The 72089-nt window shown below is 36.1% G+C and overlaps 3 protein-coding genes and 2 long non-coding RNA genes across 6 annotated transcripts; 2 read left to right on the top strand and 3 right to left on the bottom strand.

The window, feature by feature from the left end:
* Positions 1-9062: 9062 nt before the first annotated feature.
* On the bottom strand, positions 9063-10037 carry LOC144567728 (uncharacterized). The gene is made up of 3 exons (XR_013515491.1): positions 9682-10037; positions 9344-9415; positions 9063-9242 (listed from the first exon to the last, which is right to left on the bottom strand). It is a non-coding gene; the product is annotated as an uncharacterized LOC144567728 (long non-coding RNA).
* Positions 10038-11960: 1923 nt separating this feature from the next.
* LOC144567860 (uncharacterized) lies at positions 11961-13218 on the bottom strand. 2 transcript variants are annotated; one of them, XR_013515524.1, is made up of 4 exons: positions 13150-13218; positions 12969-13054; positions 12313-12658; positions 11961-12023 (listed from the first exon to the last, which is right to left on the bottom strand). It is a non-coding gene; the product is annotated as an uncharacterized LOC144567860 (long non-coding RNA). The 2 variants fall into 2 exon arrangements; XR_013515523.1 differs by lacking the exon at positions 11961-12023 and having other exon boundaries at positions 12048-12658.
* Positions 13219-41856: 28638 nt separating this feature from the next.
* LOC144567131 (uncharacterized) lies at positions 41857-42597 on the top strand. Its single transcript, XM_078317178.1, has one exon. It carries the CDS (start codon positions 41857-41859, stop codon positions 42595-42597), a length of 741 nt encoding a protein of 246 aa, XP_078173304.1.
* A 1218-nt stretch (positions 42598-43815) lies between these two features.
* LOC144567130 (U-box domain-containing protein 70-like) lies at positions 43816-46250 on the bottom strand. Its single transcript, XM_078317177.1, has 3 exons — positions 46052-46250; positions 44396-44495; positions 43816-44335 (listed from the first exon to the last, which is right to left on the bottom strand). Exons 1-3 carry the CDS (start codon positions 46248-46250, stop codon positions 43816-43818), a joined length of 819 nt encoding a protein of 272 aa, XP_078173303.1.
* Positions 46251-50631: 4381 nt separating this feature from the next.
* Positions 50632-52602, top strand: LOC144567523 (proliferating cell nuclear antigen-like). Its single transcript, XM_078317671.1, has 4 exons — positions 50632-51047; positions 51127-51279; positions 51375-51472; positions 52255-52602. Exons 1-4 carry the CDS (start codon positions 50723-50725, stop codon positions 52471-52473), a joined length of 795 nt encoding a protein of 264 aa, XP_078173797.1. The 5' UTR covers positions 50632-50722; the 3' UTR covers positions 52474-52602.
* Positions 52603-72089: the final 19487 nt, after the last annotated feature.

Genomic DNA, 72089 nt, shown 5'->3' with positions numbered 1-72089 from the left:
CACTTCAAAAGAAGCTCCATCTACATAAACAAAAGTGCACCTCAATTATCGGAACTAACCAATGGAGAAGGTTGTGAGATTTGACAACCTAAAAAAAACTATAACATACACCAATAAGCTAAAAAAGTAACGGTCAAGTCAGCTTTGGCTGACTTCTACCGGTTATGTACACGACACAACCAAAAGGAGAAGAAATAAGACGTGCAACAAAAAAAGGGATATATGGTGAAGGAAACTTATCTTACAAGCGACACCGCAGGGAAGCCATGCTTTTAGAATGCGTGCCGTTCCAAGAAAGCGGCCCACTTCAAGAGAAGCTCCATCTACATAACCAAAAGTACACCTCAATTATCGGAACTAACCAATGGCGAAGGTTGTGAGATTTGACAACCTAAAAAAACTATAAAATAGTCCTATCAGCTAAAAAAGTTACGGTCAAGTCAGCTTTGGCTGACTTCTGCCGGTTATGTACACGAAAAAATCAAAAGGAGAAGAAATATGACGAGCAACAAAAAAAAGGGATATATGGTGACGTGCAACAAAAAAAAGGGATATATGGTGAAGGAAAACTTATCTTACAAGCGACACCGCATGGAAGCCATGGTTGTAGAATGCGTGCCGTTCCAAAAAAGCAGCCCACTTCAAGAGAAGCTCCATCTACATAAACAAAAGTACACCTCAATTATCGGAACTAACCAATGGCGAAGGTTGTGAGATTTGACAACCTAAAAAAAACTATAACATAGACCAATCAGCTAAAAAAGTAACGGTCAAGTCAACTTTGACTGACTTCTACCGGTTATGTACACGAAACAATCAAAAGGAGAAGAAATAAGACGTGCAACAAAAAAAGGGATATATGGTGAAGGAAACTTATCTTACAAGCGACACCGCATGGAAGCCATGGTTGTAGAATGCGCGCCGTTCCAAGAAAACAGCCCACTTCAAGAGAAGCTCCATCTACATAAACAAAAGTACACCTCAATTATCGGAACTAATCAATGGCGAAGGTTGTGAGATTTGACAACCTAAAAAAAACTATAACATAGACCAATCAGCTAAAAAAGTAACGGTCAAGTCAGCTTTGGCTGACTTCTACCGGTTATGTACACGAAACAACCAAAAGGAGAAGAAATAAGACGTGCAACAAAAAAAGGGATATATGGTGAAGGAAACTTATCTTACAAGCGACACCGCATGAAAGCCATGGTTTTAGAATGCGTGCCGTTCCAAGAAAGCAGCCCACTTCAAGAGATGCTCTATCTACGTAAACAAAAGTACACCTCAATTATCGGAACTAACCAATGGCGAAGGTTGTGAGATTTGACAACCTAAAAAAACTATAAAATAGTCCTATCAGCTAAAAAAGTTACGGTCAAGTCAGCTTTGGCTGACTTCTACCGGTTATGTACACGAAAAAACCAAAAGGAGAAGAAATAAGACGTGCAACAAAAAAAAGGGATATATGGTGACGTGCAACAAAAAAAAAAGATATATGGTGAAAGAAACTTATCTTACAAGCGACACCGCATGGAAGCCATGGTTGTAGAATGCGTGCCGTTCCAAGAAAGCGGCCAATTCAAGAGAAGCTTCATCTACATAAACAAAAGTACACCTCAATTATCGGAACTAACCAATGGCGAAGGTTGTGAGATTTGACAACCTAAAAAAACTATAAAATAGTCCTATCAGCTAAAAAAGTTACGGTCAAGTCAGCTTTGGCTGACTTCTACCGGTTATGTACACGAAAAAACCAAAAGGAGAAGAAATAAGACGTGCAACAAAAAAAAGGGATATATGGTGACGTGCAACAAAAAAAAGAGATATATGGTGAAGGAAACTTATCTTACAAGCGACACCGCATGGAAGCCATGGTTGTAGAATGCGTGCCGTTCCAAGAAAGCAACCCACTTCAAGAGAAGCTCCATCTACATAAACAAAAGTACACATCAATTATCGAAACTAACCAATGGCGAAGGTTGTGAGATTTGACAACCTAAAAAAAACTATAACATAGACCAATCAGTTAAAAAAGTAACGGTCAAGTCAGCTTTGGCTGACTTCTACCGGTTATGTAGAAGAAACAACCAAAAGGACAAGAAATAAGACGTGCAACAAAAAAAGGGATATATGGTGAAGGAAACTTATCTTACAAGCGACACCGCATGGAAGCCATGGTTGTAGAATGCGTGCCGTTCCAAGAAAGCGGCCAATTCAAGAGAAGCTCCATCTACATAAACAAAAGTACACCTCAATTATCGGAACTAACCAATGGCGAAGGTTGTGAGATTTGACAACCTAAAAAAACTATAAAATAGTCCTATCAGCTAAAAAAGTTACGGTCAAGTCAGCTTTGGCTGACTTCTACCGGTTATGTACACGAAAAAACCAAAAGGAGAACAAATAAGACGTGCAACAAAAAAAAGGGATATATGGTGACGTGCAACAAAAAAAAGAGATATATGGTGAAGGAAACTTATCTTACAAGCGACACCGCATGGAAGCCATGGTTGTAGAATGCGTGCCGTTCCAAGAAAGCAGCCCACTTCAAGAGAAGCTCCATCTACATAAACAAAAGTACACCTCAATTATCGGAACTAACCAATGGCGAAGGTTGTGAGATTTGACAACCTAAAAAAAACTATAACATAGACCAATCAGCTAAAAAAGTAACGGTCAAGTCAACTTTGGCTGACTTCTACCGGTTATGTACACGAAACAATCAAAAGGAGAAGAAATAAGACGTGCAACAAAAAAAGGGATATATGGTGAAGGAAACTTATCTTACAAGCGACACCGCATGGAAGCCATGGTTGTAGAATGCGTGCCGTTCCAAGAAAACAGCCCACTTCAAGAGAAGCTCCATCTACGTAAACAAAAGTACACCTCAATTATCGGAACTAATCAATGGCGAAGGTTGTGAGATTTGACAACTAAAAAAAACTATAACATAGACCAATCAGCTAAAAAAGTAACGGTCAAGTCAGCTTTGGCTGACTTCTACCGGTTATGTACACGAAACAACCAAAAGGAGAAGAAATAAGACGTGCAACAAAAAAAGGGATATATGGTGAAGGAAACTTATCTTACAAGCGACACCGCATGAAAGCCATGGTTTTAGAATGCGTGCCGTTCCAAGAAAGCAGCCCACTTCAAGAGATGCTCTATCTACATAAACAAAAGTACACCTCAATTATCGGAACTAACCAATGGCGAAGGTTGTGAGATTTGACAACCTAAAAAAACTATAAAATAGTCCTATCAGCTAAAAAAGTTACGGTCAAGTCAGCTTTGGCTGACTTCTACCGGTTATGTACACGAAAAAACCAAAAGGAGAAGAAATAAGACGTGCAACCAAAAAAAGGGATATATGGTGACGTGCAACAAAAAAAAAAGGTATATGGTGAAGGAAACTTATCTTACAAGTGACATCGCATGGAAGCCATGGTTGTAGAATGCGTGCCGTTCCAAGAAAGCAACCCACTTCAAGAGAAGCTTCATCTACATAAACAAAAGTACACCTCAATTATCGGAACTAACCAATGGCGAAGGTTGTAAGATTTGACAACCTAAAAAAACTATAAAATAGTCCTATCAGCTAAAAAAGTTACGGTCAAGTCAGCTTTGGCTGACTTCTACCGGTTATGTACACGAAAAAACCAAAAGGAGAAGAAATAAGACGTGCAACAAAAAAAAGGGATATATATGGTGACGTGCAACAAAAAAAAAGATATATGGTGAAGGAAACTTATCTTACAAGCGACACCGCATGGAAGCCATGGTTGTAGAATGCGTGCCGTTCCAAGAAAGCAACCCACTTCAAGAGAAGCTCCATATACATAAACAAAAGTACACCTCAATTATCGGAACTAACCAATGGCGAAGGTTGTGAGATTTGACAACCTAAAAAAAACTATAACATAGACCAATCAGTTAAAAAAGTAACGGTCAAGTCAGCTTTGGCTGACTTCTACCGGTTATGTAGACGAAACAACCAAAAGGACAAGAAATAAGACGTGCAACAAAAAAAGGGATATATGGTGACGTGCAACAAAAAAAAAAGATATATGGTGAAGGAAACTTATCTTACAAGCGACACCGCATGGAAGCCATGGTTGTAGAATGCGTGCCGTTCCAAGAAAGCGGCCCACTTCAAGAGAAGCTTTATCTACATAAACAAAAGTACACCTCAATTGTCGGAACTAACCAATGGCGAAGGTTGTGAGATTTGACAACCTAAAAAAAACTATAACATAGACCAATCAGCTAAAAAAGTAACGGTCAAGTCAGCTTTGGCTGACTTCTACCGGTTATGTACACGAAACAACCAAAAGGAGAAAAAATAAGACGTGCAACAAAAAAAAGGGATATATGGTGAAGGAAACTTATATTACAAGCGACACCGCATGGAAGCCATGGTTTTAGAATGCGTGCCGTTCCAAGAAAGCAGCCCACTTCAAGAGAACCTCCATCTACATAAACAAAAGTACACCTCAATTATCGGAACTAACAAATGGCGAAGGTCGTGAGATTTTACAACCTAAAAAAAACTATAACATAGTCCTATCAGCTAAAAAAGTATCGGTCAAGTCAGCTTTGGCTGACTTCTACCGGTTATGTACACGAAACAACCAAAAGGAGAAGAAATAAGACGTGCAACCAAAAAAGGGGATATATGGTGAAGGAAACTTATCTTACAAGCGACACCGCATGGAAGCCATGGTTGTAGAATGCGTGCCGTTCCAAGAAAGCGGCCCACTTCAAGAGAAGCTTTATCTACATAAACAAAAGTACACCTCAATTGTCGGAACTAACCAATGGCGAAGGTTGTGAGATTTGACAACCTAAAAAAAACTATAACATAGTCCTATCAGCTAAAAAAGTAACGGTCAAGTCAGCTTTGGCTGACTTCTACCGGTTATGTACACGAAACAACCAAAAGGAGAAGAAATAAGACGTGCAACAAAAAAAAGGTATATATGGTGAAGGAAACTTATCTTACAAGCGACACCGCAAGGAAGCCATGGTTGTAGAATGCGTGCCGTTCCAAGAAAGCAGCCAACTTCAAGAGAAGCTTTATCTACATAAACAAAAGTACACCTCAATTATCGGTACTAACCAATGGCGAAGGTTGTGAGATCTGACAACCTAAAAAAAACTATAACATAAACCTATCAGCTAAAAAAGTAACGGTTAAGTAAGCTTTGACTGACTTCTACCGGTTATGTACACGAAACAACCAAAAGGAGAAGAAATAAGACGTGAAACAAAAAAACTAGGTATATATAGTGAAGGAAACTTATCTTACAAGCGAAACCGCAGGGAAGCCTTGGTTGTAGCATGCGTGTTGTTCCAAGAAAGCAGCCCACTTCAAGAGAAACTCCATCTACATAAACAAAAGTACAACTCAATTGTCGGTACTAACCAATGGCGAAAGTTGTGAGATCTGACAACCTAAAAAAAACTATAACATAGACCTATCATCTAAAAAAATAACGGTCAAGTCAGCTTTGGCTGACTTCTACCGGTTATGTACACGAAACAAACAAAAGGAGAAGAAATAAGACGTGCACCAAAAAAAGGGATATATGGTGAAGGAAACTTATCTTACAAGTGACACCGCATGGAAGCTATGGTTGTAGAATGCGTACCGTTCCAAGAAAGCAGCTCACTTCAAGAGAAGCTCAATCTATATAAACAAAAGTACACCTCAATTATCGGTACTAACTAATGGCGAAGGTTGTGAGATTTGACAACCTAAAAAAAACTATAACATAGTCCTATCAGCTAAAAAAGTAACGGTTAAGTTAGCTTTGGCTGACTTCTACCGGTTATGTACATGAAACAACCAAAAGGAGAAGAAATAAGACGTGCAACAAAAACAGAAAGGATAGATTGGTAAGGAAACTTATCTTATAAGCAAAACCGCAAGGAAGCCATGGTTGTAGCATGCGTGCCGTTCCAAGAAAGCAGCCCACTTCAAGAGAAGCTTCATCTACATAAACAAAATTACAACTTAATTATCGTTACTAACCAATGGTGAAGGTTCTGAGATCTGACAACCTAAAAAAAACTATAACATACACCTATCAGCTCAAACAAGTAACGGTCAAGTCAGCGTTGGCTGACTTCTACCGGTTATGTACACGAAACAACTAAAATGAGAAGAAATAAGACGTGCCACAAAAAAATGGGATATATAGTGAAGGAAACTTATCTTACAAGCGAAACCGCAAGAAAGGCATAGTTGTATTATGCGTGCCGTTCCAAGAAAGCAGCTCACTTCAAGAAAAGCTTCATCTATATAAACAAAAGTACACCTCAATTATCGGTACTAACCAATGGGGAAGGTTGTGAGATCTGACCACCTAAAAAAAACTATAACATAGACCTATCAGCTTAAACAAGTAACGGTCAAGTCAGCTTTGGTTGAAGTCTACCGGTTATGTACACGAAATAAACAAAAGTAGAATAAATAAGACGTGCAAGTTTGAACGGCACGCATGCTACAACCATAAGTTTGAACGGTGGCAAGATCCTATCAACTCAAACAAGTTAAAAAATTATGGTGTATAAGTTTGAACGGTGACAAGATCGTATTCGTTTGTTACATGATTACACGGGATGAGATTTAATGGTGATGGTAATCCACTTTGAAAAGGTGGGAAGCCATGAGCATGGATATGCATAGGATTGATTATGAAATATATTGAAAGGAGTGTTTGGTTGTATCGTGAAATTAATTAGTTGTAGGAAATCTTGATTTATTTCAAATTATGTATTTTTATTTAAATTTCTCACCTATTTAAAATAAGAAAATATATATATATAATCTGACATGAGATATCAAATTGAGTTCCGAAATAAAAAAAATGTGGAATCTCAAGTATTTAAATTTCTATGTAATTTGTAAAAAGTAATATTTTATAATAAGAAAATACTTAAAGTGATGTTTATAATTTTGATGTACTAATATATAAAAGGAACTAAATTCGATGTAATTTAAATAAATAAAAAATTAAACAATATTTATAAAATTGATGTAATAATAAAAAACCGTGCATTGACTTCAGAACTAAAGTTAGTTAGTCAGTCCCTTTCAATAAAAGAAATTAATATATATGCGCAAGTTTTTCAAACAAATTTGTAGAGTAGTAGTTCCGGATCAGACTACAAATAACTAGTCCCACAAAGGGTAAAAAGAATTAAGATGCTAGATACCTTTATATATGATCTTGGTAGCTAAGTTGCTGTTGAAGCGTATTTGTTAGTATTATATGATATAAGATAATGCACTTGGTCCATTTCATTTCATGACCAATAAAGAGATGAGAGAGAGAAATCAATCAAGATGGGATGGATATAAATAATGTACTCTGATGTGTTTTTTTCCTACCGAATTAATTACACTGGGATGGGAACAATTTGGGGAAAACTATAACCCGAGTGCTGGCGTCATTGTTCAAAATTGCACCATCCATGCCACCAGTTGTGAGAATGTTTATTTTCCCAGCAAGGCACCCGACCCGGGACTGATGGATCCCTCTTGAAGTCCTGACCTGCAGATGAGAATGTGTTCGAATAATTAGTATGAAGCACATTGAAAGGAGCAAAAGATGTTGTTTTCGTATTATTGACATAAAATAATGATTTAAGTGTAATGAAATTAATCATACTAACCATCTTATTAGAGGTAGAATCCCACAGCTGTACATCAGATTAGTTGAGACCAATAGCAATGTGTTGCCCATTTGGAGCCCAGCTGACACTAGTAACAAGGCCAGTGTCGTCATCAATTGTCACCAATTCAGAGGTAGACACATTTACAGCATTCCCCAGGTTGTTAAGTGCAATTAAAAGCACGTTAACACTTCTCTAGTCGAGCAAATTAAGGTAGTAGTTATCTACTATATCGGGTGCATCCAATGTTCTCTCAGCTGACCAACAATTGAGAAAGAATAAGCATGTCACAATTCCAAAAATAAGTAATTAAAAAAAAACAAATTGACAAAAAACTGTTTCTGCCTTATACCAGAAACAATTATAACAAGGTATATTAAACAAAAAAAAAATTCATGTACACCATACACGGACATAAATTGTGGGGCACAGCAACAAATAAATCTCAAAAATTTTTATAATAAGCATGTGATAATTCCAGAACTAAGTAATAAAAGAAACAAATTGACAAAAAATAGTCTGTTTTCTATATACCAGAACAAGAACGGACAAGGTATATAAAAAAAATTCACAACATACACAGACCTGAATTGTGGGGTACAACACGCAATCTCAACAACTCCTAACCGAGCTAAACATTGTACTATTATTTGTTGAATCAGACACCCAGTAGGTAACAAAATTACAGACCCAGCTTTTATGTAACAAAGGGCCCTAAAAGGATATCAGTCTAATCATAGCCCTAGCAAAAAAAAGAAAAATAAAAAAACATCCAAGAAACTAAACCCAACTAACGAACAAGGAACAAGATGATATACCTGAGGGATGTGCCTTCGCTATTTGTATATCTCGTGTCACCATACGTACCTAAATGCTTCAGAGAAAAAAAAAAGAATTTAAATACTCATCCCTTTCATATTTATCATTAGAGTGAATTTAGGCATTAAATAATAGCTTGACACCAGCACTGCTACAAAGTTCCACAGCATCCTTGACCCCTGGACGGCACGGATCCTTTAAAAAAAAATAAAAAAGGAAAATGGAAATTAATCAAAGGTCAAGGATATATATAAAATTACAATGAAAGGAGCATTAGAAGTTGCAAGAATACCTTGATTCCCACCCACTATTCCATGGAGAATGAGTTCTTCCTCTGACAATACCCAATTGTCCCTATTTTCCTCCTTTGGTACCGCTTCCGCATTGAGTGGTCAATACGCAAAAGCAACACATCTAAGACTAGATTCGGCCATGACTTTGATGTGTCTCTTAAATTCATTTAGTTTAAATTATACACACAGAATGATAAGTTCAAGTGTGTGTGACTTTCAATCAAGAAGCCCCTCTAATTTCTCAAAACACTTTAGTTCCTGGTTTTCAAGGAAAACACCAAGGAAAACATTGGCTACCAAATCGATGGTTACAGATGGTACCCCTCAGGTACCAACAAAAAAGACTGCACAACTGTTCCAATACATCATAAAATTGTAAAAAAAAAAATTAAAATGTGTACCGGTCCGAGTTTGGTCAAAATTTCCAGCATAGAATCACTTCCTAAATTACTATATCAAGCAAGAGATGAAGTCACAATTAGTGGTGATATTAGAATATCAAGAAAAAGATACACAAGGGAAAAGGAGAATAAAATGAGGGAGAAGAGAACCTTCGAAAATTGCAGCACCAATAGTTAGCATACAATGCCCTTGCCATACTGTTGCAATGTATATCATCAGCTCTGTAAAATGAATTGCCATGTTGATGATGCCCCTTGGATGCATAGGTTCAAGTTGCTGAAATAAAGTAGAATTCATGATAATATGGTTAAACGCTTTATTATTAAAATTGGAGATTAAATGTACTTACCAATAAAATCAATTGAAACAAAGTAGAAACATATTTAAATGTAGTTTAAGGTTTCAAAAATGTGACCAAAATAGTTAAATGAAATAGGTTAAGGTCAGTTTTGACCAAAATAAGGTTTAAAAAATGGGGCAAGGTTACCTAATTGAGTTTCAATTACATCCAGTTCCTGCTTAGTTGTCTACTGGAGCACAAGTCAAGGAAAATCAGCATGTCACCCAGGATAGCTAGTGCATGTGCCAACTTACTGCACCTACAGAATTGAAAATACAAACAGCTTAGGTGTACCCCAGGAACCAGATCACGACCCAAACCAGCAGCAAATCAAACAGAAAATAGATTATCGTAACACAAGATTAATTAGAAGAATAGTTCACTTACTACCTCTTCCTCGTGCTAGTAGGTTGCTCTGGAAGGGACACCAAGCAAACACCTTCAACTCAGCAGTATGATTGCTAAACTGGTCACTAGGGTTGGATGTAGTGAGGTGCCATATGTGGAGAAGATTATCATTTATACCAATTGCAATGGGCACGGAAAGAGCAGACGGTGTAACCCGAGTGCTGACGTCATTGTTCAAAATTGCACCATCCATGCCACCAGTTGTGAGAATGTTTATTTTCCCAGCAAGGCACCCGACCCGGGACTGATGGATCCTTCTTGAAGTCCTGACCTGCAGATGAGAATGTGTTCGAATAATTAGTATGAAGCACATTGAAAGGAGCAAAAGATGCTAGAAATTGTTTTGGTATTATTGACATAAAATAATGGTTTAAGTGTAATAAAATTAATCATACTAAGCATCTTATTGGAGGTAGAATCCCACAGCTGCAAAAACTAGCACTTCGAGGGTTGTTTTTGGGTCCCCCAAAATATTTGGCAGGCAAACTTTAAGCTGTATATAAAACTTAAAATGTAAGGTGGATAGTAGTCACTGCCGTGTAATTCAATATAAGAAATATCTTCAGTACTAACCTCATCCTTGTGAGTACCAGCATATGTAATGCCAAGACCTAGGATTGCCCCAACAATTCTGATGGTGGTATCCTCTCTATCAAGAAAACCAATAAGCAGTGCCAATGCCGGGACAATTTGAGAAGCAACGATATTAAATCATTCTCAAATAGATAGAGAGAGAGAGAGAGAGAGAGAGTACAGGATCACAATCATTCTTGATGCCACAGTAAACTATTCTAACACCCAAGAGAGCTCCAGCCACCACATGATTATCATTGCTGTGTAGGAACTTGTCAATTTGTGAAAGACCCGAGTCCACATCCCACAAATGGATCATCCCAAAAAATGAACAAAGAGTATGCAGATTCAATAAATATACTAGTAATGACATACTGGATATCAATGAAGGTTTTGATCATGCCTAGAAGAAGACACAAAGTTCATACCAAGCTTGCGGCTGCACTGGCTTTGCCATGCTCCTTGTTTTTGAACAACCAACTTCCGGTGGACCCACCACTGGAAGTCTTAGCTGGGGCAGTCATCAACCTATCCTGTACAAAGAGTGCCAAAAAAGGAATATTTAAACAAAAACAATTTATAGTTAAAAGCAATACCTTACTTGAAAATATTTTTATTAAATATGACCTGGCCAAATCCAGCATTCACAAATGCATTGACAAAGGTGGCAGTTGGATTTTGCCTGGAGCTAGCACTTGCTCGTCCGTCAATCAAGTGCACCTAATGAATGAAGAAAGAAGTTTATTTAGCTTATTCTACGACAACATCTGAAGCAAGGGGCATGACAGGTTCAACAGGGTTCTCTTGACCTAACTTCTGAACCTCCTCGAAGGAAGAGAGTTGTCACGAGGAGTTGTTCTTGGCCAATGAAACCTCAGCTGAGACACCTGATTCACTGATGTAAATCACGCGTTTTACCGTGTCAAGCTGGCCACTTATGTCTATCAGCTTTTTCAATTCTTTTGGCCCACATACCACAGTTGTGGCCTCAGTCTGAAATACAGAAATAAGGATATAATAATTATAATATGAACACAAACTGTGTTTGCGGGAATCTATATTTGTTGTTTATCCTCTTTCACCTAATGTATTAAGCGGGAATATATATTTGTTGTTTATCCTCTTTCACCTAGTGTATTAAGAATTCTGGGGTCTTTTCTTGAAAAGATATTTTAATCAGACAGGCAATGCATCTATGTTAGTGCATGTTTGTTTCAAAAAGGGTTTAAAGTCATCACAATAGCTGCGAGGATAAGCAAAATTGAAACTAAAAATGCCAAATAAATAGAGCCAGAAGTTTTAGAACAAGAACCTCATTTAACGAGTGACAGAGAGCACCTTCTCCCAAGGAAGAGTAGATAGTAATGATGGTTTGCATGACCATATATTGTGCAAACCAAGGGAAGTACTGTCCATGCAAGACTTCATTAAAGTCCTTTGCCTTGGCCTCCAAATTTGAAGTTGAAATGTTGTTGACAATGAGCAAGATTTAGGATGAACCTGTCTCCCTATTTTTCATTTAATTTAAAAATAAAAAACTGAGAATGTAGTTTGGTGAGCCAATTCAATAGGTTTTTAGGAACCAAGATGAGAGGCAACAGGTTCAGTTCAGTAGGTGAAACAAATTGAACTGGGTTTATCGGATAAACTGTACCATCAAGAGAGATGCAACAGGTTCACCTACTGAACTGTACCATCATGTCAGCTGATCATTACAAATTCGATCTCAGAGAAACAGAATTGAACACAAAAAAGATCCATGAATCAAGAATTTCAACAGAGAGGAAGAGAGTGTACCGCAAAAACTGAGAATGTGGTCGATCCATCGCCAGGTACTCCAGTCGAGCAGATTAAGGTAGTAGTCATCTACTATATCTGGTGCATCCAACGTTCTCTCAGCTGACTGCACAATTGAGAAAGAATAAGCATGTCACAATTCCAAAAATAAGTAATAAAAAAAAAACAAATCGACAAAAACTATATCTGTTTTATACCAGAACAACAATAACAGGGTATATTGAAAAAAAAAAAAAAGAACACACTGCCAGTAGTGTTTTGTGAGATGCCCTCCATCATAAGGCTTGATACAATTGCTGACATCATCCAACCTGGTTCCTCTAACATAGGCCTCCACAACTGTCATCTAATATCAAGGAATCAATTAAGTTCATACAAATACAGGAAGAGGGAGGGAGTTAAGAATCCAACACATGGACTATTATCAGATGCCATTTACATCTCATAGCTTCAGCTCATTTTGGCACATATAATTAATTAGGATTTTACTTCATGTAAATTTACCAACTAAAGGTAAAAATCAGAAAACAGCAAGACCTTGCAAGTGAAACTAGTCAAAATAAGGCTGCACTTAATAAATAAATAAAATAATAAGCACATGAAACTAGTCAAAATTTAATATTACATGGAAGATAATTATTCATATAGTCACCTACCAGTTGTACAGCAACACCACCAAGCTTAATGGAAAAACATGAATAACCGAAGATCTATTTCTTGCTTCACTGAATTTCATTCCCAACTAAAATGGAACCAAAAAGAAAACTGAAGTTGGTCAAATGCAAGAAAAACCAAAAAGAGGGGAAAAATCTTGATAGAGGATGAAAAACCAGATACCTTGATGCCCCATGAAAGGATTGCTTTCTCAGTGGGTGAACCTGTTACCTCAGCAGCTCCACCATCCTCTAACAGCACCAGATACTAGAGATCTGAAGCTTCTCTCCCCAGAAATCCTTATTTCTGCGTCTTAAACCCTAAACCCTGAGATAACGATTACTAAATTACGAAATTGAAGCCTAAATCGAAAATAAAGAATCAAGGGGAGAAAGAGATGCTATCTCACCCCTCAAACTCGAGATTTTCGAACTTCGACCAATTCTGTCGTGTGAGAGGGTTTGAAAGGCCGGCTCCTCCTCCTGACGGCCGCTTCTGGCGTTCTCTCCTCCCCGACATCAGATGCGTTCTCTCCTCCTCACGCTCCCTCTCCTTCGCCTCCTCTCCCGCGATCGCTCTCAATCGCTTGTCTCTCTCTCTCTCTCTCTCGCACGCCTGCTCTCTCCCGCGATCGCTCTCGCTTGTCTCTCTCTCTCTCTCGCACGCCTGCTCTCTCGCTCTCTCTCTCGCAAGGTTTGTGGTTTCAGAAAAAAACTTCGGCCCACAACTAGCCAGCCAGGGAGAGCTCTCAGCTAGCTAGTCACTCAGAGGTAGAACTCGGTGAGATTTTTGAAGCTGTAAATATCTCATTAATGAAGAAAGTCGGGAGCTGACCTATAAGTAGGTACCCGAGGCCCTTTAAAAATTCAGGAGTATAACCCAATCTTTTATTTGGATCTGGACCGTTCCCTCTGTGTTTGGCACGAATATTAAGGAAATCTGACGGTGAGGATGAAAACTCAAATATTATATTGCTGTAGAAAATCCGGACCCCTTATTGGTCTGAGGCGGGACTGGTATAGTGCCAGACATAATTTTGCGTGTAGAGCAAGCCATTTGCGTGTAGACCTTCCCATTTCAAGAAAAAGGCCTCAAAAGATCTAAAAAATATTAATCTTTGTGGCGATATCTCAAAAAATAATATCTGTTATAAATGATATTGATTTGATTTGATTCGGCAGCAGGTCTTTGCGTGTAGAGCAAACTATCTATTTTAGTTCATTTTTATTATACTAATTCTATAATTTTTATAAATTTCGTTGCAATTATGTTTTCAAATTTTTTAATTTCAATAAGAATTTTCACAAATAATGTATTAAATCGGATAAAATTTTACTATTAATGACAGGCACTAAAAATACTAATAGATTAAATAAATCTACTAAATTATTTATTTTACACGAATAACAAAGTTGTAAAAAAAATTTATTGTTAATGATTGTCATCAAATATAGTTGTAAATATATTCTAATAGATAGCGTCTACAAAGCACTTTTCAAACTATGATTAAAATCTCTAGCAAACACTTTCCAATATATACTTATTAATAAAGCAAATTTCTGATTTCAATTCATTATTAAAAAAAAACACAATATCTATAAATATAGTTAATTTAGACTAGAGCTTTTAATTTGAGGCATTTTATTATGCGCGAAGAAAACCTCGTAATTCATCATTACAATTTTGTACTGTAATATACATTTTATGGAGACTAGAGTTAGTATAACTTTTCTCTATACAAATTATTAGATTTAGAATTTTTTTAGAAGAAAACCCAAACTATTTTTTGTTCTACTTGAAAAAAAAAATAGTACATAACAAAAATCAGATTTGCTAATTATCAGTAATCTGGACACTTATATAATAGTAACATATTTAAAGAGTATATATGGTGAGGCCTCGGTGAAAATTATCTTTAAAATAAAATAGTAAATAAAAACACAAATCCAATCAATACTCATGTTTCGTTATTATATTTTTTTTTTTTATACCAAGAGAATAATATAATATATAATACAAGGCTGAAATCCTAACAAAACAGCCTAATTTTTATTTAATTACTTAATTATAAAATAATAATAATAATAAAAATTAAATGAGCAAGTTTAAGACATTTCTTTCAAAGTAAAGCAATTAATAACTAGAAGAACTTAAAAATTTATAATCTCTTTATCAATGCACAATATAATTATTTAGTACTCTGTTTTTATTTTTTTTTTAAATAAAGAAAATAACCAAACGACTTAACCTACATATATAGTTGCTAATTAGAGAATATCATATCCTTGAAAAATTGAATATAATTTAAAAAAATCATGATGATAGGATTAAAGTTGATGTACCATGTGAATGAGATAAATTTTTAATTTTCTACATTGGTTTTTTGTATTTTTGTAATGCAATAAAGCACTGCAACTTATTTTTATTATTTATTATTTAGTATAGTCCGTTAAATGAAGAAAATGCAAAAAAAATGTTAAGCGTTAGGTGTAGAAGACTAGCAATTAATGTATGGCATAGGGTCAATCTGATGACGAAAATCCCGAGATTTTTATTTTTACCCAAAAAATAAATTATTTTATTATAAATAACCAAAATCACAACAAAATTTTATTTCTACCCAAACCGTAAATAATATTTACGGTTTGAATTCTTAATTCGAACCGTAAATAATATTTACGGTTCGAAGTCACAATTCAAACCGTAAATAATATTTACGGTTCGAATTAAGAATTCAAACCGTAAATAATATTTACAGTTCAAATTAAGAATTCAAACCGTAAATATTATTTATGGTTCTAATTCAATGCCACTCACGATGTCACAGCCGCTTCCCCTCTTGCCTACCTCCGAGCCGGACCTCGCCATATCATCAACTTTGATGCGTCTAAGGTTTGTGCTGCAATTGTCACATGCGGCGGGCTGTGTCCCGGGTTGAATACGGTGATAAGGGAGCTGGTAGTGGGTCTGACTGAGCTGTATGGTGTGAAGGATATCTATGGTATACCAATGGGATACAGGGGGTTTTACACGGCACATCCAATTAAACTGGATCCACGTTCGGTGCATGATTGGCACAAGAAGGGTGGCACTATGCTCACAACCACACGAGGCGGGTTTGATCTCCAGAAAATTGTTGATGCAATCGTGAAACATGGATACAATCAAGTGAGATGCTTGATTCATATTTTTGCTAAGTTTAAATATTTTTCTAACACAATTAACAGCACATAGTAAATATTGTGACATAGGCATCATCGACCGATCGTTTGGTTTTGATACGGCTGTTGAATTAGAACCGTAAATAATATTTACGGTTTGAATTCTTAATTCGAACCGTAAATATTATTTACGATTTGAATTGTGACTTCGAACCGTAAATATTATTTACGGTTCGAATTAAGAATTCAAACCGTAAATATTATTTACGGTTTGGGTAGAAATAAAATTTTGTCGTGATTTTGATTATTTATAATAAAATAATTTATTTTTTGGGTAAAAATAAAAATCTCGGACGAAAACCTGCTGAATATGTAGCTCACGATTCGATTCAATGATTAGCTTTTCTTGATTGATGTACAAGTAGGACCTTAATTCATGCATAGTTTTTATTATACGTTTTGTTGGACTTATTTTATTACTTATGTTGCTTAATTTTGTTTTTTGTAATAATTCTAGAGTTGATGTAGAAACTAATGCAGGATGGTACTGGTTTCATACCATTATCACAAAACCTCGTCTTAAAGTGTTAACTTGATCTTGTACAAATAGAACAACAAATGATAATTGTAAAGAATAAATATTAAGAAGTCTTCGTTTTCTGTAACTTTTATAGAACATAAGGTTTTTGAACATCAAGCTCGTTTAAATAAATGTCAAAATAACATTTATAACACTTTAATGAACCATCCATGAGAAAAACTAATTTAGCCTAAAAAAAATTTAGACCACCTCTTGTACCAAATTTTATTTTTTTATCATCTCTAAAAACACAAATCAAATGGCTCTATTTTCTTGAAAGTTCAATTTTTACCCCGCAGTTTCAAACTGAACCAAATTTGGGTGTCTAGACCAAATTTTTTTTGAAGGGTTCAAACTACGGACTAATCTCCAATCTCCAGAGGAAAATAAATAAAAAATACCACAACAACAGCCGCAGCTGCTCTCTACAATTATTTGTTATTGCTTTCTGGTGAAATAGTTGTTTTGGATGTTTAACAATAAATAAAAAAAACATGCATAATTTAATCAACACCTCATATTTAAATTAAAGACAAATTTACATATTATAGTCAGTCTAATTTGTCATATGTTTGTGCGCGTCAAGGATTTATGAACATTAATTGAGTTATGAGAATAATTATAATCTTATTTATTTTCACGTAATATTTTAATTTATATTTGATTTAGTTGAAGCATGACAATTTTTGTTATAGAAAATAACATTCCCGGGGCTTCATAAAATTATAACGCTAACATTAGGTTATCTTAAAATATGGATGTGTGTTTTCGGGCCGAGGCATGCATAATTAATTGGAATTAATTGACCTCAATTAAAAAAAAATTATATATGATTTTTTATATAATTTAGAATAATATTTCATAGGGCATATAAAGTTGATCATCATTCTCAGCATATGGAAATTTTATATGATTGATTTCATTTGCATTTGATCCTCATAGTTTGAAAATCTTATTTCATTTATGATGTAATTGTACTTTTGGTTGGTCGCGTGACATGGTTCTTATTGGGTTGATGGATGGTTCTTCCTCAAATTGAGCAAATATTGTGAGGTACACAAAAAGTGAATTAATTTTGATTGAGGAAATGAGAAAGAGAGAGATTATAAACTGGGATTAGAGTGGGTGCTACATTAAGATCTCAACAGTTGTTGAGCATCAAAATTATGAAGCTGAAAATTAATTGTGTTGGACATTTTTTTTCATAAAAAGGTCTCAACATTAATGGCAGCTGCTTTACCGTACAACTATAGTTACAAACTGTTTAGTTTAGGTACGTAGTAAGAAAATGTCACATGAGTTGCTAATATGAACATTTTCAGCAATAGATAATCCACCTTGATGATACTAACTATTATTCTTCTAGCATAAAATAACTCCACAACATATTCCCATTGACAGTCACTGTCAATGTATTTGGATAAGAGAAGGAAATTTAACTTAATGCAACCCTAGAAGAAGGATGCCTTTCCCTTCCACTTATGAAGTCATCAGAGTTGCTCTTGTCAGTTGGCATCAACCAATAAACTGTTATTTATAATTAAATTGATGGATTATAGTACATAAGACATTTAAATTTTTTTTTTGAAGAAAAATAATGGTCACACCCATATTTGATTGATAGTCGTGGTTACAATACGATTGCAACTGCCGTGCAGAAATTAAAAAACAAGTTGCTCAAAAACAATTGAGCTAGAAAGAGAAATAATGCATGAAAGTGAAAACTAATTAAAGAATAAAGAAAAATAAACAACAACAACAACCAAGCCTTTAGTCCCAAATGAGTTGGGGTAGGCTAGAAATGAAACACAATCACATCAAACAATAAAGATAAGTAATAATAAAGTAGTCATGAAATAAAAGTAATAAAAATAAAAGAGAAAGTGAAAGTGATATTAATAATACTAATACTAATATTAACTATATTCTACCTAATCATAGAGGTCAAAGTCCTAAATAATCCCTTTGACTCCAACTTTTTACTCCTATGACCTAAGGCCTATAATATTATCTCTAAATAATCCCTAACCAGCACTAGGTCATGGTTTTGGTACGTGGATCGCTAGCTTCCACGCGCTCCTGTCCGAAGCCGACTCCTTATCTATATTCCACTCCTTCAAGTCTCTTTTTACTGCTTCGTCCAAAGAAAAATAAGTTAACAAAATTCTGCAAAGTAAGCTAAAGGCGTCATAATAGGCAATTGTTAAAGTAAGCTAAAGGCTGTCGGTCGCATTTTTTGACAAAGTTGTGTCACTTCCTCTAATAGGTCCGTCGGTGTTTTGGTGGAGTCTCTTAAGGTCCTTGCACATCTCTCCCTCCATATATATATATATATGGGTCTAATGTTACATGTTTGATACATTTATTGTTTATTTTTTTCAATATTGAACTACTCGCTTTCATTCACGGAGTCATCAAACACTAATAGCGATCCTCAAAATATTTCAAACTATTTCTAAGTACATTTGCTTGCACTGATATATATAACTTGTTGCATGAAAAATTATCAACTCGGATTTTTCGACTATTATAAAAAAAAATGTAAACCAATCTTAACTTTTTAACTGTGAAAAGATTTTTGTACGAATGTTCGTTATACAACAATATTTTTACAGTGCATCATATGCAAAACTACCATAATTTTTTTAAATAAATATTATAAAAGACATATTTTGAAAAAAAAAATTAAGTAAAAAAAGTTGATAATGTGGTCATGCCATGTACCATTGTACCGAGAGAGTAAATTGTTCAAGTCTCTATGCAGAGTCTTGCTACTACCGAGAGATTAATTTTATATGTAATTAAATTAATTAAATTCACAAAGTTCATAAAACTTATTCAATTTTGAATAATTTGGAAACATGAAGATCATAAGCTTTTATTTATTTGATTGGCGCATAATTTAGTTTGCATAATTTATAAGAAAGAAATGGTTGGGAATGGCCGGCTGCCGGTTATCTTTTAATGACAAATTTGTAACTAGCTTGGGATGTACAAAGTATTAATGACATACCGTAATTAGCTAGCGTATCATCACATCAACGAAAATTGTAAATAGCTCGAAAAAATTGTGATAGTTTATAATATCTACAATGAAGAAAGAAATGATGAAATTTTGACATTTAAGAAAAATGTGATAGTTTTTAATATCTAGAGGATGTTATAAATAATTACAGCCTGCTTAACGAAATCTAATTATTCTCTGATTATATACAATGGCCAAAAAAAAAAAAAAAAAATTCTAGACTTCATAGTCCATCGCGGCCAGAAAATACCTAAACTTCATATTCTATCATGGCTAGAGAATACCTGAACTTCATAGTCTATCATGGCCAGAGGGGCAGGAAAAAAAACATGTTGTTTTGGTCTATGACGAACCGTGCTAGAACAAGAGGAATCTATTTGTTTCACGGTGCAAAGCTCCCCATCACTTTCTCAAGTTCTCACATTGTGAATTATAGCTTCAATCTATATGAGTTATATATGAACATATATTTTTTTATTGTCTTAGTTTTGAAGTTTTAATTCTGATCTTCAATAAAAAAGAAGCTAAAATTTTTATCTCTAAAGTACCCTTCGGTAATATTTATAAGCCGGATATATATTTGAAGCCATTTAATTTTGATTTGGCGATCATGATATATAACAGTTAAAGCAAACACATTTATAGCAACATATACAGACTCTCTCCTCCTACATAATTAAATTATAATGAAAAGCAAACTTCAGAGCGTATAATCATGTGTTGGAGTTCCCTCTTCATCTTTTATCCCACAATTTTAGGAGAAATATATAATTTGAAAATCAAATTTCATATGCCAGAGAGCTTGGTTTTTTTTTTTACCCCTCAGTTCGTGATGGACTATGATGTTCAGGTATTCTCTGGCCGTAATGGACTATGAAGTCGAGACTTTTTTTTTCACTGTTTAGTTAGAAAGTAATTAGATTTCGCTAAGCAGGCCGTGATTGTTTATAAGGTCCTCTGTACGTTATAAACTATTACGTTTTTTCTAGATGTCAAAATTCCTCCATTTCCTTTACTATTGTCGATATATATATATATATTTTTTTTTAATTAATAAAAATTTCGAGAAATGTGCTGTCCCTCCAACTCTAATTCAATATGTACCAAACTCATTCAATTTTATACAGTTTAAGTGTATTATGGATAGGTAGATATATATATTTTTTTAATCATTGGTTTGATAGATGAATCGTCACAAAAATGACTTAGTTATCTACAGCCCTCGAGTACAAAACTCATGGGTTGGAACTTGGGAGCATGCTGAGAAATAACAGGCTTTAACAAAGAAAAGTTGATAAGCTCCAGTCCAATCCAGTCCAGTTCAGTTCAGTCCACAAAAGTAAGACCTTCACGTACCTTTATTCACATCAGCTGCTCCAGTCCACAAAAGTCAAGCCATTCAGCATTAAAAACAATTTATTATTCAATGATAAAATATTTGGTAATCTGAATATACTGATATATTTTTCAAAATCAGATCCAAATTTTTGAATTTTTGTAATTACATTCAGAATTTAATGAAATATATTTGCAACTATGCACCCAAACAGAATGTTACTGTCATAAAAAATATATATATATATATATTTTATTAACAAAATGAATCTGCCCAGTACAATTGAGTTTAATCAAACATCTGATGATGTATTCCGCTGTATATGTACACAAATCATTGGATATACATATAACTATTTTTTTAATTATAAAACAGGTAGAAACACTAAAAAAACATAAAGGACAATGAATGAAGAAATGTTATTAAATTAGAATTATAGTCCAACAAGACAATTTGGTTTACATCCTACAAATTTTAACAACTTTTTTACAAAAGGAACTTCATGAATTACTTTGTACGGGTTAAAATAAAAAAATTTGAAAGAAATAAATAAGTATAGGTCAGTTGGATTTACTTTACCAATATTGTTGTGTTGCTTCAAAATACTGCACCGGTCTCTATAGTCGTCAAAGTTAATTGCTAATTTTGGACAGTAAAAATTATGAACCTAAAAATACTTGCAAAACAATTTCTTCCATGAAGAGAGGAATGTAATAATTTTTATGAGGTTCCTCTTACTATGTTCGAATTCATGTTAACCAACTCAGCCAAGCATTAAGATATATATGTTCAAATTTATGTTATTAAAACAATCAGTAAATACACTAATTTATTTAAACGAAATTTTATTTATTGAATGGAAATATTATAACCGGTGTGTTATTAAATGCGGCCACATTAAATTAAAACGTCCATGTGAAGTATTATGCATTTCATGTAAATATTATATAATTTATTAAAAAAATCTTAATGCTTAACATGGACATTTTAATTTAATGTGACCACATTTAATAACACGTCGGTTACAATATTTCCATTCAATAAGTAAAATTATATTTTGTTTAATTAAATAAATTAGTGTATTTTATTGATTGTTTTAATAACATAAATTCGAACATATCTTAATGCTTGCATGAGTTGGTTAACATGAATTCAAACCCAGCAACAATAACCCCAAATTCCAAAAACTAAGCAAGAGCTAGAAAATGAAAAATTAACAATTTATGCTAAAGTATTGAAGTTAATATTAAAGGAACTAGAGGAAGACAACAATAATATGAGAACGAAGCAAGTATTGAAAAATATGAATAGAGAATAGAGTAGTTCTTAAATTAAAATATTAAATAATACTGTGTAAAAGAATAATTAAAGTTGTTTGTAAATATCAGCCCACTATTGTTTTTAATTGGAGCAAAGCATCCATTAGTTATTGTATCATGCATGCACCAAATTTATACAACTTTTCAGGCTCTCAATGACGTAGTACGTTAATGGCTTTAAAATAATGAGAAGATATATAAGCAGAAGTGCAATGCTAATTAAATAGATCTTATTTATATTTTAAATTCTTTAACAATGATATTTCGACATAAATTTATTGACAATTTTATGCATGCTTAATTTGTGAGCGCATATGTTTACAAGTTATGCTTAATTCATGCTTTCAAAGAGCAAGAAAACATTTATTTTTGTTTTTAAAGAACAACAAATCTGAATTCATACAGGGCATATTCACAATTTATTATGAACCCATTGTTGTGCTCAACATATACACATTTTGACAGAGCTGTTTTTAATTCATACAGGGCATGAGCAGTAGAGTCAAAATGTATACCCGTGCTCAACAAGTTAATTTCATTTTGAATTTCGGAACATTTAATCCAGTCTTATCAATTTCTCAGCTGTTTGATTGCATTAATTTATATAGTTAAAATTAATCAATTCAAGCCCCAGATTGTATTTTTGTATAAAATAAAATAGTGTTAATTTCTCTTTCTTTTCTCTTCTCTACTCTCCGTTTCGCTAGCTCCGCTCCAAATTTTATATTACGAAGCAAGCAAAAGAGCTTTAATTAATGCTTCTCTTTTACTTAATTATAATGTTATTGGATCATATGTTATTATCTTCTTTTTGTCCCTTTCTTTTTTTATTCATTGATCGAGCTTTTCGATCCTTCTATTTAATTTTACGGCAGTAATTAAATTGTGGATGCATATATATATAGGACGCGCAAGTTACGATACATTAATTAATTATCAAACAAAAACGAATCATATATATATATATATATATATATATATATATATATATATATATATATATATTTCTTTTTGAATCATATATATATATATTTCGAATCGAGCTATTATTTGATATCATTAGATTCGAATCGAGCTATTATTTGTTTCTTATAATATGTCTCCGTTGCAACGCACGGGTATAATACTAGTATATATATATATATATACACACACTACCGATTGAAGGCAAATTTGAAAGCACCTACAAGTTAATGCTAGCTACATGTTACATCTCTACAAAAAAAATATATATATATATCGTAAAACGTTATGTAACGTTTTTCACTGTAAAACTTGATAAAAATGACAATTTTATGAAGGCTGGATTCAATTAAAACGTCATAGCGTTTTCAGAAAACGTTGTAACGTTTTATACACTAAATTATGTGTTTTATACACTATTTTCTGCGTTTCTCACCAGCTGAATCGTTATAACGATTTACCAAAACGTTATAACGTTTTATGCAACGATTCTGAGGTTTATTTGCCTAAATCCTGTGTTTCTTCCTCTCCCACTTCATTTCCTTTCCCTGCCTGATGTGAGCTCCGCCCTATGCCGACGGATGACTATGTGCAGCCACAGGGTGAAGAGACACGAAGCAGTGATGAGCATATCTCCACACATGAGGATTCCGCCTCAAAGGAAGCTACACCAATTGTACCAAGCGACCCTGCCAAACAAGCAAATCTATCTCAAGATGAGCCACCAAAGGTAAGTGCACAGGTACCTCTTTATATTCCTCCTCATAAATTCGCACATTTTCCTGGCAGGCTTAAGAATGAGAGAACTGACAGACAATTTGCTAAATTCCTTGAATTGTTGAAACAACTGCATGTGAACCTACCATTAACTGAGGTAATGACCCAAATGCCGGTTTACACCAAATTTTTCAAGGATATTCTTTCAAATAGGCGTAAGCTTGAGGAAGTACAAATGGTATCCTTAGACTCAAACGGTAGTGCCATGGTAATGAATGAATTGCCCAAAAAGTTGGATGATCCGGGTAAATTTTCCATACCATGTTCTATAGGAAATGTCCAATTTAAACGTGCACTCTGTGATCTAGGGGCAAGCGTAAGTCTTATGCCTAAGTCGGTTTATGATAGGTTAGGTGTTGGGGAACTTAAGCCAACCAGAATATCTCTCTAATTGGCAGACCAATCGGTCAAGTTACCTCTAGGAGTGGTAGAGGACTTGCCAATTCAAATTGGTAAATTCTTTGTCCTAATATATTTTGTTGTGGTTGACATGGATGAGGACACTCATACACCACTCTTGTTAGGTAGACCATTTCTCAATACATCAAAAACTGTGATTTATGTTCATGATGGAATTATAACAATGAACATTGGTGAAAAAAAATTGACATTCGATATCAAAAGATCTATGAGATATCTATCTAACGATCAAAGTGTTTTTAGTGTTGATATTCTTGACAGGTTGATAGATGAAGAGCTCATAAACAACTGGGAGAAAGGTTCCGTTGAGTATTGGATGGATCAGGAGTGCGAAAAAGCCAAAAAATCGAGCTCTGTTGACCTCATTGCGGCCCGAAATGAAGCCTTTTGCGGTTCGCAACAACATCAGGCAGAGGGCGTGAATCAGACAGATCCCATTACGGTCCGCAATGAATGTATTGCGGCCCGCAATGAACCCTTCCCAGATGACCTGACGCATATTCTGAGCCTGATTCTCCAAGTTTCAACCATTGAGATCCTTCCCAACTTTACTGAAATCTCGGAGAATGACAAACTTGAGTCGGATGTGCAAAAGAAGCCGGTGGAAACATCTAAAACCGACAAATCTCGAGAAAATCGACACAAAATGGAGCAATGGGGAGGCTGCCCTCCTGATCCTCCACCTAAGCATTAAGGCGCACCACCACCACCTTCCGCCAATAGAGTAGTCCATGTTTCTTCCTATTTACTTTTGTTTATTTTTTAGGTATTGGGGACAATGCTTAATTTAAGCTTGGGGGATGGGAAGAAATTGTATCTTTGCATGCATGTTTTTCAAAATTTTTAGGATTTATAACCTTAATTTTTACTTGACCATGAATAGGATTTGTGATTTTAAATTTAATTGCTTGAAATTGCGAATTTGTCAAGATGTTTTATGAGGTTATGAAAAATAGAGTCTTGCATAATTGGACTTAATTGTTTGAAAATGCATAAAGTATAAAATCATGTTTAATTTTTTTTTGTGTTAAAAGTTAGCAAAAAATAAAACCCTTGAAATTTTAACAAGTTTTTAGTAATACCCTTGGAATAATTTGAAATAACCACATACTTTGGCGAAAAACTTTGTGGAAATAAAGGTTTAAGAAATTAGAAATTTAGGGATTTAAATTTATTTTTTTGAAAATGCAACTTGTTTGGGAAAAACGAATTTAGAAAGATCGGGATATCCATAGGTATGATTTAATGCCTAAGGATGTGTGTATTCATGATATTTTGTAAAAATGTTGAAAAATTGTGTAAAATTGAAAATTTTTAGAAAAGAAAGACTTCGTTTGCTTATGTTACGGCGACATGACGTACTTATAGCAATGAGTCATAGACACTTTGCTCCGCTAGTTTGCCCGATAAAGTGACCGGGTTTGCACTAACCATGTAGGTTCGTGTCATGGAAGGGTTGAACCAAGAGCATGCAAATGCACTTTTGAATTAAAACGGTTGGGTATAGATTAGCTACCTATAACTAGCCGGTTTTGTTCTAAGGATAAAGATTTATAGTGTCATAAAATAAAACCAACAAAAGAAAAATAAAATTTTGCATATATCAACACACGAAGTCTGCGACTTTCTAACCTAAGTTTGATTCAAGCTTGGGGGATTTTTAAAAGAATTTTCGCAAATAAGAATGCATTTTTTGTAACAAATTTAGATATCCGAAATTTACAAATTCTAAACCTTTAAGGAAATAAAAGTTAGAGTAATTGAATTGTGGGGTGAAGCATGATTAACCAAGGGTTGCACTTTAAATTTGTACAAAATTTACGTTGAGATTTTTAAATTTTGGCAAGATCATACAAATTTTTTGATCGAATTGTAGTCCAAGTTTAGATATTGCTTGAGGTCAAGCAATGTTCAAGCTTCGGGAAATTTGATAAGCTGAAGTTGTATCTATTGAAACCTAGGGTTTGTTATGTAAATTAAGCCAAGTTTTGATTAAATTAGGTTTAATTAGGTTAGAAATGTCCAAAAGTTCAAGTTACTGCCCTAGTTATGTTTGTTCTACAGGTAATCAAGTGTTTGGAGCTTAACGAAGCAAAATGGGTGAGTTAGCACGAAGATTGGAGCTTCTGCCAACATGCATTGCGGCCCGGAATGGATCCTTTGCGGCCCACAACCAAGCAAGCCAGAACCAAGCAAGTCAGAGCATTTCTGCACCTTTATTGCGGCCCGCAAGGACCTTTATTGCGGCCCGCAATGCCCTCTCCAAAATTCTTCTGCGCAGTCTGATTAACTGCCTCCATGCATTGCGGCCCGCAATTAGGTCGGTTCAGAGCCCGAATTTGCTATTTTTGGTTAGTTATTTCTAGGTTTTGGAGGGGGATAAAAAGAGGACCTGTAGAACAGATTGAGTACGTTTTTTTAGGCAGAATTTCTGGTTTTAAACAAGGAAAAGCAAGGAAAAGCAAGGAAGAGAGAAGGAGGAAGAAGAGAACACCATTGATCAACCGGTTTTATTGTTTTCTTTCCTTTGGAACTCTTTTATTCTTTTGATTTGTGCTTTAGCCATGACTGGCTAAAGGCTTTTCTAGGGTTGATTAAGGTTGTACTTGAAACTTTTGTTATGATTTAGTTGGTTTTATTTTATATATTCTTGTTCTTTGTTATGATCTATTCTTTATTTTAATTGATTGTGAAGACTTAATCGAAATCACATGAAACCCTAGGATTTGGTATTTGCAATTGAGAAATTGAATATTAGGTCCAGACCATAATGCTGGTAGCTACTACCATGCTTTTCAAAAAAGGTCCAGACCATAAGAAATAAAGTATTTGATAGGCTAAGTACCGAGAGGTGACGCTTGTCTTATATGGGCTTCACCCAATAGTTTAGAAAATTGTGCCAAGTACCGAGAGGTGAAAGATAGTTTTCTAGATCAATTGGGACAGTAAGAACTTAATGACTTTAGATTAGAGTAGCCAAGTACCGAGAGGTGACGTTTATTCTAATTTAAAGATGGTATTAATATAGAGATATCTCTTTGTACCTACAACACCCAACTGTGCCTTCATAACTAAAAGAATAAATTTAATAAACCAATTAGTTATAACACTAGTGGATAGGAACCCTAAGAAACCCTAATTTCTCATACTTGTTAAAAATTCAGATTTTGCTTTAAGACTTTAGTTTAATTCATTTTAATCAAAACCAAACCAACCTTTGAACAAACAAAAACATTTTTTACTTTCTTTTACTAAATTAAATTGTTAGGTTAGATTTGATATTCCAACTTGTCCCTGTGGAGACGATCCCTAAGTACTACTCGACAAGGTTGTACACTTGCAACCGAATTGAGCGTAAATTAGGATTTATTACTTGTATTGTAATTATTCACACCAGTGGCTTAATAAATAGTAAACAAATTCAGAAAAATGTAAAATTTTGTCTCTAAGCACAATTTAATATGGAGAACATGCAACTTGAACGGTTCGGATCGACGTTTTGAACTTTGAAAATTGAAAAATGAATTGGTAGCACCAAAGCTCAGGAACTACCACTTTGATCTTAGCCAACCTCTATATATATATATATAATATATATATATATATAGATATAATTCGTTAAAGCAAATCTAGAAGAAAATATAAGTAATAATACTCATCAATCAAAACTCGTCCTTAAACATATTTGGTACAACGATCTGCCTTAGTATTTCAAATGTAATTAAATACTCAATTTATAATATCATCTCCTAATTTTTTTAGCTTAAAGTCAAAAGTTGCAATTGGAAAATACTCCGAGCATGTTTTGACCAAAAAAATTATTACCCTCTTTCCGCCAAAAAAAAACTATTCAAACTTTCTGATTGGATCATAAAATATTGCTTTGACCATTGACCGACAACATAATTTTATGATGACTATTTTAGCTTCAAATTTCTGGAAATTTTTAATCAAATATAATCTCATTCTAAATCCATTATTTCACGAATACAAAGCTATCAAATAACTTAAACTACAGAGATATTCGGTTTGAAAACTGAAACTATATATGAAGTTACATAACCAAAACATGAGAGGGATAACACCATTCAAACGATAGCTATATATATTATAATTGGAAGAAAAAGAACTAGCCTTTCCTGATCCCCGTGAGCTCGCAGGAAGAAATGCACCTCATGATCAAGTCATTAATTAATTAAAAGTTAAAAAGGAAGGGAGTGTCTGCGTAAAGCATGCAGAAGCTCTACTTTCAACCATTTTATTAAAAAAGTAGGTTGTTTTGAAAAAAGCATCCGATGTTCTCCACGCCGCACTAAAATAATTAACGTTGTAGATTTTGGTCTGATTAATTCACACGTACTGGCGCAATTCTATAAATATATGCAATTAATTGTTTACTGATTACAACAATAATTCAATCATTGGTTCAGTATCTCCTATCGATCGTAAAGATGGTTACAGTATTAGAATCAGCAGAGAATCCTTAATTAATTAATTAATTAATTTCTCATTGAAAACCATTGGTTCAAAACCAGATGCATGCACGATGCTTGGTCTAGATCCTTTCCGGCGTGATTTTATGTATTCAATGGTGCTTTTATAATGTTCTTTCTTCCTTTATATATTGTTAATTTTCCCTTGAATTTTTATTACATCTCTGCATGATATGTTGTGTATCGTTAATGTTTTTTGTACGTAGTAGTGATAGGATCTATATTTTATATATGCTATTGATAATTTGATATCATATAAATTTACCACTGAAGCATTTGAATTATGACTGATAATTAAAATTATAAGTTAGAGAATAAAAAATTATAAGTCGAAGTATTAGAAAGTATAAGTTAAAGTATTGTTTTTTTTATCAAATATCTAATTAGTTAATGGATTTAAATCCAATTCAATATATTTTTACCTTATTTTGACAAAAAATTCTGAGTCCATCCCTGCGCCAACTAGCGGCCATAAAAGACCATGAAAAAGGCATGAATATTCCAAACAGAAATGGTCTAGAAAATCTTCCACTTGTTAATCCTTCAAAATTTTATAAGAGCATCCGACTCGGATGAGGTTGACCTTCGAATAAATCATTTGTTTCGAAAATTTAAAGAAACTTCATAAATCATGTAAACCCCCCTCTACCCAACCTAATAAAAAGATGCGTTACCACTCACCTACACATTACAAAATTCGACTAATTCTATTGGGTCGACCGAAAAATGACATCCATCATCAGCGTCATTGACCAACTTTTTTTATTTTTAGAAATAAACAAAATATATTAATTACTATTTTTCTTCGATAAATAGATGAAATCGAGCTATTAATTAGTTCACTTTCAGAGAAGACGCACTAATGATTTGATTTTATTGATTTCCACAAGTATTAATCCAACGACTATGAATGTGAAAAATCAGAAATAAATAAAGAATGTGAAGTATAATAAGCATGAAAATTGTCAGGCATTTTAATCCTCCTCTTATTTATACTTATTTACTTATTTACATTTTAATTTAGTCTGTCTCTCAAGCTAAAATTAATTTTCCTGAAAAAAATTACATCGCACTGTACCAGCAACTAATGTCCCTTAATTAATTATCATTTAAGTCCAAAATTAAGTCACCTACGTACGTACGCCTACCTTGCTTTTTCATGCATGCATGCATGCATCTGTTGACTAGTATATTCGGTGGTATATATATATATATATATATATATATATATATAGAGTACGGCTAACGCGCTTCCTCTAGCATATGGGCCGAAATGCTTTCGGTGAAAATTTGAAATTTCAAAATCCAAAAAGTCGATCTGAACCGTTCATCTTCTTCTCCATATTAATATCTGCTTGGAGACCAAATTTTATATTTTTCTGAAATTTTTTACTATTTATTAAGCCACTTTGAAAATTGCTGATCCAACGGTGGCTTACCAAACAGTAAAAATCAGAAGCTACCGTTGGATCAGCGATTTTCAAAATGGCTTAATAAATAGTAAAAAATTTCAGAAAAATGTAAAATTTGGTCTCCAAGCAGATATTAATATGGAAAAGAAGATGAACGGTTCAGATCGACTTTTTGGATTTTGAAATTTCAAATTTCCACCGGAAGCATTTCGGCCCATATGCTAGAGGAAGCGCGTTAGCCGTACTCTATATATATATATATATATATATATGCACTAATGCACTGCTCCCCAAATACCTGTTTAGTTAGGATTTTCCCTTGGATCAATAGGTACATGAAGATTAATTCTCGATCTCACCGTTGGTGGTACGTACCGTACCTTGCTATTCCATAATTTAGTGAACCGCCATCTGCTTTTACCGGCCTCACTTAACATTTTGTAGGCTGATCTAGTACTCACGTCATTTGTATGTTTTTATCCCATTTAATTTCCATTTGATACAGTCTTGACCATTTGATACAGTCTTGATACATATATATATATATATATATATATGGAATATGCTAGCATGCTACGCATAGCATAGAACCCCTTCGTGCAACGGCTTGGATTTCGAGTTTTCAAAATCCTAACTGTTGATCCGAACTGTTAATCTTGTTCTCCATATTAATATGTGTTTGGAGACCAAATTTTACATTTTTTGAAATTTTTTTACTATTTCTTTAGATTTATTGAAAATCACTGTTTTCAGCAAATCTGGACCATAAAAAAACAGTGATTTTCAATATATATAAAGAAATAGTAAACAAATTCCAAAAAATGTAAAATTTGGTCTCCAAAGACATATTAATATGAAGAACAAGATGAACGGTTCGGATCGACCGTTAGGATTTTGAAAACTCGAAATCCGAGCCGTTGCACGGAGGGGTTCTATGCTATGCATAGCATGCTAGAATATTCCTATATGTATATATAGAGGTAGTCTACGGTGAGTTGAGAAGTAAAACGCGTTTCTACTTCACGCTGTATTTTTATTTGAAAGTCCAAATTACCGATCCGAACCGTTAGATATTTAATCCATATTGAAATGTGCTTGGAGACCAAATGTTACATTTTTTGAAATTTTTTTACTATTTATTAAGCATTTTTAAAAATTGCTGTTTTGCTGTGAACAGTAAAATTTTCTGGACCATCAGATCAGCGACTTTCAAAATTGCTTAATAAATAGTAAAAAAATTCTAAAACAATGTAAAATTTGGTCTCCAAGCACATTTCAATATAAAGAACAAGATGAACGGCTCGGATCGACGTTTTGAACTTTAAAATCACAAAATATAAGCGTGAAGTAAAATAGTCGCTTTACTTCGCAACTCACCGTAGCCTAGCTCTATATATATAGAGAGAGAGAGAGATAGGCGAATATGCTTTCGGTAGCATATGGGCCGAAATACACACGGTCCAAATTTGAAATTTCAAAATTCAAAAAGTCGATCTGAACCGTTCATCTTGTTCTCCGTATTAATATGTGCTTGGAGACCAAATTTTACATTTTTCTTAATTTTTTTACTATTTATTAAGCCACTTTGAAAATCATTGATCCAACGGTTTTACTGTTTTGTTAAGCCACCGTTGGATCAGCAATTTTCAAAGTGACTTAATAAATAGTAAAAAAATTCAGAAAAATGTAAAATTTGGTCTCCAAGTACATATTAATATGGGGAACAAGATGAACGGTTCAAATCGACTTTTTTGGACCATGTGTATTTCGGCCCATATGCTACCGAAAGCATATTAGCCTATCTCTCTCTCCCTCTCTCTCTCTCTATATATATATATAGGAATATGCTAGCATGTTATGCATAACATAGAGGGCCTCCGTGCAACGGCTCAATATTCGAATTTTTAAAATTCTAATGGTCGATCCGAACCGTTCATCTTGTTCTCCATATTAATATGTGTTTGGAGACCAAATTTTACATTTTTTGAAATTTTTTTACTATTTTTTTAGATTTATTGAAAATCGCTATTTTCATGCAAATCTGGACCATAAAAAACAGCGATTTTCAATAAATCTAAAAAAATAGTAAAAAAATTTCAAAAAATGTAAAATTTGGTCTCCAAACACATATTAATATGAAGAACAAGATGAACGGTTCGGATTGACCGTTAGAATTTTAAAAAGTCGAATATTGAACCGTTGCACGGAGGCACTCTATGCTATGCATAACATGCTAGCATATTCCTATATATATATATAGAGGTGGGCTACGGTGAGTTGCGAAGTAAAACGCGTTTCTACTTCACGTTGTATTTTTATTTTGAAAGTCCAAACGACCGATCCGAACCGTTAGATGTTTAATCCATATTGAAATGTGCTTGGAGACCAAATTTTACATTTTTTGAAATTTGTTTACTATTTATTAAGCATTTTTGAAAATTGTTGTTTTGCTATGAACAGTAAAAAACAGTAAAATTTTCTGGACCATCAGATCAGCGACTTTCAAAATTGCTTAATAAATAGTAAAAAAATTCTAAAAAATGTAAAATTTGGTCTCCAAGCACATTTCAATATGGAGAACATGATAAACGGTTCGGATCGACGTTTTGAACTTAAAAATCGCAAAATATGAGCGTGAAGTAAAATAGTCGCTTTACTTCGCAACTCACCGTAGCCCATCTCTCTCTCTCTCTCTCTCTATATATATATATATATATATATATATAGAGTTAGGCTGGGGTGCTATGGATAGCATAGTGGCCTCTATGCTACGGCTCAATATTCGAGTTTTCAAAATCCAAACGGTCAATCCGAACCGTTCATCTTATTCTCCATATTAATATCTGCTTGGAGACCAAATTTTACATTTTTCTGAATTTTTTTACTATTTATTAAGTATTTTACAAAATTGTTGATCCAACGGTGGCTGCACAAAACAGTAAAACCGTTGGATTAGCGATTTTCAAAGTGGCTTAATAAATAGTAAAAAAATTCAGAAAATTATAAAATTTGGTCTCCAAGCAGATATTAATATGGAGAATAAGATGAACGGTTCGGATCGACCGTTTGGATTTTGAAAACTCGAATATTGAGCCGTAGCATAGAGGCCACTATGCTATCCATAGCACCGCAGCCTAACTCTATATATATATATGTATCTCAACTGACATGCTTCTGTAATACAGAGATAATTAGAGATGTATCTCAATTGCCTTCCCCTAGCTATATATATGCCAGGCTGTACTCGCAGTGAATATATTGATATCCATGGCATATATGTCATGCTCAGCTATATATATTAATAGAGTCATCACAGATACTACTCAAGATCAGTCAACGCATACTCGATCAGTCAACCCAGTTAGTAAGAACAGGTGTTAGTTAGCATAGGCTGTTAGGAGATAGTTAGTTATAACAGACTATGCTTCTACATGTTTCTGTGAATAGCTTGTAATTACTTTCCCTATATAAAGGGCAATACAGTGTACTGTTAAGACTGATCAAGAAATAATAAAAACATTCTTGTATTCCTTTCTTACCTCTTCTGGTTTCAATATTCATATCGCCTAATTCCGGCAACCCCCGCTAATTATATATGTAAGAAGAAATCAGTGGAGTCCCCATTGATTGATTAATACCCTAGCTTGACTGAGCCCCGCGTAATGAACAGGTCCTTTATCCATTTCATCCATTTGAACAACTCTCAGTGCATAGCATTGCTATGAATTCAATTCTACCTGACCATCAGGTTTCACATCAATTACTATGCTTGGGGTATATATGTAGTCATGCTCAGGGGATCTCCTTGTGTATATTTGCACATTTTCATGATTTGTTAGTCCTTAATTCTATCAATTTGACATGGTGTTTTATTATTTTGTCCTTTTTACATATTCTGAATCACTGAACTTTGACAAATTATTGTGATCAATTAGCTATGTATAATTTTTAGTTCTTTATATGAAAATGATGGTTGGATCATGAACTATAGGCTAAAAAAATATCAGGATTTGTGGAGACCCAGAACTGTATGAAATTTATGGATTTTGTGCAGATCAGTTCTTGTGCCAGCACACTGTAACTGCGCAGTTCTTACTTTTCACTGACTAAGATTCATCAATTGTTTATAATTATCTTAAAAATACCCATAAATGGAATATCAAGTGCAAGTATATTCAGTGTGTTGTACTCTAACAGTGTGCATGATTTGGGATCATTTCAAGATCTGTAGATATGCCTACTGATTTGATCTTTTTGGGATTGTTTTTATGGTTGGTACTGTACCAGTATGGGTATTGTTTTTTATATACGCATGAATGGCTGGTCCAGGTACAAGAGGGATGGTACGAGGACAATGCACAACACCTAATGCCTATATGCAAGGTGTTACATATTTTTAGGGTTTTGGCTGTATGTTTTATTTATAAGAGTATCTAAAAGAGATGAGTCAGTAAGATTAAACTTTTGTCAGCGCCTATGAACAAAGTTTAACAAATTGGTCCCTGTTTTCACAGTATTTACACTTTTTATTGTTTTTATCAATTCTTGACAGTAGGCTCTTTTTGTGAAATCAAGTTCACTTGTGCTGGTCATTGCCTTGTCAGACTGTACATTTTACATATCCAACCTCACTTTTATGTTTACTAACACATCTCTATCAAAAGTTTATTTTTACAAGATTCAATACAGTGTGTTGTATTATAGAGATTCATGAGGTGCTCTGTGCTCATTTTCAGTCATGGTACTGTGGAGTCAAGTCCACTGTTTACACCTTCATCTCACAACTTTGCACCTATATCCTTGTAACTTGTTTATTTATAAAATTGAGCCTTTTTAATTGAATGAACTCCAGTTCCAGTGGCTATAAGAAACAACTACGAACTTAGATTGAATTTAGACATCTCTTGAGCCAACAGTGATATTTTTTCTTTCACAGAGGTCCTTACATTTATTATTTTTTGCATTTTTATTTAAAAAAAACAATTATATACGTGTAAATGTTAATATTTCTGTAGGAAGGGCCACAGGATATGAGTGAGCTCCATGACTCATCTGAGATCAGGCATTATGCCTTGATGTCCTCTCCTCTTAAATTTTACATTAAGGTCCTTATTATTATCATTTTTTATTTGAAAACTGTGAAAATTGTGGTGCTATTTTGTTTACTAACCTAGAATTAATTTCAGTAGCCAAAAGTCATTGCAATTTTACCTTCTTTATTTTAAACTGCATTTGGTTGTGTTGATATTTTTCCATCAGTCTGTCTATAGGTTTGAATAGTCATGGTAAGTGAGTTGGGTTGAGTACCTACATGAACAATTTTCAAGCCTACAGTTGAAAAGGTCATCTCAATTCATGAAAAAAAGACACGATTGATGTTCTCCTTTTGTTCTTGCTTTGTTCAAATCACCTTTTCCCATGGCTTATATTTTGGTTGCAGGTACACACCTACGTGAGCCACGGCAAGCAGATATCACGCTTTGATTATTACTGTCCGAATCATGGGTATTTTCTTTATGTTTTTATATATTTTTTTCCTTTTCATTGGTTTATAATTGCATTTTGCCAAGCACGTTTTTGGGCTGACGTAGAAAGGTGAGGTGAGTAAAACATGCCTGAAAACTAATTGAATTTGTTTGCTATTCTTGTAATGGTCAACTGATGTGCTTATTTTGTCAATGTAAATAAAATTTAGCACTTAATGCTATCATGGTCACTATTCTTGTAAAGGTGAGCATCGTATTTTTTTATGTTTATGGAGCATCTTAACATGGTGTTCTTAACTCTGTGTACCGGTATGGTATGATGCTAGTAAATCTCTATTAGTGTGTCACTAGGCCTCTCGATCTGTGTACCAGTCCTAAGTATGTGAAGTCATACTCATTTTTGTGTTATATGCCGTGAGTGTTAGCATTAACTACAATGTACAGATGCCACACCACCTGGCGAATTGGGTGAGAAGATCGGGGTAGCAGTTCTAATAGTGATATGCATGCTAGGAAGGCCTTTGAAGTGCAGCTCAACAACATGGGCAGATATATATGGAGGATAATATGCTTTGAACTTCTCTTTTTAGTTTTAACTTTACTTATTCCTATATATCACCTAGACTATTTTCTAAAAGAAACTCGATATAATAGTCATATTTATGAAATGTTTTGCTTACTTCTGTTTAACTAACTTTTGAACTACTGCCTTTTCTAAAAGTTATGCTTGCTTTATGTAATTCAAAGTTAGAGACAAAAAAGTCAATTTGTTTTATCAGTATTAGTTAATATTTTTAAATGATTCAATCACTAAACGGAGATATAAATAAATACGATGAGTTTCAATGGGAAAATAACTAAATTTAAAGTTTTAATAGATAAATATCTAATTAATGGAGGTATATATCTAAATTTCTATTATATATAATAGTTTTAATAGTTGTATTTTAAGTTTCACAATTTTTGTTATTAGTCATTTAAAAGGGTGAGGTATAAAAAAAAAAAAACATAAAAGTTCTGTATAAATTTATAAAGACATTTGAATTTTATTTGTATTATTCGATCTATACATTAATTATGGTTACTCACACTATTTTTATTTATGAACATGCATTATGTTGCTTTAGAAATAAATATATACAAGCCATATGAATAAAATGAACTTTGTATGTGTCTAAGGCAAAATGAATTTCGCATGATGAACTTCTCTCTCTTTAAAAACACTTTGGTTTTCAATTTTATTTGAGCAATAAATGAAAATTATTTGTGTATTTGTACACATTACTTAATTTTTCGCCTAAGATATTAGAGAAAACTAAATTAATGGAACAAAATAGAAGGGGAATGAATTAATGCATGAGAAAGGATGAAAGAAAGTAATTATGAAACAAAAGAAATAATTTAAAAAATATATATATAAGGAATGAAAAAAAAACAAAAACAAAATACTAAATTGATCCTAATTTAATTTGACATAAACAAATATATTTGTCATGCCTATTTGAACTAATAATATCACACAACATAATCCTTCTCATTTAAAAAAATAGGTGCACTGATCTTTATAACTAGATTTTTGTGATGAACCCATCCTAGAAAATATATCAATATATAAGATAAACTATAATATAATCAACATACGCCATTTCTATTGTTCCTTCCACTCCCCTTTTTTTCTCCTTTAATTTGCTGCTTCTTTGCCTATTTGCCTCTTTGGTAAAAGGTTTAAGTAGAAATAACGAAGGAAATTAAAAATCGAACGTTGAATCAAAATTTTGTCGTTTTGGTAAAAGCTATTCCTTTTAGGATTTTGAATTTCAAACTCCTTTCTATAAAAATTTATTTGTCGGATCCCTTTTGTCCAGAATGCGTGGATAATAGCATAGGTAGTTTGCTTCGATCTTTTTTGTCGAATCTTGATTAGAACTTCATTAAAAAAATCTTTAAAGTTAAGGTATTTTGTAAAATATAAATTAATAAATGAAGTAACCATGTTATTTTTTTTCTTATATTTAACAACTCATGCGGATGGTTGACTTAATTTTTTCACCAAAAATGCATATTGAACCAAAAAAATGTGGAGTGGGGGGGGGGGGGGATATTTATTTGCTTGTTATATGTTGTAATATATTATCTTCACTTAATAAATAATAAAGTTGGGTAAGAAGCGTGAATTGGGACATAATTAAATGGACATGTCTTGAGTCAAGGAGTAATAGCAAAATCAAAAGCTTAATTTCTAGTAAAAGTCACTATACCAAAAGTCATAACATCTGATTACCATGCTTAAAAGAATGTACAAAATTATAGTGAATACACATGTTTCACAACACCTATTTCAACATAGATTAAGAGCTATATAATGGGGCATTTGGTTAGCGTTATAGGTCATTCCAAGGAACAGAATGATTCTATGGAATGTAATGCCAGGGAATGTCATTCCCGGGCATGTGTTATTTCCACATTTGGTTCGCACATGGCTATTACTTTAACATTCTCTGGAATGAGTCATTCTCATGTTTGATTTGCACATAGCTATTCCAATGGCTATAGACATAACTTCACTATTTATTAATTATTAACTAAATAACGTTACGTTACCAAATTTTTGATGTATTGTTTAAAGATAAATTATAAATCAGATAAAATATATTTGAGATGGCATGCCTGTCACATTAACTACGTCTGTCTTTTCAAACTATCTATTATATATTTGTATGTTCTATATTTCTACAGCATTATAATAGTTTGACAATTATTTACATAAACTTAAAATTATAGTTTGACAATTATAATAGTTTGGAAATTAAGAGAGATTTTAGCACCAATATATAGAACCATAGACGGTGCCTTACCGTTTCCCCAGAAGCCGATTTTTTTAAAAATACCCATTAAAAAAATTAATTTAATAAAAATAACCAGATCTGAACAGAAATTTTAAAAATACCCAAACCGCGGATTTTTTCCGCGCTCCAGAATTTTTATTCCGGGCCGCGGAAAAAATTCGCGCTCCGAAAAAAAAAAATTTAATTTTTGAGCCCGAGCGCGGATATTATCCGCGGGCCGGATTTAAAAATATTTTTTTTTTTTTTTTTTTTAGTTTGGAGAAAAAAAATTATTTTTTTGGTCCAACTTTACACTTCTGGTTAACATTTCAAAACGCCTTCAAAAATCATGAAAATTTACCGACATGCATTCTTGACTTCATAGAATAAGACTGTAAAGTTTCATACAAAATCTCAGAACAGATTGTGAGATATCGGCTCTCAAAAATTGCCCGAACTGCTGAAGGAGTGCTTCTGACCCCAACTTTGCACATCTGATTAACATACCAAAACAACTTCAAAAATCATGAAAATTTGCCGACATGCATTCTTGACTTCATAAAATAAGACTGTGAAGTTTCATACAAAAACTCAAAACAGATTGTGAGATATAGGCTCTCAAAAATTGCCCGAACTGCTCTCAAAAAAAGTTGGGCTCAGAAGCACTCCTTCAGCAGTTCGAGCAATTTTTGAGAGCCGATATCTCACGATCTGTTTTGATTTTTTGTATAAAACTTCACAGTCTTATTTTATGAAGTCAAGAATGCATGTCGGCAAATTTTCATGATTTTTGAAGTTGTTTTGGTATGTTAATCAGATGTGCAAAGTTGGGGTCAGAAGCACTCCTTCAGCAGTTCGGGCAATTTTTGAGAGCCGATATCTCACAATCTGTTTTGAGATTTTGTATGAAACTTTACAGTCTTATTCTATGAAGTCAAGAATGCATGTCGGTAAATTTTGATGATTTTTGAAGGTGTTTTGATATGTTAACCAGAGGTGTAAAGTTGGACCAAAAAAAAAAAAAATTTTCTCCAAACTAAAAAAAAAAAAAAAAAAAAATTATTTTTAAATCCGGCCCGCGGATAATATCCGCGCTCGGGCTCAAAAATTAATTTTTTTTTTTTTTTTTTTTGGGGCGCGAATTTTTTCCGCAGCCCAGAATAAAAATTCCGAAGCGCGGAAAAAATCCGCTGTTTTGATATTTTTAAAATTTCTGTTCAGGTCTGGTTATTTTTATTAAATTAATTTTTTTAATGGGTATTTTTAAAAAAATCGGCCCTAGAAGTCAACGAGGCAAACTTAATTTCAAACCAAAATTATCAATGTAGTCCCATTGTCATTCTTTTATATAAATTTTTGGAGTGCAAGTCCCAATGTAGCTTTACTATGTCCTTACTGTATTTAAATTCTAAGTATATGGTTCTGTTTAGATAAGGGAATGAAGGGGAGCGGCAGTTGTATAATGCCTACAAATTGATAACATTGAAATAAAATAAAATAAAAAACTCAACTAAATTTTAGTGGCAATTATGTTCTTAAATTTTAGACACTATTAAAACGATAATAACAATAATTAACAAGAGTTCATAGTTGAAACCTATGGGGACATTGATCGTGATTCATGATCATATTAATAAAATTTAAGCATTTTCCACACTACTTTATATTGAAAGTAAGCTACTAGCTTAAGTTAGTTGAGATTGTAATTTTATTCCTTATGAATAGGTATTAACAACTTAAATAATGAGTAGTTAAATTTGAAATGTTGTGAGAACTAATTAATTTGATGTATTTTTCTGATAATGAATTTTTCATAAGTTCGGAGAAGAGTATTACGAAGAATATATTTTATTAGTACATATTACGAAGATGGCATATGTGTATATATATCGAGCCATAGAAATTTGAGAGATTGTTCAATAATTAAATTACCTTTAATATTTTGATATTTGTAATTAATTTTAAAAAAATAAAAACATATGTGGGACGAAAATAATTAACACTATTCTATTTTACTCCTATTTTTAAATTAAGTTACAGCACTTCTAATGATAACAAAATTTGTATGGATTAATTGCTTGAAACAATTCATATAAAATAGATAAATATATCAGACTGAACTAACATCACTAACAAGCTTTCTAAAATTAACAACTCACTACTTTTTGAATATTAATTATATTATATGACTTGAAATAAATAATTAACTACATGCATGTACTGTAAACATTATAAATTGAGTAACTAACATATGCAACACAAAATATAAAATTTGATTTCCAGACACATTTAATATAGATATAATGTTGTGCAGTTTGGGTTAATTATTTGGACTTAAAAAAAAATGTGAGAAATAATTGAAGCACAAAAACCGTAAAGCATTTTAATCCCCATTGGACAACGCTATGACGATCTGAGCCAATTAAGCTAATGATTATTTCTCACAAAAACCGTAAATCATTTTCCCCCACACTACAAAGTACAAACCGATCAAAGCGAACCCTCCCTAGACCCTAGTGACTACATCCTTTTTTCTTAAAATTAAATTAAAAAGTTGGTTTGTCACGAAATAAACTAATGATTAATTTTCTCAACAATAACAAAGGTTAAACCGTTGATTTTGATTCATAGTAGAATAAACCGAATCAATATATAGATTGATCAACTCTTAGTCACACCTACACACTACTAAGAAAACATATCGCACTTCTTCAAAAAAAAAAAAAAAAACTTTGATGCAGCCAAGCTCCTAATATCCGAATTAGGGGTTGTTTCTTTAGATTTGAATTCCCTGTTCGACACAATCCAAACTGATGCGCTCCAATTGAAAACATTACTCGGAGAAGAGAACCAATTGACAAGAACTAGTCGATCAAGCATCAGCATAAGGTCCTATTCAGCTACTGAGAGTGTGAATAACACCACACAACAGTTCGAATTAAGTTATGAGTCGACACAAGACAGTGCTGCCATGTCAGAGGTCAAGAATACAATAGACTGCCTTGACGGCCGCTTAAAGCAGTGTCTCATAAAAAAACAGCTGTTGATTCATTGCTGGATACTGAGATCGGTAAAGGACGCTTTGAAGAGTTCATGTACCATGGTCTGATAGTACCAGTCAAACATGAGCACTGTGATGAGGTCCATGCATTCAGAGTATATCCATGGATCCGTCAGCAGCTGATCGAAGCAGCGAAAGAAAACAATTTCTTGGAGCTTGATCCCATGGGAAATCCTGTTGTCGGTACAACTAATTGTGTGATTCTGATGAAGGGGCAAAAACATGTGCGAGCACGAGTGCGGTCTTTTGGTAGGTCCAGCAATCAGGGTTTGCTATCCGTATACAATGTCGACCAACAATATGTGCATCTCGACAGGTCATGGTTCTCTGGCCAGAAAAAAATGGGCACTTTCCAGGTTGGGAGGTGTACTGCCTCCAGCGAACACCATACCGAGCTTGTGAAAGAATGGTTGTTGAAGGGTATCGGGGCTTGTAGGAACTTGAGGTATCTCAGCCTCAGAGGAATCTCTAGAATTGAGTCCCTTCCTGTTTCAATTGGAGATCTTTACTGTCTCATAATTCTCAATGTTAGAGCGTGCCACAACCTCGAAAAGTTGACTGTTGCTGTCACATTATTGAAGAAGTTGCAGTACCTAGATGTATTAGAGTGCTATTTGCTTGATCAAATGCCTCGAGGCCTCGGTCAGCTCGTCAACCTAGAAGTGCTAAAAGGCTTTGTGATTGGGAGCACGAAAAGCAAAGACCCGTGTGGTCTGATAGAGCTGACGAGGCTAGAGAAGCTAAGAAAGCTCAGCATCAGCATAGGCTGTTAGTCAGTGGCAACCGATGACGAGCTCCAACAATTGGCCAGGTTAGAAAACCTGCGGTATCTTTCAGTAACATGGGGAGTGGTAGCATCACACAAGAAACAGTCACTTGTTTCAAATGCTGGTAAAGTCAAGACAGCCGAGAGCATTGAAGACATGTGTCTCTGTCTTCCCCCGAAAATTGAAAAGCTTGATCTTCGTCGCTGTGTACCATTTAGTGTATTAATTTCCTGATTGGCTTTTGCCGACAAATTAAGTTGGCGGCTGGGCTGTCGAGGTATTGCGACTGAGATTCCTGAGAAATCTCAAATGTGACCTAGGTGGCGGAACCGAGCAGATCGACCTAGGGTGAGGTAGAGCCGATCTGATCAGATCTAGGTCAGATCTGATCAGATCTAGGTCAGATCGGACCAGAGCATAGGAGCTCCTGTGCGGACCAGTGCTGACCTAGGCGGAGGTAGGCGGACCAGGCGGAGCTCCGGCGACGTTCAGGCGGCCCTGGCAGAGGTGAAGGAGGAGGTATGTGCTACAGTACCGCGGGTTTGCTAGTAAAATGCAAACCCGCGGTACTGAAATGACCGACCGACCTGCTGTCCACGTACTTTCTTACTGAAATGCAAGCGGGCCGCGCCCACCCACCGGACTTGTACAAGTTGATTATGAAACACTTTGCTGCTTGGTAATCAATGTCAAGAGCGAAGAGAAGAGATAAAGGGCGTATCTGGCAAGCAAAAAACAATCACGAAGAATAAAGAATAGATGTAATGCATTCATTACAAGGAGATATTTTAACCCTCGATGAAACTAAAAAACATCCACCAAGTTACTTACATAATATTGACGATGAACTTACCAACTTGATAAAGTCTCGGTTGATTAAAATAAATATAAATAACCAGCTGCACAAACAAGCAAGCTTGTATTTTTTTTTTTTTTTTAAAAGAAGGCAGAAATGCCCATCCATTAATAGAAAAGAGAGTCCTACAATAAGAACTGACAGAAATGCTTTCATCAGTAAAGCATGCAAAGTGTCGTCAGGCAACCACGATGTGCCCGACAAACAAAAACAACAAAAAGGCTCTAACAAGGGAGCCAACAACAGGTATGTCATGGAAACACTCCATGCTTATTACAAGCAAGCAAATAAAATGACTACTAAGCAACTATTGCATGTGCAAGTGATCTCTACAAATAAGCTTGTATAGAAAGTTATTAATTACAAAATCAACGATGGAATAAAGAAGCTGCCCATGACGACGATTGTGATGCAGAAGCAACATCTGCCATGGACTTCATTTCCTTCCAAACTACGGTCGACAAATCAGGCCTATTTATTCTCATTGTATCGCTGCATCTTAGACCCAATGAGATCATCTTATCGGCCTCCTTAAATGGCCAGGGACCTACCGAAGCATCAATTAATTCCTTTAATGTACCTTTCCTATGTTCCTCCTCCACCGATTGCCTTATACCCCATGGGTCTTTGCATGTCACAAGCTGCAATAACATAATGCCAAATGAATAAACATCATTTTGAGGAGTCATTTTCCCCGTTGTGAAGTACTCCGGGTCAATGTAACCAAATGTTCCCTTTAGACAATCTGTAATGTGGAATGGTTGACTTGCATTGGTTGTCCGGTTAAGTTGACGACAGAGGCCAAAATCGCTTAGTTTGCTAACACTGTTCAAATCAAGAAGGACGTTGTCGGGTTTGAGATCACCATGCACAATACCATGAGGTTTGCTACAGTGTAGGAAGCTTAGTGCATCGCAAATCTCAAATGCAATACGAACTCATGCTTGCCATGAGAGGGGTGAAGTGTTGTTTTCACATCGTAGACGGTCTTCAAGGCTACCATTTGGTAGGTACTCATAAATAAGTGCATGGTTCTCTGCACAGGCCCCTATGAGTTTCACAAGGTTTGGATGTTGCAATTTGCTGAGGACTTCAACCTATGATGTTAAAATTAAATAACTTCTGGTTAATTGGAAAATATAAACTCTCCATAGACCTAGATGTTTATGAATGCTTAAAATTTATACATATTTTCCTTTTCTCAAAAAAAAAAAAAAATAATATACATATTTCCAATGCAAAGGTTGAACTACTTTTACCAAAATATACTACAGAGCATATGTGTGTGTGTGTGTGTGTAGTTTCACGTTCTTGTCTTCTTGATCTATTCTTTCTGTACATTGCATTAGTTTAATCGGTGGTTGTTTATCATTTCTTTACATACTTAAAAAATATACACTTGAGATGTGAGGTATTTAAGGGATCAAGGATCAACAAAGTGATATTATGAGCAGGCAGAAAAAAGCCATCAAGACATTATAATGGTTCATATTTTCTTGAAGTAGAAATATCTCACTCAAGTAAAGGATTATTTATATCCCAAAGAAAATATGTCAAAAGAAACAAGTAAATTGGGAGCTAAACCAGCCAATACTCTAATGGAAACCAATATTAAACTTGAAATTGAAGATGGTGAAACACTACCTGACATAGGACAATATCAAAGGTTGGTATGCAAGTTAATTTACCTTACAGTTACCAAACCTGACATTGCCTTTGCAGTTAGTGTTATAAGCCAATTTATGCATGCTCCATGCACTAGTCACTTGAGTGCAATTGATAGAATACTAAGATATCTTAAATGCACTCCAGGTTAAGGAATTTGGATGAAGAAAAATAGTTCTAACGATGTGGTTGGTTTTTTTAATGCAGATTGGGTCGGTAGCTGCGATAGAAAATCAACCACAGGCTTTTGTACCTTTGTAGGTGACAACCTGGTCACTTAGAAGAGCAGGAAGCAGAATGTTGTGGCAAGATCAAGTGCGGAAGCAGAATATCGAGCCATGACATCCACTGCAAGTGAGCTCATCTGGATCAAACAACTACTCAATGACATGAAGATAAAGCTCAAAGGAACAATGCAAATGTATTGTGACAACCAAGTTGCACGACATATTGCATCAAATCCAGTGTTCAATGAAAGGACAAAGTACATAAAGATCGATTGTCACTTTTTCAGAAAAAAAAAGTACAGTCGGGAGAAATAGAAACCTCATTTGTTAGAAGCAAAGACCAATTGGTAGATGTCTTCACCAAAGCACTTGACAAATCCAGCCATGTAAACATACTCGACAAGTTGGGCTCAATCAATTTATTTGAACCCAACTGGAGAGAGAGTATTGAGGAATAAAATTCTTAGCCCTAGAAAATATTCATCATTGGCATATATAGTTTAGGCAACAAATAAGCTAGCTTCTAATTACATAGCTGTCAAGCTATTTGAGGTACCTAGCTAGCTTTATCCTTGTAAATCTTTTGTAATTAAGACACAACTAGGCTATAAATACTCATGTACAACCTTTTTAAAGATCAGTAAGAACAATTGTTCAACAGTTCTCTTCATTTCCAAAAATTCAATAGTTCATGACAGGGAAAAGTACTGACCGAATATGGTGTTGGTGGGGTTTTTGTCGGCCTGGATCGCAGCAGCTTCACCTATCAGCCGCCTGTTAGGCGTGAACGCAACACATGATGGGGTTGTCATGTTGCCTTGATCATTCGCAATGATCTCCACACGTCCATCATGCCAGACTCCAACACATGAATAGTCTATGCCGAGATAGATCCCAATTGCCGGTGTCATCTTGCTTGTGTCTGTCGAAACTTAATTTTTCAAAGACATGAATGAGTTCATGAAATTTTAAATCAAAGAAGATTTTGGGACCAGGTTTACCAGTTAGTTTTCGTACTTGGGTAAGAGGGACTATTAAATAAGAGTAACTCTATTCTTTATGCCCAAGTTGTTCGTCTATTTAACTTGTGCCATTCTTTTATTCCATTATTTTTTTTTTATGACAAATTAATTTATATATTGAAACTATAATTTGGTTCTGTGTCACAGTCAAGGTACCATTTGGACCAAGTGTACTCCCTCCTGTCCTTCTCAGAGGTAATTTACTATGTGTTAACTACAACTTACAAGTCAAGCCAATGGTATCATGAATTTCCCCGCAATTTCACAATTAATTCTTTATCATTAATGTAACCATCAGATCATTATTTTGGGTACCAATAGTACCACTTGAGGGAAACAAGCAGATCGGAAGCTTACCTAGAGAACCCATATTACAAAAACAAATGGAATATTAGGAAATGTAGGTCTAACATGACGGTCCTCGTCTCTCTCTAACTCTAAACATGAATGCATTATTTCTTGTCCATTCTATGATTTTTCATTTTATCTGGTCAGCGCTAATTGCTGATGGTATCGTCCCATGATGTAACAATAAACAATTTATTTTTGCTTCATTAATTCATTTTTATTGGTATATCATGGGACGATACCATCAGCAATTTAGCATGAGCTAATGAAATGAAAAATCATAGAATGGACGAGAAATGTAATCCAGCAATCAGTTTTTCATTTGGTAATTTGAAGATCCAAAATTCAGATTCAAAATGCAAATTTGAAAATTTTCAAAAGTAGGAGGATCCTGACGTTTTTTGTTTTGAGGAAAATTTGAAGCGTGCATTCTAAAATTAATAACATGTTATAAAAAAATGTATCATATTCGTCCATGCCGCCTTTTCATGACTCCAGAATATGCGTTCTGAGAAAAACAAGATTCTACTTTAGCTCTCATCCTAACCGTTCAAATTGTACCCACGTACGGCTTGGATTAATTACTTGAATCGTCTCTTTCTTCATGTCAATCTGACATATTGCCCGATCTCCTATTATCTTCCAGTAAAATAAAGAATTACTATGTCAGTACTTCAGCGGGGAAGGTTAAAGGATAAAAATTATACATTATTTAGCAAACAAAGAAAGAGAAATTGGTTGGGATCGATGAAGAGCAGGGGCGGACCCAGTAGGGTCATGATTGCTGTTCTTTCTGAATTTTGAAATTTAGTGAAAATCTACATGTTCGAACATTTGCTCCTAACCTCTTCTGAAATTTTGTGTCCTTTTTTAGAATTTTGATTTGTAATTAGTGTTAAATGTATGGTTAGAATTATGATAATTTTTTTGAATTCTAATTGGTAATTACAATTAAAAATCAAAGTATTGGAAATAAGAAGTTCGAGCATTGAAAATTAGAATTTTTTTTTTTTCTAAAAAAAAAAGACCATAGCAGTGACTTCTAGGATACTAAAAATTAGAAGTTAGAACATTTTTTTAATCTAGTACTCAATTAGCTAATGGGTTTGAATCTGATTAATCATTTAAAATCGATTCAATATTTTTTGTCCCCCTTAGGAGTGCAAACAAATCAAATAGTGGTAAACCTATATATAGGGCTGCAAACGAATCGAACCAAATCGAATTAGGTCAAGTTCGAATTCGAATTCGAAATTATTTCGAACCGAATCCAATTCGAAATTGAAATAGATTTCGAACCTAAAAGGTCAGTTCGAATTTGATTCGGTATAATTCGAACTAGTTCGATTTGATTCGAAATTAGTTCGAAATTGAGAGCAATTCGAACTGGTTTAGCCGATTTTGCAACGCCGTCTGATGCAAAGGAGGGGTTAGCTGGCGCAGTTGATTTCTCGGGGCGAGAGGAAACGCCAAAGGAGCTGGTGCTGGTGGTTGTAAATTGGTCGGAGGAGAGACACTTGAGACGTGACTGGAGGCGACGGTGGAGGAAGAGCTTGAAGAAAACACCGTAGAGCTTAACAGCGACACTAGGCATGGCGTTTTAATGGATGTGATGATGAAGATGGGATGAGAATGAGGTAGGAAGCAGGAAGCAGGATTCTCTACTACCTATACTAGCACGTACATTATGTGGCGGGTGCACACTGGCAATAAAGGTCCATAGACCATGGGTCCCAATATCAGTGGTTTGACATGCGTAAGTACTGTATCGTAACATTCGGACTTGTGTCAGTGGAGCTTACTTTATATTAAAGTAGACACTGGCAAGTGGTTCCCACGTAATGCAAAGGTAATTTCAATTCGAACTGGGCCTGGTTCGCGAACCATACGAATCGAATTGGGCCTGGTTCGAATTCGAAATTGAATTAATTTCGAATCGAACTGGTTTGAATTAATTTCGAACCGAATTTCTTTCGAATCGAATTTTTTTCGAACTTTTTTGAATCGAACTCGAATCGAATCACGAATCTCGAATTTTTTGTGCACCCCTACCTATATATGTATCTGCTTTTGTTTCGAATACCGATCATATATTAGACGGATACAGATCAGATATTGTATCCGTAATTTTATAATAGAAATTTTTCATGTCTAAACCATTCAGTTTGATATCCATATTAAAATGTGTTTGGAGATCAAATTTTATATTTTTTTAGAAATTTTTTGCTACTTTTTTAGAATTTTTGAAAATCACGATTTTAATAAAAACAACGATTTTCAAAAATTCTAAAAAAATAGTAAAAATTTTCAAAAAAATATAAAATTTGGTATACAAGCACATTTTAATATGGAGAACATATTAAACTCTTTAGATTGACTGTTTGAACTTTGAATCAACAGTTTATAGTTCAATGTACAAGAAGGATTATACATCGCAATGCACCATAGCCCAATTCAATTTTTGAATACAGACAGATATCCATATCCGCACATATATGTATCTAATTTTTTAAGACAGACAAATAATATCAATTCGATTGAACCCCTAGCCGCTCCTCCGAGCGAAAATTTTGAATGCTGAGAGAGTTTCATGTCACGGTTTATTTGGTTTATTTGGTGAATAAAGAAGATGAGAAGTATAAAGTAAAGGAATCTAAGGAGAGAGATGGGCCAAGCAACTCTGTTGTGGGCTGAGAAGAGATATTAATATGGGCTACACATTTTGTAAAAGCTGCTGCTTTCAAATCTTACTACTTTTGTTTTTAACTTTTTGTCTTAGTTAATTATATGTATCTTTTACTGTGGACACGTGTTAGAGTGAGACATCATCAAATTAGTAGAAAAGGAAAAAAAAAAAAAAAAGAATAGATGGAAGGAACTATTCAGGAACTAAGAATTAAGTTGTTTCTTTATTTCTTCTTTTTCTTCTTTTCCTCTCAAGTTGCTTCCAATTTCGTTTTAATTACTCAAAAATTGAAAAAAATTTGAAAAACAACAGATTGGGTTGTGACATTTCATGTTCCCTCTATTTAGTGAAGATTATTTTTCTAAACTGCAATGTAAGATCTAGAGTAGAACTAGGATGTTCTTAAGCTCCAAAGTGTTTGGTGAGCTTAATTTCAAAACTCATCAAATCAGTTTCAAATGATGAATCCGAACCGTTGGAACCCGCCTAACTAACGAGTGATGCGTCTACATGTGAAAATTTTAAACATTCGAATTAATTTAGTATAAAGTCAATTGATCAAAATTAGAAGGTTAATAAATTAATTTTTGTGCATTCACTTTTTGAACGTTTTTTTACCATTTAACTTTATACTAAATTAATTCGAATGTTTAAAATTTTCACATGTAGACGCATCACTTGTAGATAGGTGAGTTTCAACGGTTCGAATTCATTATTTAAAACTAATTTAATAAATTTTGGAGTTAAGCTCACCAAACACTTTGGTGAGCTTAAGAACACCCTAGTTCTAATATTAAGGAAAATTGCTTACGTGCAGCTCCAAATATATATATATATATATATATTGAGAAATAATAAGCAGCCACACCCACATTCTTCAGAGTTCAGACCCCAAAAAAAAAAGGAATAAATAAATAGGCAGCCACATTGACCCCAAAAAAAAAAGGAATAAATAAATAGGCAGCCACATTCGTTATTCCCACGCACTGATTCAACAGATATTTACTTCATGCCAACGTGTTAGTTTACTATTGGAAAGAATCAGCTAGTTCTGAGAATTGATACCTCCTGCTTTTCCGTCGCAAATACGGAACCATAGTTCGACTATGCACATCCCTCTCTTTTATAAAAAATTAACTGGAGAGCTCTTGACAATCATACGTTCTGAATTACACAATTGAACAGAACCGGCTTCACCATTCATAGAACCACTGGCGAGGATTCAATTCAACGTCTCTTCTCCTCTCTGTTCCTTCGACTCGACGACTTCTACTTCTCTCGTACAAATACTCCTCCCTTCACCTCTCTTCATCATCAAGTCAGAAGCATGTTAGAACTGAGGCTATCACAAGGTGTTCTTCTCAAGAAGATTCTAGAATCCGTGAAGGATCTCCTCTCAAACGTCAATTTTGATTGCTCCTCTTCCAATGGTCTATGCCTCCAGTCAATGGATTCCAGCCACGTGGCACTCGTATCTCTCCAATTGCTTCCCCATTCCTTTGAAAGGTTCAGATGCGATCGTAACCTCACCATGGGCATTAACCTCGCACACTTGTCAAGGCTTCTAAAATGTGCAGCAAATGAAGATGTAATCACGATCAAGGCCGATGATCAAAATCCTGATACAATGTCTCTCATGTTTGAAAACCCGAGTGAGTTCTTAGTTTCATTTTCATGCTGTGATCAATTAAGATGTAGCTATTTAAGTTGTTACCAGTATTTTTTTTTCAGAGCATGACAGAATATCAGACTTTGAAATGAAGCTGATGGATATTGAATCAGAGCATCTTCACATTCCTGATACAAGTTATGAAGCAACAGTTAGAATGCCTTCACAGGAGTTTGCACGGATTTGCAAGGATCTCAGCACAATTGGAGATACTGGTACTTACTGTTACCTGTTTAAAGTTGTTACTGTTTCTCTGCATCATTTGTGTTCTTCTTCTTATTTGTTATGTGCTGTGCTTTTATTGTGGCAGTTGTTATATCTATCACAAAGGAAGGTGTAAAATTTTCAGTAAGTGGTGCAATTGGGAATGTAAATATCATATGTCGACATAACATCTCTGTAGTCAAGGTAATAGGCATTTCAAATTTTCAATATCAGTCAAGGGCGAATTCAGGATTTTTGTTAGGGGGCAGAAAAATAGTGAACCGGATTTAAATAGTTAATTAGATCCAAACCCATTAGTTAATCGGGTACTAGATAAAAAATAATACTTTAACTTATAATTTTCAATGCTCTGAATTATTATTGTTGATGCTCTAACTTATAATTCTAACTACCAATCATAATATAAGAAAATTATTTTAATTTTAACCTTAAATTTATCCCAAATTACAAATCAGAATTTCAGAGGGGATAAAAAAAAACATTCAGGAAGAAAAGTCGGTTGGAGCGATAAATATCCGTAAAAATTTAAAATTCAGGGAAGAAACTGGCCACCTGGTCCAACGTGGGTCCGCCTTAAGTTACCAATAATAAATTAGATCGTTGTATTTTATCTATCCATCAGTCCTACTTGGTATTGAGACACACCAGTAATAAATTCTGAAATTTCAAATTTTTCATCATTTAATATTTTTCTATGTTGAAACAAACTCTTTACAGAGATCAGAGATCACAGAACCGTAGATCAAAAGATGAAACGAGATAACGGGTAAAGATTTTTCACAACACAATTTTGGCTTCACGCAGCGCATGAACCATATGGAGTTTTGTTTATCTTCTATAGTTTGTGCGTTGCATGAAGTTAAAACTTCTTTGTTAAAATCTTTACTCCGAGATAACCTTATAAAACCATAAAATCTGCGAGAAAACTTTCATATTTGATAATATAAACCGATCAATTTTTACAGCCAGATGAATCGACCGTGATAGAGATGAAGGAACCGGTTTCACTCTCCTTTCCTCTTCGATATCTCAATTCCTTCACAAAATCGACACCTCTTTCGAGCAATGTAATTATAAGCATGTCGCATGATTTGCCAATGGTTGTAGAGTACAAGATTTCAGGTGCTGGATGTATGAGATTTTACTTGGCACCTAAGGTTGAAGATGAAGAAATGGAGGCTTAACAATTTATTCTGCTATTGTATTAATTGTATTGTATAATTTTATTATTATATTCTTTTTCTATAAATATTTAGTATATAGGTATTTTTTCCATTGGATAATTAATAATTAGTAACATATTTGTTTAAATCCTTGTGGTGATTTTAGCTGTGTTTGTTTTCTCAGTAAACATTTTTTTTTCCTTGTGGTGATTTTTTGCTTTTTTTTTTTTTTTGCTATCTTTTAAACCCTTATGAGTTATGATACATATATTTGAAAAATATTGAATTAAAAAAAATAAAATTAAAGATGTGTTATCAGTTCTTATAAAAAAAAATTAATAATCTTATCAAAAAAGTTGTGTTATCAGTTATTTAAATAATACGTCTATTAAATTTTAGTCCATTTAAAATTTGGTCATTTATCCACTAATATTTTACTGCTAAAAATTTAAATTATTTGATGAAAGATAAATGTCTTTCAAAAAGGCCAAACTTTAATACACGTAATATTTAATTAATTGAAATGTATCTATAATATATTTTTGTTAATGTAAATAATTTTTTTAAATATAGTAAAATGCATTATAAAAAGAGGAGGGTTCAAATACCTCCATTTTTTGTGCCTCCATCATGCCTCCATTTTTAAAAACTTTAATAACTCAAAATTTAAATCTTAAAATTCAAAATAAAACCGTTGGATATGAACTACATCATTTTATCTATGCACGTGTAAAAAATTATGGCATTTCAACTTTGTTTTGGTTGTCATCTTGAGCTTGTAAAAATGTATAGTAATGTGGATAATTTATAGACATTGATTTTTTAACTTATTGATTAACATAAAAGCAAAATCATAATGTGATAATTTTTTATGGGCACATAGAGAAAGTAACATAGATCATATCTAACGGTTTTATTTTAACGTTTAAGTTTTAAACTTTGAGTTATTAAAGTTTTTAAAAATAAATACATGATGGAGGCACAAAAAATGGAGGCATTTGAACTCTTATAAAAAATAGATGAATGTTCAAGTTTGGGTCCAAGCCCGCGCGCTTAGGTCAGAATGAGATATGTTCTCTGAAATGTAAGAGTTAGTATAATTTACAAGGATTGTTTCTAGAAATCATTTCGGGTGAAGATTTTCAGAGAGCAACATATTTGTGCTCTACGTAAACCAAAAACTGCTCTGTCCCTCACAGACTGGTTCCCAACGCAGAGGCGATCATCACAAACAACAATAGCACTAGTTTCTTGTCCTCTCCTCTGTGTGCTTTACAAAAATAATTTTATTTTACTTCACTTTAATTATATCCATATTTTATTTCATGTAACAACTTGGGCCTTGGGCTGCAGGCTGGGTTGGACTTGGGTCTCAAGTCCAGGTTCTAATACTCTTTTAATTTCAATTAATTTCACTTGTCAGTCCCTGACAAGTTTCTCTAAAAAAAAAAAAAAATAATTGACCTTGCAGATGTTGCGAAGTGGTGAGGGAAGCTCTTTTATTACAATTTTACATCAAATATCACTGCAACTGAATAACAGCAAGGAGCTAATAATGTTAGGTAGTATTGATTGAATGGCGATCCCCTAATATTCAAACAACCAATACAAACAATACTGATACATCAATCCGCTTTTAAATGAGGAAGGTTATCCTCAGAGTCATCGGAGCAATCCTCTTTCAGCTATAATTGTGGAGGCCGCAACACTCTACGCCGGAGGCCGCACTCTAAGGAAGGATGAATATACTTCAGATTCCTCCAATTGATTATACAGAAGAAATCATGCACTGATCGGGGCACACCCTTTGAGGAAGCAGTAGATGTCCCGTATATAGTCAGACTCGTCAAATTAGCAAGCAACAAATCAAGGCTGGTCATGCACTCTAAGTCGAAGTAAAACTGATTAATATTCAGAGTACTCAAATTAATTGCAGGGAACAAATCAAGCACTCGGGACACTTGGGCACTTAACGAAAGTTCGGATTCTGGTAGGTGGGAGTAACCCACAGAGTTTGGATGAAGTTGGCATTTCGCCCACTGAAACAGACTTGTATTCTGGTGGGTGGGCAGTGCTTGTGCAGGCTGAGAAGGCTTCACCTACTCAATCAGCACCTCTGTGACTTTTCGCTGCATGGCTATTATTGTGACGAACGTGAGCGAAAAAAGTAACACCAGTGCTTCTGTGAATGTCAGGTCAGCAAAGTCTCGAGCCCCTTTATTTTCCACTTATGTTTGGCCGAAATCCTGTGAGGTTAGCCGCATCATGGAGATAACAACACAAGTCATGACAGAGATGAGATTCCACCCGTAGAAGAGTCTGCTGATGAAACCAATCGGGATCACCAATTGTTGGATATTGTCGGCTGACAAGGACTGAGTAGCCTTAGTTAAAGACCTTAAATATTGATAAGAAAAATTAAAGAGCCATTCATAATTAATTTCAAGCAAAATTAAAGTTGTCATATATATATATATTGTAACACTGTGAACTTTTAAAATTCAGATTTAATTAAAATAATAAGTGGTTAAATCGAATTATATATATATATACGTATATACGAAATTAGTGACGTGGATGGTGAACAATAATTATACGATTAATTGTGTTAAGAAAGAGGAACAATAGGTGTTATATAAATCATTTAAACAATATCGAACAAGTGGAGGGTTTATTTTGCAAAAAGACCACTTACAAGTGGGGGCCCCTTGTCATTCCCTCCTCTTCCCCTCCTTCCTTTCCTTTCCTGCCCCCATCTCTTTTCTTCTTTTCCATTGTTTCCGCCAAGAGAGAAAGAACGAGAGAGAGAGAGAGTGAGAGAGAGACACCCCGGTGACCGTATTTCACGAAAACGGAGATTTAGGAAGAGGAGCTCAAATCTCGTACATCCATCCGTTCCATCGGTAATTCCCCTTTCTATTTCTCTCTCATTTCGTGATTCCTTGTTTTTAGGGTTTCGGTGAAAACCCGTAGAATCGTACCAAACTTATTATTCCGTGCCTTTGTTGTTTCTATAGTGTAAATTGATTGATTCCGTGTTCCAAAGTGCCACCAAATTTCCAATTTACGGATTTTCCCAAATTTCTCGATTCCGTGTTTTTAGGGTTTCGGTGAAAACCCGTAGAATCGTACCAAATTGATTATTCCGTGCCTTTGTTGTTTCTAAAGTGTAAATTGATTGATTTCGTGTTCCAAAGTGCAACCAAATTTCCAAATTACGGATTTTCCCAAAAATTGATTAGGGTTTAAATTGTAAAAGTGCCGGACTTTAATAAATTGACCTATGTATAGATCCTAACGAGCACGGCTAGCGGGATTGACGAGTTTACCGAGTCGCGAGATCGCGGACCCTCTACGTGCCCTACGTAACCAGGTGCGGGGGTTCACGGGATCTGTTTTGGGGTTTATTCGTAGAACTAAATAACGGTGCATATTATTATATTTATGTTGATTGCTTGATTTAAATAAACTGTGCATAGCATGTTGAATCTCTGATTGAAAGCATTTGTTGCCGCATTGCATTAATTGTGATATTAGTGAAATTGAATTGTATAACTGTTACGATTCTCATGTTGGTACGGTTTATCGATTGTTGATCTATCGTTTTGAATAAGTGAGTGGAACCACAGTATGACTTGGATTGATTGTGTGAAGTGAACAGTGTATCATAGTGGAAAGTCTAGCTAGCTACTAGACTTTCATCCAGGACCCTTATGCGCATCTGGAGAATGGCCCTAGTGAACCCAGTACCGGTTGGGTAAGGGAAGTGCAGTGTAATTTTAGGTAGAACTGTGGTTCAGTGACTCAGTGAAAGTGTCAGTGATTTCTTTTTGAGAAAAGCGATATTCTGTTGCATATTCGCGGAATATGCCCGTGTATATTTTAAGTGATGAATTGATGAGATTGTATGACTTGAAACCAGAAAAATAGAACTGTTAAGCCGGAGGTGATCGATAGTTGATATCTGTACCTCATAACCAGACTTATATATATTATATCTGTGAAACCAAATCTTTCTGGACATTCGTTGATTGATGTTGATTTTTGTGAATTGAAATCTGTTTGAATCTATTCCCGGTACATGTGCATTTATTATTATTGGTGAATAAGTAAATAGATGCCTTATCGCTAGTGTATTTAGTTCTGGTGATGGATTTCTCACAAATCCAATAGCCCTTTAAATTCCGCACTGAGAAAACGGATGACAGGTTTTCTCACCCCCTCCCTTCGGGAAATTTTTTCCTTTGAACTGATATGTGCAGGTAAACGCGAGTGAAGTGGGACTCGGGCTCGACGCGTGAGTATAGGCCGAGCTAATAGGTTATGCCAAACCCTTTATGCCCATTTTGAATGTGTAGTTGAACCTGTAGTCGGTTATTTTGATGTATAGGTTATTATCGAACCGTATTATGTTATAAAGCCCTAACGGTATGTTTTAAATAGTTGTTATGATTTAAATGTTGAAATTGCATGTTAAATGTCATTGAAATTTCTAGTGAATGGGGAATAATTGTTTAGTTATACGGGGATTTGATCGGGTTTGAAAACGGGGTGAAATTTCACGAAAATGGGCAAAGAAATGAAAAACAGTACCCTTATTGCGGGCCGCAATGAGAGTAGGCAGAGAAAAATTCGCAGCTTAAAAAGCCAACCAGGTCATTGCGGGCCGCAATGAATGGAGACAGAGGCAAATTTCAAAGGCTGGAAATTTTGGGAAGTGTTGCGGGCCGCAATGGGTTCTGAAAAATGCTGTTTTAGGGTATAACTTAGTCAAATTAAATCAGTTTTGAACCAAACTTGTTTTAAATCAAATCATATGATAATTTGACTAATCTGGGCCGTCGGTTAAAGGATTTTCATACCATTTGACTTCTCCAAAATAAAATTTTCCGTGCTCTATTGAGCGGTGCTTCGTAACCTCAGACAACGCTCGCAGGGGGCTGCCGCCCCCCCTGCCACCCCCCGCATACTAATAGAATCAGGCCCACCCACATAATAAAATATAATAATATAAATACAAATCCGCATGCATGAACAAAACCGCATTTTAAGACACTGGCAAACACAAAACTGCGCGACCCCCTGTTTCGGGGTGTGACAGTTTTAAGTTGGTATCAGAGCTCAAGTTTAAACCCTAACCAGACCGAACCATAACCAGACTTGATAGGATTCGCGAGTGGGGTAATCTAGATTGGGACGGTAGTGTAAGTTATTGTGAGTCGTAACGTGAATGTGTTGAGTTTTCAGAAATGGAGAGAACTCTCGAAGAGATGCTAATTGCGGCCTACGAGCGAGGTCGTAGAACTGAGCAGCAGGCTCAAGGACCACCAGGGCCAACCGTACCAGTAATTCCAGTGGTACCGGGGGAAGAGTTCAGACAACTCTATGAGGCATTCATGCGCCTTGCGCCCCCTCGGTTTGACGGGTCGGGAGGATACCCGGAAGCGGAGGAATGGTTGGTGAGTCTCAAGGCTAAGTTCACCCTGTGCCGGGTGCCTGAGGTAAATAAAGTTGAGCTGGCAGTGCAGTTGTTGGAGAAGTCGGGTAGACACTGGTGGGAAGGCGTGAAGATGGAATTTGAGGGAGTGGAACAAGAGATCCCTTGGACCTGGTTCGAGCAACGGTTCGGGGAGCAATATTTGAGTGATCTGCATCAGGAGGCTCTGAGGAGCCAGTTCCTGAACCTCCGCCAGCGTGAAAGATCGGTTGAGGAATACAACAGGAAATTCTTTGATCTGGCACGGTATGCCCCGGATGTGAAAGGGGATCCGGTAAGGTACCGAAGACAGTACCTAGACGGGTTGGACCCGGCCATTGCCCTAGCGATTCATCACTCATTAGCTGCTGGGGTTCCTGCCCTAATGAAACAAGCTGAGCAGACGGAGGTGTATCTCAAGAGGAGTGCACAACAGACCAATACCCGCAACGTGAGACCCAAGTTCGATCATAAGAAAGAAGCTAGCAGGTCAGGAACTCGACCCCAACCTGCGGGTCAGCCAACAGGGCAAATGGTGGTTTCTGGGTTTACCCCGGGAGCCGCTAAACCGTGGTGCAATGTGTGCAGGATGGCACACACACAGTCAGACTGCCGCCGCCTCAGGGGTGCGTGTATCATGTGCGGCAGTATGGACCACTGGGCGAAAGACTGCCCTAGGTCTCAGTCGGGTGCTTGCCGCATATGTGGTGGCATGGGCCACTGGGCTAGAGAGTGCCCGAGAGCTCAGTTGAGTTCATCCGGGAGCGGTGGTTATAGAGGTCCACAGGGGCGTGGACAGGGAGGCGTACCTCCTCTGCGAGGCCGAGGCACTCCACCGATGTTTAGGGGAGGCCGTACAGGGGCCGAGTTGGTGCTCACGCGGTGCATGCGATCGAGCTGCCGGACAAAGAAGAAGAGCGGGCATCTGACTCTGCTCAGACTGACTTATTGGCAGGTATTATTTCTATCTCCGGGGTTCTAGCTTACGTGTTGATTGATACGGGTTGTAGTCACTCGATCATATCGAGTGCTTTAGTTGAGAAATGTGGGTGGTTAACAGAGTCGAGTGGGAGAAGTTTGGATATCCGTACCCCTCTCGGTTCTACTACCAAAATGTCAAGGACCTGCCGAAACCTGAAAATACGAGTCGATGGAAGGGATTTTCCAGCGGACATGTTAGTTATGAATATCTCGGAGTATGATGCTTTATTGGGTATAGACTGGTTGACCAGACATGTAGCTACCATCGATTGTGTCCGTCATACGGTCCAGTTTACCCTGTTGAACGGTTCAACCTGTACCCTGAGATGTAGAGGAGTAAAGGAGGTGGTACCGTTTATCTCGGCAATTGAAACCAAACATCTGCTAGAGTCCGGGTGTACCGCATATCTGGTAATGGTGATGAGTGCTACTGCTGAAGTTCCGGAAATAGCTACCATTCCGGTTGTCTCGGAATTTGAGGATGTATTTCCTGAGGAAATCCCTGGGTTACCCCCGGCACGAGAAATGGAGTTTAACGTAAACCTGATACCCGGTACAAACCCTATTTCTAAAGCCCCATACCGTATGGCTCCCGCGGAGTTAAAGGAATTGAAAGTACAGTTGGAAGAGATGTTAGAAAAGGGTTTGATAAGACCAAGCACGTCCCCGTGGGGCGCACCAGTGTTATTCGTGAGGAAGAAGGACGGAACTCTGCGGTTGTGCATAGATTACCGGGAGTTGAATAAAGTGACCGTGAAGAACAAGTATCCGTTGCCTCGGATAGATGACCTGTTTGATCAGTTACAGGGATCATCGGTCTATTCCAAGCTCGATTTACGGACGGGTTACCACCAGCTGAGAATAAGTTCGAGTGATGTGGAGAAGACTGCTTTCCGTACTAGGTACGGGCATTATGAGTACATGGTCATGCCATTTGGGCTGACGAATGCCCCCGCGGCATTTATGGATCTTATGCAGCGAGTGTTCCGAGATTTATTGGACACTACGGTGGTGGTATTTATTGACGACATCCTGGTTTATTCCCGAACGTATGAGGAGCACGCGGCTCATCTCCGAGTTGTGTTGCAGCGGTTACGGGATCATCAGCTGTACGCAAAATTTTCGAAGTGTGAGTTCTGGATGAACCAAGTGGCGTTTTTGGGTCATATAGTGTCGGGTGAAGGATTAGCGGTGGATCCCGAAAAGATTCGAGCAGTGACAGAGTGGAAGAGACCAACCACGGTTACCGAGATCCGTAGCTTTCTCGGTTTAGCCGGGTATTATCGAAGGTTCGTATTGGGATTCTCCGGATTGGCCAGTCCTCTTACGAAATTGCTTCACAAAGGGGTAAAGTTCGAATGGGGTGAATCGCAAGAAAAGAGTTTCGAGGAGTTGAAGCGTCGATTGGTGTCCGCACCGATTCTTGCAATGCCAGTGACGGCAAAGGATTACACGGTGTATACCGATGCATCCCGATCGGGTCTGGGGTGTGTATTGATGCAAGATGGGCATGTGATTGCCTATGCTTCCCGACAGTTGCGACCGCACGAACAGAATTATCCGACCCACGACATGGAGTTAGCAGCGGTGATTTTCGCGCTCAAAATCTGGCGACATTATCTGTACGGTGCGAAGTGCCAGATTTTTACCGATCACAAGAGCTTGAAGTATATTTTTACTCAGAAGGAGTTGAACTTGAGACAGCGGCGATGGTTGGAGTTGATGAAGGATTATGACCTCGATATCCAGTATCACGCGGGCAAAGCAAATGTGGTAGCCGATGCGCTAAGCAGAAAGAGTCAGGTGAACCTGGCACAGATGATTACGAGTGAGGCACCGCTGATCGAAGAAATGAGAATGATGAGTCTGCACGTTGGAGTGTCCCAGGAGTTAGCCATGGCTACAGCAACTCGCCTGCTTGGAGCAGAGGCGGGTACGAGTACGTCCGCAGGTATGTCCATCATTTCAGCTGCTATTGAGGTGAGACCCGAATTACATGACCGTATTCGGGTAGCGCAACACGAGGATCCGAAGTGCCAAAAGTTCCGAGACCACGCGAAATCAGATCGAGAGACTCCTTTCAGGATCGATGATGAGGGTACCCTGCGGTTTGGCAACCGCATCTGCATTCCTGAAGGTTCAGACCTGGCAACCCTAATTCTAATCGAAGCGCACGATTCGGGGTATACGATACACCCGGGTGAAGTGAAAATGTATCAGAATCTGAGGCGATACTTCTGGTGGCCGGGTATGAAAAATGACGTGAGGAAGTACGTCGAAAAGTGTCAGGTCTGTCAGCAGGTGAAGGCCGATAGACGAAGGTCGGCCGGATTACTCCAACCATTGGATAGAAAAAGAGGTAAATTTGAAGTGATCACGATGGATTTTGTGAGTGGTTTCCCACGGACGACGGGGCGTTGTGATACGATATGGGTGATCGTGGACACACTGACCAAAGTGGTGCATTTTATTCCACTCGGGCCTGATACCTCGGGTCGGACTCTCGCAGGTTTGTTTATAAAACTTTTCTTCAGGTATCATGGGTGTCCGCGCGAGATTATCTCCGATCGAGATACGAGGTTCACATCGCACTTCTGGAAGAGCTTTCAGGAGTCAATGGGCACAAAGTTGCGGTTCAGTACCGCGCATCATCCGCAGACGGATGGACAGTCGGAAAGGACAATTCAGACATTGGAAGACATGCTCCGGGCGTGTGCTTTGAGCTTCCAAGGATCGTGGTTGGATCATCTGCCGCTGGTGGAATTTGCGTACAACAATAGCTATCACTCGAGCATTGGAATGCCACCGCTAGAGGCACTCACAGGAGAGACTTGCCGTACGCCGTTGTGGTGGGGTCCGGCGGGTACTTATCTGCCTACTGGACCGTAAATGATACAAGAAGCGGCAGAAAAGACGCACGTTATCTTGAGCCGACTAAAGTCAGCTCGAGATCGGCAAAAGAGGTATGCGGATGTGCACCGACGGCATTTGGAATTCCAAGAGGGCGATCACGTGTGGCTCCGAGTATCCCCAGTTCGGGGAGTACACCGGTTCGGTGTATCGGGCAAGCTGAGTCCGAGATATATCGGTCCATTTCAGATCCAGAATCGAGTGGGATTAGTGGCGTATGAGCTCGGGTTACCGCCGGCTTTGAGCCGGGTTCATCCGGTGTTTCACGTGTCACAGCTTCGGAAATATGTGCGAGACCCATCTCACTGCATCGATCATTCCGACTTGTACCTCGACGAGAACTTGAATTATAATGAAGGACCGATGCGAATACTGGACCGGAAGGAGCAAAAGTTGAGAAACCGAACGATTTCGGTTGTGTTAGTGCAGTGGGGACGACACTCGGAAAAAGAGGCAACGTGGGAGCTGGTGACGAAAATTCGCGAGCAACATCCTGAGTTATTCGCCGATCAGGTACGTGGTTAAGTTCAAAGGATTGAACTTCATTTTTAAGTGAGGGAGAAATGTAACACTGTGAACTTTTAAAATTCAGATTTAATTAAAATAATAAGTGGTTAAATCGAATTATATATATATATACGTATATACGAAATTAGTGACGTGGATGGTGAACAATAATTATACGATTAATTGTGTTAAGAAAGAGGAACAATAGGTGTTATATAAATCATTTAAACAATATCGAACAAGTGGAGGGTTTATTTTGCAAAAAGACCACTTACAAGTGGGGGCCCCTTGTCATTCCCTCCTCTTCCCCTCCTTCCTTTCCTTTCCTGCCCCCATCTCTTTTCTTCTTTTCCCTTGTTTCCGCCAAGAGAGAAAGAACGAGAGAGAGAGAGAGTGAGAGAGAGACACCCCGGTGACCGTATTTCACGAAAACGGAGATTTAGGAAGAGGAGCTCAAATCTCGTACATCCATCCGTTCCATCGGTAATTCCCCTTTCTATTTCTCTCTCATTTCGTGATTCCTTGTTTTTAGGGTTTCGGTGAAAACCCGTAGAATCGTACCAAACTTATTATTCCGTGCCTTTGTTGTTTCTATAGTGTAAATTGACTGATTCCGTGTTCCAAAGTGCCACCAAATTTCCAATTTACGGATTTTCCCAAATTTCTCGATTCCGTGTTTTTAGGGTTTCGGTGAAAACCCGTAGAATCGTACCAAATTGATTATTCCGTGCATTTGTTGTTTCTAAAGTGTAAATTGATTGATTTCGTGTTCCAAAGTGCAACCAAATTTCCAAATTACGGATTTTCCCAAAAATTGATTAGGGTTTAAATTGTAAAAGTGCCGGACTTTAATAAATTGACCTATGTATAGATCCTAACGAGCACGGCTAGCGGGATTGACGAGCTTACCGAGTCGCGAGATCGCGGACCCTCTACGTGCCCTACGTAACCAGGTGCGGGGGTTCACGGGATCTGTTTTGGGGTTTATTCGTAGAACTAAATAACGGTGCATATTATTATATTTATGTTGATTGCTTGATTTAAATAAACTGTGCATAGCATGTTGAATCTCTGATTGAAAGCATTTGTTGCCGCATTGCATTAATTGTGATATTAGTGAAATTGAATTGTATAACTGTTACGATTCTCATGTTGGTACGGTTTATCGATTGTTGATCTATCGTTTTGAATAAGTGAGTGGAACCACAGTATGACTTGGATTGATTGTGTGAAGTGAACAGTGTATCATAGTGGAAAGTCTAGCTAGCTACTAGACTTTCATCCAGGACCCTTATGCGCATCTGGAGAATGGCCCTAGTGAACCCAGTACCGGTTGGGTAAGGGAAGTGCAGTGTAATTTTAGGTAGAACTGTGGTTCAGTGACTCAGTGAAAGTGTCAGTGATTTCTTTTTGAGAAAAGCGATATTCTGTTGCATATTCGCGGAATATGCCCGTGTATATTTTAAGTGATGAATTGATGAGATTGTATGACTTGAAACCAGAAAAATAGAACTGTTAAGCCGGAGGTGATCGATAGTTGATATCTGTACCTCATAACCAGACTTATATATATTATATCTGTGAAACCAAATCTTTCTGGACATTAATTGATTGATGTTGATTTTTGTGAATTGAAATCCGTTTGAATCTATTCCCGGTACATGTGCATTTATTATTATTGGTGAATAAGTAAATAGATGCCTTATCGCTAGTGTATTTAGTTCTGGTGATGGATTTCTCACAAATCCAGTAGCCCTTTAAATTCCGCACTGAGAAAACGGATGACAGGTTTTCTCACCCCCTCCCTTCGGGGAATTTTTTCCTTTGAACTGATATGTGCAGGTAAACGCGAGTGAAGTGGGACTCGGGCTCGACGCGTGAGTATAGGCCGAGCTAATAGGTTATGCCAAACCCTTTATGCCCATTTTGAATGTGTAGTTGAACCTGTAGTCGGTTATTTTGATGTATAGGTTATTATCGAACCGTATTATGTTATAAAGCCCTAACGGTATGTTTTAAATGGTTGTTATGATTTAAATGTTGAAATTGCATGTTAAATGTCATTGAAATTTCTAGTGAATGGGGAATAATTGTTTAGTTATACGGGGATTTGATCGGGTTTGAAAACGGGGTGAAATTTCACGAAAATGGGCAAAGAAATGAAAAACAGTACCCTTATTGCGGGCCGCAATAACCCTATTGCGGGCCGCAATGAGAGTAGGCAGAGAAAAATTCGCAGCTTAAAAAGCCAACCAGGTCATTGCGGGCCGCAATGAATGGAGACAGAGGCAAATTTCAAAGGCTGGAAATTTTGGGAAGTGTTGCGGGCCGCAACAGCCCTATTGCGGGCCGCAATGGGTTCTGAAAAATGCTGTTTTAGGGTATAACTTAGTCAAATTAAATCGGTTTTGAACCAAACTTGTTTTAAATCAAATCATATGATAATTTGACTAATCTGGGCCGTCGGTTAAAGGATTTTCATACCATTTGACTTCTCCAAAATAAAATTTTCCGTGCTCTATTGAGCGGTGCTTCGTAACCTCAGACAACGCTCGCAGGGGGCTGCCGCCCCCCCTGCCACCCCCCGCATACTAATAGAATCAGGCCCACCCACATAAAAAAATATAATAATATAAATACAAATCCGCATGCATGAACAAAACCGCATTTTAAGACACTGGCAAACACAAAACTGCGCGACCCCCTGTTTCGGGGTGTGACATATATACACCCTGTGTCTTCGGGGTAGAAGTACCGCCAGCAGCGGAAACATACTAAGAAGAACAACACGGTGACAGACACACGAACCTTTGTTTCCAGAGTGATGAAAATCCCACCTTGCACCAGCATCAGCACCACCCACCCACACACCAGCACTCCCAGCCTGCTGGCCCCCTTCTCCAGTAGCTTTGGTATTGGAACGAACTTCTCCTGCGCTCCTACACCGGTCGACACGAGGCTTCTGTTGTCACCATTGTTCTTCTGCATCGAGTCTGATGAATGCTGCTGATGGCTGGAGGGCATGTCAATTATTACATACGCCATTTATATTGTTCTGTTTTTAAAGAGAACCACTGAGAATTAAAGAGATTTTTCCAAATGATTTCCAGGGCTGTGCTTGGTTTTATAAAATCCTAGTCAAGGGTGAGAGCGCGTAAATCCTGAACCCTAGAAGTCATCAGAACACTTGATCTAATTATTAATCTCTTACATATATAATTATATTAATTAAGTAATTGGTTCATTGTGACATTCCTATATTTTTACATTTAAGGAGCCTTCTCAGAAACTAAACAAAACAAAAAATAATTACAGTAGCCTAGGTAGTCAGTTGCATATCGCCTGGCATTACCACCAACTGCTCGCATACATCCAGTGTTTCATTGTTCTCTCTTAAAGCCATACCATGGCCAATCAACACCGCCTGTTCATGATCTGCCTGCTCTAACTGAAGATCATCATCCAGTCCATGCACCAACCAGTTGCCATCCTAGCTAGGCGTACCATACTTCGAAATGGGGAAGCCGTTCCTCAAGCTCTTGTCCAATGGTCAGGCCTACTACTAGAAGATTCAAGTTGGGAGGACCTTGCCAATTTGGATGAGCTTCGACTTGAGGACAAATCTTCCCATGGGGGTGGGAATGTTACAAAATTGAACCTTCCCCTAAAGGCTTACACAAGATGCAACAAAGATACAATTGCATTCAATCGTTAACTGATGATGCTATATTGAAAAATTACAATTTAGGCTTGATTTGAAATCAGCCATTAAGAGGACATCTGAACAGCAAAGGCTTAGGCAGGATTCAGGGGGGATTTAAAGAGATTTGATTTATATTTTAATTAGTACTTTTGTTAGGCAATAATCAAGGGCTAATAGCCTATTAGTGTACCAGTTGACAGAGGAAATAGGTAAGCAATATTCAACAACTCTCTCTCTCTCTCTCTTTCTCCCCCTTTCTCCCTCTAATCCTATATCTCTTCTATCTTCTACCCTCTATTTTCCTAACTACAGCTCCTACACACAAATTCTCCAAACAATCTGACTACCTAAAAAAAATTATAACAAAGACCTATCAACTAAAATAAGTAACGGCCAAGTCAGCTTTGGCTGACTTCAACCGGTCAGGTACACGAAACAGCCACAAGGAGAAGAAATAAGCTGTGCACCGAAAAAAGAAAGGATATATTGTGAAGGAAACTTATCTTAGAAGCGAAACCGGAAGGCAGTCGTGGTTGTTACATGCGTGCCATTCCAAGAAACCAGCCCACTTCAAGAAAAGCTCCATCTAAATAAAAAAAAAGTAGAACTCAAAAATCGGTACTAAACAAGCGTAAAGGTTGTGAGATCTGACCACCTAAAAAAACTATAACAAAGACCTATCAACTAAACCAAGTAACCGCCAAGTCAGCTTTGGCTGACTTCTACCGGTCAAGTACACCAAACAGCTAGAAGGGGAAAAAATAAACCGTGCAACGAAAAAAGAAAAGATATATTGTGAAGGGAACTTATCTTACAATCCAAACCGGAAGAAAATCGTTGTTGTTGCATGCGTGTCATTCCAAGAAAACAGCTCACTTCAAGAAATGCTCTATCTACATAAACAAAAGAACAATAAAGGTTCTGAGAGATTACCACCTAAAAGAAACTATAACAAAGCCCTATCAACAAAAACAATTAACCGCCAAGTCAGCTTTGGCTGACTTCTACCGGTCAAGTACACCAAACAGCTAGAAGGGGAAGAAATAAACCGTGCAACAAAAAGAGAAATGATATATTGTGAATGAAACTTATCTTACAAAACAAACTAGAAGGAAATCGTGGTTGTTGCATGCGTGTCATTCCAAGAAAGCAGCCCAACCACCTTAAAAAAACCTTAATCTACATAAATAAAAGAACAATAAAGGTTGTGAGATATGACCACCTAAAAGAAACTATAACAAAGCCCTATCAACTAAAACAAGTAACCGCCAAGTCAGCTTTGGCTGACTTCTACCGGTCAAATACACCAAACAACTACAAGGGCAAGAAATAAACCGTACAACAAAAAAAGAAAGGATATATTGAGAAGGAAACTTATCTTACAAATCAAACCGGAAGGAAATCATGGTCGTTGCATGCGTGCCACTCCAAGAAAGCAGCCCACTTTAAGAAATGCTCCATCTACATAAACAAAAGAACAATAAAGGTTGTAAAATATGACCACCTAAAAGAAACTATAACAAAGACCTATCAATTAAAACAAGTAACCGCCAAGTCAGCTTTGGCTGACTTCTACCGGTCAAGTGCACCAAACAGCTAGAAGGGGAAGAAATAAACCGTGCAACAAAAAAAGAAAGGATATATTGAGAAGGAAACTTATCTTACAAACCAAACCGGAAGGAAATCGTGTTTGTTGCATGCGTGCCATTCCAAGAAAGCAGCTCACTTCAAAAAAAACATTCATCTACATAAACAAAAGAACAATAAAGGTTGTGAGAGGTAACCACCTAAAAGAAACTATAACAAAGACAGATCAACTAAAACAAGTAACCGCCAAGTCAACTTTGGCTGACTTCTACCTATCAAGTACCCCAAATAGCTAGAAGGGAATGAAATAAACCGTGCAACAAAAAAAGAAAGGATATATTGTGAATGAAACTTATCTTACAAAACAAACCGGAAGGAAATCGTGGTTGTTGCATGCGTGCCATTTCAAGATAGCAGCCCACTTCAAAAAAACCTCCATCTACATAAACAAAAGAACAATAAAGGTTGTGAGATATGACCACCTAAAAGAAACTATAACAAAGACAAATCAACTAAAACAAGTAACCGCCAAGTACACCAAACAGCTACAAGGGGAACAAATAAACCGTGCAACAAAAAAAGAAAGGATATATTGAGAAGGAAACTTATCTTACAAAACAAACCGGAAGGAAATCGTGGTTGTTGCATGCGTGCCATTCCAAAAAAGCGGCCCACTTCAAAAAAACCACCATCTACATAAACAAAAGAACAATAAAGGTTGCGAGACATGACCACCTAAAAGAAACTATAACAAAGACCAATCAACTAAAACAAGTAACCGCCAAGTTAGCTTTGGCCGACTTCTACCGGTCAAGTACAACAAACAGCTAGAAGGGGAAGAAATAAACAGTGTAACGAAAAAAGAAAGGATATATTGTGAAGGAAACTTATCCTACAAACCAAACCGAAAGGAAATCGTGGTTGTTGCATACGTGCCATTCCAAGAATGCAGCCCACTTCAAAAAAACCTCCATCTACATAAACAAAAGAACAATAAAGGTTGCGAGACATGACCACCTAAAAGAAACTATAACAAAGACCTATCAACTAAAACAAGTAACCGCCAAGTCAGCTGTGGCTGACTTCTACCTGTCAAGTACACCAAACAGCTAGAAGGACAAGAAATAAACCGTGCAACAAAAATAGAAAGGATATATTGTGAAGGAAACTTATCTTACAAACTAAATCGGAAGGAAATCGTGGTTGTTGCATGCGTGCCACTTCAAGAAAGCAGCCCACTTCAAGAAAAGCTCCATCTACATAAACAAAAGAACAATAAAGGTTGCGAGACATGACCACCTAAAAGAAACTATAACAAAGACCTATCAACTAAAAAAAGTAACCGCCAAGTCAGCTTTGGCTGACTTTTACCGGTCAAGAAAACCAAACAGTTAGAATGGCAAGATATAACAGGTGCAACAAAAAAAAAGGATATATTGTGAAGGAAACTTATCTTACAAACCAAACCAGAAGGAAATCGTGGTTGTTGCATGTGTCCCATTCCAAGAATACAGCCCACTTCAAAAAAACCTCCATCTACATAAACAAAAGAACAATAAAGGTTGTGAGACATGACCACCTAAAAGAAACTATAACAAAGACCTATCAACTAAAAAAAGTAACCGCCAAGTCAGCTTTGGCTGACTTCTACCGGTCAAGTGCACCAAACAGCTAGAAGAGGAAGAAATAAACCGTGCAACAAAAAAAGAAAGGATATATTGTGAAGTAAACTTATCTTACAAACCAAACCGGAAGGATATCGTGGTTGCATGCGTGTCATTCCAAGAAAGCAACCGACTTCAAAAAAACCTCCATCTACAAAAACAAAAGAACCATAAAGGTTGTGAGATATGACCACCTAAAAGAAACTATAACAAAGACCTATCAACTGAAAAAAGTAACCGCCAAGTCAGCTTTGACTGACTTCTACAGGTCAAGTACACCAAACAGCTTGAAGGGGAACAAATAAACCGTGCAACAAAAAAAAGGATATATTGAGAAGGAAACTTATCTTACAAACCAAACCGGAAGGAAATCGTGTTTGTTGCATGCGTGTCATTCCAAGAATACAGCGCACTTCAAAAAAACCACCATCTACATAAACAAAAGAACAATAAAGGTTGCAAGACATGACCACCTAAAAGAATCTATAACAAAGACCTATCAACTCAAACTAGTAACCGCCAAGTCAGCTTTGGCTGACTTCTGCCGGTCAAGTACACCAAACAGCTAGAAGGGGAAGAAATAAACCGTGCAACAAAAAAAGAAAGGATATATTGAGAAGGAAACTTATCTTACAAACCAAACCGGAAGGAAATCGTGTTTGTTGCATGCGTGTCATTCCAAGAATACAGCCCACTTAAAAAAAAACCACCATCTAAATAAACAAAAGACCAATAAAGGTTGCAAGACATGACCACCTAAAAGAAACTATAACAAAGACCTATCAACTCAAACTAGTAACCGCCAAGTCAGCTTTGGCTGACTTCTACTGGTCAAGTACACCAAACAGCTAGAAGGGGAAGAAATAAACCGTGCAACAAAAAAAGAAAGGATATATTGAGAAGGAAACTTATCTTACAAACCAAACCGGAAGGAAATCGTGTTTGTTGCATGCGTGCCATTCCAAGAATACAGCTCATTTCAAAAAAACCACCATCTACATAAACAAAAGAACCATAAAGGTTGCAAGACATGACCACCTAAAAGAAACTATAACAAAGACCTATCAACTCAAACTAGTAACCGCCAAGTCAGCTTTGGCTGACTTCTACCGGTCAAGTACACCAAACAGCTAGAATGGTAAGAAATAAACCGTGCAACGAAAAAAGAAAGGATATACTAAGAAGGAAACTTATCTTACAAATCAAACCGGAAGGAAATCGTGTTTGTTGCATGCGTGCCATTCCAAGAATACAGCTCATTTCAAAAAAACCACCATCTACATAAACAAAAGAACCATAAAGGTTGTGAGACATGACCACCTAAAAGAAACTATAACAAAGATCTATCAACTAAAACAAGTAACCGCCAAGTGAGCTGTGGCTGACTTCTACCTGTCAAGTACACCAAACAGCTAGAAGGGGAAGAAATAACCGTGCAACAAAAAAAGAAAGGATATACTGAGAAGGAAACTTATCTTACAAACCAAACCGGAAGGAAATCGTGGTTGTTGCATGCGTGACATTCCAAGAATACAGCCCACTTCAACAAAACCTCCATCTACATAAACAAAAGAATAATAAAGGTTGCGAGACATGACCACCTAAAAGAAACTATAACAAAGACCTATCAACTAAAACAAGTAACTGCCAAGTCAGCTTTGGCTGACTTCTACAGGTCAAGTACACCAAACAGCTAGAATGGCAAGAAATAAACCGTGCAACAAAAAAAAAAGATATATTGTGAAAGAAACTTATCTTACAAACCAAACCGGAGGGAAATCGTGGTTGTTGCATGCGTTCCATTCCAAGAATGCAGCGCACTTCAAAAAAACCTCCATCTACATAAACAAAAGAAAAATAAAGGTTGTGAGACATGACCACCTAAAAGAAACTATAACAAAGACCTATCAACTAAAACAAGTAACCGCCGAGTCAGCTTTGGCTGACATCTACCGGTCAAGTACACCAAACAGCTAGAAGGGTAAGAAATAAACCGTGCAACGAAAAAAGAAAGGATATACTAAGAAGGAAAGTTATCTTACAAATCAAACCGGAAGGAAATCGTGGTTGTTACATACCTGTCATTCCAAGAAAGCAGCCGACTTCAAAAAAACTTCCATCTACATAAACAAAACAACCATAAAGGTTGTGAGACATGACCACCTAAAAGAAACTATAACAAAGACCTATCAACTAAAACAAGTAACCGCCAAGTCAGCTTTGGCTGACTTCTACCGGTCAGGTACACCAAACAGCTTGAAGGGGAAAAAATACACCGTGCCACGAAAAAAAGAAAAGATATATTGAGAAGGAAACTTATCTTACAAATCAAACCGGAAGGAAATCGTGATTGTTGCATGCCTGTCATTCCAAGAATACAGCCCACTTCAAAAAAACTTCCATCTACATAAACAAAAGAACAATAAAGGTTGCGAGACATGACCACCTAAAAGAAAATATAACAAAGACCTATCAACTAAAACAAGTAACCGCCAAGTCAGGTTTGGCTGACTTCTACCGGTCAAGTACATCAAACAGCTAGAAGGGCAAGAAATAAACCGTGCAACGAAAAAAGAAAGGATATACTGAGAAGGAAACTTATCTTACAAACCAAACCGGAAGGAAATCGTGCTTGTTTCGTGCGTGCCATTCCAAGAATACAGCCCACTTCAAAAAAACTTCCATCTACATAAACAAAAGAACTATAAAGGTTGGGAGACATGACCACCTAAAAGAAAATATAACAAAGACCTATCAACTAAAACAAGTAACCGCCAAGTCAGGTTTGGCTGACTTCTACCGGTAAAGT

This window comes from Carex rostrata, chromosome 16 (assembly GCF_964058835.1).
Source record: "Carex rostrata chromosome 16, lpCarRost1.2, whole genome shotgun sequence".
NCBI classification, from domain to species: Eukaryota; Viridiplantae; Streptophyta; class Magnoliopsida; order Poales; family Cyperaceae; genus Carex; species Carex rostrata.
Note: the sequence above shows the minus strand (reverse complement) of the source record. Positions and strands in the feature narration are given on the sequence as shown.

Excerpts from the sequence above, each read along its gene's own strand:
- LOC144567131 (XM_078317178.1), top strand. The coding sequence starts at position 41,857 with ATGTACCATGGTCTGATAGTACCAGTCAAACATGAGCACTGTGATGAG.
- LOC144567523 (XM_078317671.1), top strand. The coding sequence starts at position 50,723 with ATGTTAGAACTGAGGCTATCACAAGGTGTTCTTCTCAAGAAGATTCTA. Across the intron at positions 51,280-51,374 it reads CAGCACAATTGGAGATACTG|TTGTTATATCTATCACAAAG; the intron begins GTACTTACTGTT and ends TTATTGTGGCAG. Across the intron at positions 51,473-52,254 it reads ATAACATCTCTGTAGTCAAG|CCAGATGAATCGACCGTGAT; the intron begins GTAATAGGCATT and ends CAATTTTTACAG.
- LOC144567130 (XM_078317177.1), bottom strand. The coding sequence starts at position 46,250 with ATGACACCGGCAATTGGGATCTATCTCGGCATAGACTATTCATGTGTT. Across the intron at positions 44,496-46,051 it reads CCCCACCAACACCATATTCG|GGGCCTGTGCAGAGAACCAT; the intron begins GTCAGTACTTTT and ends TGAAACTCATAG. Across the intron at positions 44,336-44,395 it reads AACACTTCACCCCTCTCATG|CAAACCTCATGGTATTGTGC; the intron begins GCAAGCATGAGT and ends CCTACACTGTAG.